Here is a 72089-nt window from a genome sequence, read left to right on the forward strand (position 1 = left end):
AACTGCTCACCCACACGACGCCACACACGCTGTCTGCCATCTGCCCTGGACAGTGTGAACCGGGATTCATCCGTGAAGAGAACACCTCTCCAACGTGCCAAACGCTAGCGAATGTGAGCATTTGCCCACTCAAGTCGGTTACGACAACGAACTGGAGTCAGGTCGAGACCCTGATGAGGACGACGAGCATGCAGATGAGCTTCCCTGAGACGTTTCTGACAGTTTGTGCAGAAATTCTTTGGTTATGCAAACCGATTGTTTCAGCAGCTGTCCGAGTGGCTGTTCTCAGACGATCTTGGAGGTGAACATGCTGGATGTGGAGGTCCTGGGCTGGTGTGGTTACACGTGATCTGCGGTTGTGAGGCTGGTTGGATGTACTGCCAAATTCTCTGAAACGCCTTTGGAGATGGCTTATGGTAGAGAAATGAACATTCAATACACGAGCAACAGCTCTGGTTGACATTCCTGCTGTCAGCATGCCAACTGGACGCTCCCTCAAATCTTGCGACATCTGTGGCATTGTGCTGTTTGATAAAACTGCACCTTTCAGAGTGGCCTTTTATTGTGGGCAGTCTAAGGCACACCTGTGCACTAATCATGGTGTCTAATCAGCATCTTGATATGGCACACCTGTGAGGTGGGATGGATTATCTCAGCAAAGGAGAAGTGCTCACTATCACAGATTTAGACTGGTTTGTGAACAATATTTGAGAGAAATGGTGATATTGTGTATGTGGAAAAAGTTTTAGATCTTTGAGTTCATCTCATACAAAATGGGAGCAAAACCAAAAGTGTTGCGTTTATATTTTTGTTGAGTGTAGAACGTTTTCCTATAAATAATTATGATGGCTTTTAGAACTAACAAATTTAATTTTAACGATCAACCTACGAGGTTGGACACATAAGAAATTATTAATAGTAACTGACCAGTATTTCACAGTTCCTCTGATCGCACCTCTTCATCGTGGCGCCGCTCCGTGGCGTCTTTTTCCACCTCGGTGCAGGTGTCTTTTTCCGAGTGATATGGGTAGTTGTTGGCGCTCTTTTTTTTCTTCTGAGTGAGAAGAATCTTATAAACAGACACACGCAGAACACAATGCACGTGCTTTTTCTTCGCTGCTGGAGCGCTCTGCATCAAAACAGCGAGTTTAGTTTCTGGACCTGCTGCCAGATTTTGGCTGCAACTAAGCACAGCAGACAGTTAAAAAAAAGAAGCATGCAAAATTGCACTAAAAAAAATCCGCGAAACAGAAAAACCGCGAAAGGTGAACCGCGATATAGCGAGGGACCACTGTATACTCAAAACCTGGATTAATCTTTTTAGTCACATAGCACTACTATTATTCTGAACACTACTGTATGTCATCTCGTGTAGACTATTGCAATTTACTTTGTGTGGGAGTAAATCAGTCACTTCCCTCCCATCTGCAGTTGGTCCAGAATGCTGTGGCGCGGCTTTTGAAAGGGGTCCAGGTTAGGGAGCATTTCACTCCTGTCCTGGCCACACTTCACTGGTTGTTGGTACATTTTAGGGTTTATTTTAAAATTCTTGTGTTCTTTTTTATGTTCCTCCATGGTTTAGCGCCGTCGTACCTCTCTGGGCTTCTTCAGCCTTATATACCGAGTTGGTCTCTCAGCTCGGCTGAGAAACCAACTCCAGCAAGTGCCACAGTCCAAAAGACAGCTCAGGGGGGACAGGGTTTTTTTTGTTACTGCTCCCAAACTGTGGAACAGGTTGCCTCTGGGTGTTTGGGAGCCACGTCATAGGTTATTTTTAAATTTTGTTTAAAAACTCATCTTTTTTCTTTACTTTTGACAGCAACGAGGCTTAGTTAGATAAGTTTTTAATTGCATTTTAGTTTTATTTTGTGGTTCTTTTTTATTATATTGTGTCTTAATTTGTATTATGTTTGTAGTGTGGAGCACCTTGTGTCAGCGCTGGCTGTTTTAAGGTGCTTTATAAATAAAGTTGATATGGTAAGGACAGTGATGCCGGTAATGCGTTACTTAGTAACGCGTTACTCTAACTAATATAACCACTTTTTTTTAGTAACGAGTAATCTAACGCGTTAATCTTTCCAAATCAGTAATCAGATTAAAGTTACTTCTCCAAGTCACTGTGCGTTACTATTATTTTTGCATTGTGGGTCGATTGCAGCATTAAATTTGGTCTGTGGGCAGGGGGTCGGGGTTCGACTGAACTGCCCACTTTAAGCGAGCTGTGAGCTTTTCATCCACTGTTTTCTGCAGCAGCTACGACTCGTCCTCACCTCTTAAAGCGCGGTGATAACAGCACACCTGCACTGAGCTTTACAAAGACATTTTAATGCTTTTTCTTCTCTTTTATTTAGAACTAGCTGGGGTACCCGGCGTTGCCCAGGTTAACCTGTTTAAGATATAATCTACAAAATATTCCAAAGTTTATATTTTGTCATAATTGTAGATATCTTATAAGTATATATGTAGTCCGAATAGGCAAAGGTTTGAACTAAAAACCCAAAATAGGTGGAATCCCCAAACTAAGAGAGAAAACTGAATTTTGCTGCATGCAAGAAACAACAATGTTCTTCTTGCAGACTTTATATTGCAGATCAAGTATGCTCATAATCATTAATCAGAATTGATGTTATGACCTTTATAATTGTTGATACATTGCAAATCTAGTTTATAAGAATGCTACAAAAATAAAATGGCTTTTAAGCAAATGTTAATTTTGGATTTGAGATGTTGAATATATATTTAAATGTAGCTTTTACTGACCAATAGTTCTGAAGAGCCTCTTGGTAGACAATGTTCCTTGTCCTTCTGTCAGGAAAGTGGATATACAGCTGATTGGGGTTACCAGCTCTGGAGCATCTGACTAACTAACTGTGGAAGATCACAGGTTCTGCCATATTCAGACCAGCCACATTATCAGCAAAAGTAGTGGTTTCTTTTTGCACACTTTGAGGCATTCCATCTTTAAATGGTGTAAATGTTGCCTTGCATATTTCTTAAAGTTATGCATTCATTGGTATATTTAGAGAACAAACAATCTTTTCAATTGTAAAAAAAAGAGGTTTGACCACTAAAAACAGTTTGAGCCATGAAACATCAACATACCAAAACTATTAGATCAACCCCAAAGCTAGTGCACTATTATAATAGGACAGCAGGTTGTGAAGAGTTGACAACAAAATTTAATTTATGATATTTACATCATAATGAGCAGCCTATGTACAACGCGCCATTGGAGAACACAGGCTCTATGCCCGCTTACTGGCTGATTGAAAGGGTGCTGCCCCATCAGCAGTTAGAACTACATCACTTTTTCAAATGATCTGCAGAGTGCCATTGTGATACAGAAAACATGCGTTTGCCTGATACATTATGATCAACGCTCGGCAAGTGATACACATCATGTACACTCTACACCTTTATTTTTAGAAAATGTGCAAATGTTTAGAAAAACGTATAAATTGCAAGAAAAGACAAAGCTTGATATTTTAGTAATGGTTACTTTTTTAGACCAAGCAGAAGGGAAAAAAATATGGACTCATTCTGAGATAAATTATGGAATCACCCTGTAAATTTCATCCCCACAACTAACACCTGCCATCAAATCAGATGCTCCTTAGTCTGCATCTAAAAAGGAGTGATCACACCTTGGAGAGCTGTTGACCAGGGAACTGACATGAATCATGTCTCCAACACGAGAGATGTCAATTTGAAACAAAGGAGAGGATTATCAAACTCTTAAAAGAGGGTAAATCATCACGCAATGTGCAAAGATGTTGGTTGTTCACAGTCAGCTTTGTCTAAACTCTCGGACCAAATACAAACACATGGGACGGTTGTTAAAGGCAAACATACTGGTAGACAAGAAGACATCAAGCGTCAAGACAGAAAACTTAAGCAATATGTCTCAAAATCAAAAATGCACAACAAACAAATGAGGAATGAATGGGAGGAAACTGGAGTCAACGTCTGTGACCGAACTGTAAGAAACCGTCTCAAGGAAATGGGATTTACATACAGAAAAGCTAAACGAAAGCATCATAACACCTAAACAGAAAAAAACAAGGTTACAATGGGCTAAGGAAAAGCAATTGTGGACTGTGGATGACTGGATGAAAGTCATATTCAGTGGTTAATCTCGAATCTGCATTGGGCAAGGTGATGATGCTGGAACTTTTGTTTGGTGCCGTTCCCATGAGATTTATAAAGATGCCTGCCTGAAGAGAACATGTAAATTTCCACAGTCATTGATGATATGGGGCTGCATGTCAGGTAAGGCACTGGGGAGATGGCTGTCATTACATCATCAATAAATGCACAAGTTTACGTTGATATTTTGGACACTTTTCTTATCCCATTAATTGAAAGGATGTTTGGAGATGATGAAATCATTTTTCAAGATGATAATGCATCTGGCCATAGAGCAAAAACTGTGGAAAATATTCCTTGCAAAAGACACATAGGATCAATGTCATGGCCTGCAAATAGTCCGGATCTTAATCCAATTGAAAATCTTTGGTGGAAGTTGAAGAAAATGGTCCATGACAAGGCTCCAACCTGCAAAGCTGATCTGGCAACAGCAATCAGAGAAAGTGGAGCCAGATTGATGAAGAGTACTGTTTGTCACTCATTAAGTCCATGCCTCAGAGACTGCAAGCTGTTATAAAAGCCAGAGGTGGTGCAACAAAATACTAGTGTTGGAGCGTTCTTTTGTTTTTCACTGATTCCATACTTTTTTCCTCAGAATTGAGTGATTCCATATTTTTTTCCCTCTGCTTGGTCTAAAAAAGTAACTGTTACTGACTGCCACAATTTTTTCCTGATTTCTCATAGTGTTTCTTAAGCCAGAAAGTTGTCATTTGAAATGACTTTAGTTTTGTGTCATGTCTGTGATCTGCTTTTTTTTTCTACAAAATTAAACAACTGAATGAACATCCTCCGAGGTCGGTGATTCCATTATTTTTGCCAGGGGTTGTACTCATTCACACATGGTGTCAAATATCATGGGTGTAATATTGGTAGAGGGGAGTATGGGGATAACAAAGCACATGGAAGAAAGTTACTTTGTATTGAATTGTGTATTTATATTGTTTACAATCAAAAGTTCAGTATATGATTAGTCAGTAAATGACAGAATACTCACATTTGTTTTTGCTATAAACAGGCCTGAAAACACTAAAGTTTGTAGAGTTGTTCAAATCTTTTCATGGAGAGTCAAACAGGTTTGTAGCACCCACGTGCAGCATGTGCAGAGAAAGGATGCATTCATATCAAGGGGGATATTTGAATCTGCTTGGTTATACAACCAAGCTGGCATGTACACCCACGCTATGTGTGCTAGCCAGCAGCAGATAGCCCAGGAGTCTCTGGGCTCTGTTTATAGCAGTAGGCAGGCTACTGAGCTCCTGCATATATGCATAGGGCCAGCGGCCAGCTATTAAAGCTGAGAGATTTGTGCTGGAGTACAACTGCCACTGAGGTACATATGGTTCAACTGTATGTATCAGATTATTGTTAATATTGTTGTCTTAATATTAATTTTTTTGTTTGAAAATAGTACCAGGTTGTAGCCCATGTCATGGTGGTTCAGAATATGTACCTTTGGGGAGTTCACCTTTTGTAGTTTTAGAGCCTATTGCGGACAGACAGAAAGACAAAAGTAGCCATTTATGTATATAGATTCTGAGCTGAGCCGCTCCGTATCTGCTGCTAAAAACAGCTGATCCTCTGCAATGCGTCAAAAACTAACACTATTTTCCACTCAAATGCAACTAAACTCTCTTTCTGAGGACCACATGATGTGAAAACGCAATAAAACTTTCTTACCTGTAAATCTGGTCATGTTTTCTGCATAAATAAATGTTATCCATTCTTTGTGCTCAAACGCCAAAGCAGGGGTGAATCCAGATGGAATGGGGGTGTGGGGCAAGGATGTGCCCCCCCACAACACCCCTAGATTAAAGGTCCAGTTTTGAAGCCTTTTTTAACTACAATTACTAATACTACTTATAATAATAATAATTTATTTTGCTTATGTTGGTGCAACTGTTTTGTATTAATTTTTTTTTTTTTTTTTTTTTTGTCTTCACAGGGACGCAGAGGCTGTACATGTGTGTGGTCAGTCACTCGGGATCCTGAGTACGTCTAGACGCTGCCCTGCTGTGTGGTAGATACTGTTTTAACTATCAGTCTGTGTCAGAAAAAAAAGCATGTCGTGCTTCATGTATTACACATCATGTAGCCTCTCCCACCTGACGTTTCTGTTAGGAGAGGAATACTAAAAGCAGCTACACTGTCATCCCAATACAAAAGAATGTCCAGCTGCTGGTTGCATGCTTGGGATTCCTGCTGGATGCTTTAACTGCTTATGTTTCATATTTTCCTCCACATCAGTGAGAGAAAATCTTTTCTGCAACTGAAATGAGTTACTTTTAATGGTGCTGCCTTGTAACTAGACTTGAGGGTCTTTATTGCTCTGAAAACGTGCCGTTGATTGGTGTTTGTTTGGGTGCCTAACTGGGCGGAATGCTGCTCAGAATTCCTCATTCCATTGAAGTTGCACTGTTCTCACAACAAACCACTGCAACCGGCCCGCATACTTTCCCTGTGAGGTCCTGGAGTGAATACAGCTAGAAAGGAGCCTGAATCAAAGCTCAGCGATCATCTGTGCTTCATCTGCAGATGAGGTTTGACAGCATGTCACCACCACTGACAGCATTTCCAATTTTGGTCTGGAAAGACCAGTCATTTATTTCTCTTTGCTACCATGCAAATTAAGATGACTGCTGATCTGTGACCATATTAGGAATATTCTAAAACTTCAACAGGAATATCAAATTCTTACTGTTTCCAGGTTGATGCATCATGTCATTACATGTTACATCCCTCTCACGTGTCATAAAACATCTGCTTACTGTGAGCATATAAACTGTAAATAAACTCAAGTTGTGTGTCAAAGGTAATCTCCTACAAACTAACCCCAGGGTAACCTCGAGGCTGTTACCGGCTGTCACACTTTTTCGGGGCCTGTTGGTAGTAAAACCAGATGAGAAACAAAACAAAGATGGAAAGCCACAACGGTAAAAGTATGATATCGGATTTGTAGTTGTAAGTACTTGCAAAAGGTCACACCGTCAGCAGTTACTACCCTTGTTGCACATGTGAGAAAAACCAATGAAGTGAAAAGAATCCAAAAGAATCCATGCTGTTTGATGACGTACTGCGTTGTACACAAACACCCATAGACACTATGGTGCCCATGGAAGAATGTCAGCACCGTGCTGGTGCCGTTGATGTTATGGTGTGTATGACAATGCTATGGGCTTTGAGAAAATGTCAGGGTTTACAGAGGGGTTTTTTTTAAACACAGAAAATTTAGTCACTCTTGAATCAAGGCCACGGCACAATGCCCTGGTTCATATCCTGGTTCATCATGGACACTGTGGCAGAGTTTTCCAGGGTAAGAGAAGGTTTCAAACCACAAGCTTGTGGGATACTAAAGTGAGAATGGAACTGTACAGATGAACAAACAGGACAAACTGAACATAGCACTGGTACCACAGCCTCTCATACAAAGAGACTGGTAGCGTGTTTTTGAAAACATGGCTGTGATTGGTCCATCTGATACGTCAGCTGCTATTGGCTATCACACCACGTCCTGTGATTGGCTGTGGCATAACTGCCAAAAATGTAAGTTGGTTCCACCCCTCCAGAGACTGTGGTACCAGTGCTACGTTGTAAACAAAGGCTCCAGCCAATCAGAGAGCAGTGTGGTCTCAGCCAATCAGCAAAATGTCAGAATCCTGACAAAAGTCTGTGACCAAATAACCCAACACTGACTCCTTTGCCTTGGCTGGAGGAAGTGGAACCAACTTAAACTGAAACATTTCTTGACTGATTCAGTGAAACACTTTATTTAATATATTATGATCAAGGACACATAACTTAAAAACAACATGCCTGTGGTTCTGCACACACTGAAAAAAGTGAAACAGTGCACTTCATTCAAAGTACTTATTTACATTGCTCTAATGGAAAAATGTGGTTTCCAGTTTAAATCTGCTGGAATCACTTTACAAAGTCATAACTACAAGGTCTGTTAGAAAAGTAACGGACTTTTATTTTTGCAATAACCTTATGGATTTGAATCACGTGCGCTTGCATCAGCCAAGCTTGAACCTTCGTGCACATGCGTGAGTTTTTTTCACGCCTGTTGGTTGTGTCATTCGCCTGTGAGCACGCCTTGTGGGAGGAGTGGTCCAGCCCCCTCGGCGGATTTTCATTGTCAGGAAAATGGCGGAGCGACTGCTGCTTTGCTAAATCAAAGTTTTTTTCAGAAACTGTGAGAGACAGCCAGTTGGAAACCATTCGGAAAATTCAGATGGCTTTCGGTGAAGATCTTATGGGGATCACACAGATTAAAGAGCATTACAACCGGATTAAAGATGGCCCACAATGACGACGACAGGCTGAAATGAGCAGATCATTTCCAAACTGAATGCTGTGTTGATCCGGGACGTTGTCTGACTAGCAGATCTTCAATAATTTCTCGGATACTCACTCGACTGAAAAGCCACCAAAGCTGTCTGAATATTCTGATGGTGGAAGATCTGGGCATTGTCAGGGCATGTCCTGTCAGACCAACATGGAGGTGCTTTTGTTCCGTGCCATGAGCAGCTCCGTCCTGGCTGCGCAAATTCCGCCGCATATCTTTCATTACAAAATCTCCTTTAACAGTGGAATGTGCAGGAAAAGTGCTATGTGCACCTCTCTTGCCATTTCTCTGCTAGTCAGACGACGTCCCGGATCAACACAGCATTCAGTTTGGAAATGATCTGGTCGTTTCAGCCTGTCATTGTCGTCATTGTATGCCGTCTTTAATCCGGTTGTAATGCTCCTTAATTGAACTTTTAGATACTGAACAGTGGTTTTCATGGCACTGTTTGCCTCACTGCAAGAAGGTTCTGGGATCGATTCCCACCTGTGGCCTTCTGTGTGGAGTTTGCGTGTTCTTCCCATGTTTGCTTGGTTTCCTCCCCACATCCGAAGACATGCAGGTTAAGGTGGGACTGGAAACTTTAGGTTGTCCAGGTCTCCCTTCCAAAAGAGATCTCAATCTCAGTGGGATTAACCTGGTAAAATAAAGGTTAAATTAAAAGCGACACATAACTGTTTAAAAGTGCTAACATAACAAACTAGAGCACAGCACTTGCCAACACTAGTTTCCAGTAGTTTTACCTTGGAAAGTCAAGTCCTTTTAGAAGCGGCTTTTCATGAGCTGAATTAGATGTGATCAGATGTTAGGAGTATACATTTAGTTCATGCATTTGAATCAGTTTTTTTTGTGGTGTTGCCAGTTTTTTTTGTCAACTTTAATTCTTTTTTTTAGATAATTTTCACAGAACATTGGTTATCTCAGCTATGTACAGTTTGTCATTGCTTTTTGGCACTTGGTTTCCAACTGATAACTATGAGATAAACAAACAGGCATAAAATTAGAACCGCCATCCAATTTTGGTGGTGTAGATAAATCCATACCAGAAATATGAGTGATTGAGGCACTTTTGATTGAGATATAATGCAAAATGTACATCAAATGGACTTTTCAATATTAATTTCAAATGTCCACAAAATCCACAATCCAGATCAGATCTGGATCAAACTTTGTCAGGTGATAGTGAGTACCAATCTGCACCCCACTTCATATATGAAATATGAGTGATTGGAGCGAGTGTGATTTCGATGTAATGTAAAATTTTCATTAAATGGGGCAATGTTTCTGTGTAGGCTCTCAGTTGTCCAGGTGGTTTCCATAGTAGAGAAGCTTCAATCTTCGACTGGACTGGGTTGCTTGACGCGAGGACATTTCACTTCAAATCGCAGAAGCTTCCTTAGCTAAAATTCTTGCTCTGGTGGTCTGACTTCTGTCTTGACTCTTGTAGAGAAGAATAAGCAAGAAGTCACAAAAGCTGGAGTTTCAAACCTAACCAGACCCCTCCTACTGAGAGGCAGACTGCTATAGGCTGGTGACTAAACAATAGCTCTAATTAGCACCTATTGTGCTCTAGTTAACACCCTCCTGACAGGGCAGCTGTCCCTCTCCTGATGGCTCCCTTGACGACTCTGCTGATGACATGAATGACTCATTACCATGAACAAAAGACTGAAACTGCTTTGACCCCCTCCCCTATAGATCTAGTCTAAAGGCAAAACAATCATAAACAACCTCGAAACGGCGGTAGGCTAAAGACAGTAGATTTTCAATGTGACACCACTCAATCAAACGGGTGTATGAAAAAGTCCCGAAAAATCATTTTCAAGCAAAAATAAAAGAAATGTTTACTCACCAAATGTGCCGCAAGACAATATGAAGTTTTAAAAAAAGTCGATCCTTCTGTATAAGACAATAAAAGGTTCTTTTGTAAGAGATGCAAACTAATGTGAATCCACAAATTACAGTTGGCGCGTGCAATGCATGCTAGGATAGGGTCTTCTCTCTTACATCTCAGCAGTGTCCCGATGTGCTGACAGTTTTGTGGAGGGCCAAATTTTAGCTGTAAATTTGTCATTTTCAAATGAAGATTTCTCTGTTGAATGACAGATCTGGGCTTGCAGATTTACTTTACTACATTCAGACGGATCTTATGTGTAATATAGTCATTTTTTGGTCCAAAGATCTGACTGCATTTATTTCAAAGCAGGTCTACTTTAAAAATGAAATCACCTCCATCCCCTTGAAATGGAGGTAAAACCTGAGCTGTAGAAAACAAAACTGTTGTACCATGCTGTAAACACGTTTAATTTCTCCTCTAAATTTGAACATTTTAACATGGGGATCAATGAGAACCTGCTGGCTTTGAAGCCAGTCTCAAGTGGCCAGTCAAAGAACTGCAGTTTTGCTGTCTCTGTTTTGGGTTCATTTTTGGCAGAGGTCGGAGCTTGGTTTGAAGAGAGTTGGACTTTGAATTGGGCGGCACGGTGGCTTAGTGTTTAGCACTGTTACCTCACAGCAAGAAGGACGTAGTGGGATCGATTCCCACCTGGGCATTTCTGTGTGGAGTTTGCATGTTCTCCCTGTGGGTTTCCTCCAGGTGCACCGGCTTCTTCCCACATCCAAAGACTTGCAGGTTAGATGGAATGGAAACTTTAAATTGATCGTAGGTGTGAATGTGTTTGTCTGTGTGGCCCTGCGATATACTGGAATCCTGTCCGGGTTGTGCCGTATGACTGCTGGCATAGCACAGCAGTCATATCCTGATAGGCAAGAGCTGACTCAGTTTTCAAGTTCATAGGTCAAAGTAAAGAAAAATCTTGGAAAATTAGAAAATCCCTATCCTTTAAGATTGAATGAATTTTCAAGAATTCATAACTCTGTCAAAAAAGACTGAATGTCTTTCATATTTGATAGTGTTATGTAGTATGGTATCCTTTATCAACAGACAAAGTTTGATCCAGATCTGATCCAGATTACAGATTTTCTGGCCATTTAAATTTAACATTGAAGCCCCATTTAATGAATATTTTACATTATATCTAATCAAGTTGCTCCAATCACTCATATTTCATATTTGAAGTGGTGTGCAGACAGGTACAATCACTAATTGCCCCAGAAAAGTTGTTGAACTTCAGTCAGTTGATCAGTTGTCACTTTGAAACAAAGGTCTCTGCCAGGAATGTGAGGAATGCACAGTGTGTGCTTCCTTCATCCAGTTTTCCATTTTGCATACTTTAACGGTTGGAATTCTTTTTCGGTTACTAATGCCAGTTTCACAGTTCTGAGCCCATTGTGTGTCCTAACGTGCCAGGCCAAAGGGCACGTTAGTAATCCTGTAAAACTGCAGGAGACAGCATCAGCACACAGTGTAAGGACGCTCTGGTTCACATCTTCTGGGTCACACCCTCTCAGCCGCATCCCTCACTGCTGTGCTCATAAAGCACCTTTTAGTGTTGAGTTAGCGGGGGGGGGGCTCCAAAGTTCACAGGAAGGAGAAGTAAATGGTAAATGGACTGCATTTATATAGCGCTTTTCCATCTGCATCGGACGCTCAAAGCGCTTTACAATAATGTCTCACATTCACCCCGATGTCAGGGTGCTGCCATACAAGGCGCTCACTACACACCGGAAGCAATAGGGGATTAAAGACCTTGCCCAAGGGCCCTTAGTGATTTTCCAGTCAGGCAGGGATTTGAACCCAGGATCTTCTGGTCTCAAGCTCAACACCTTAACCACTAGACCAAAAATCATTCAGGAGGCTGATTTCATCCCAGCCCTCTCCTTAGTCCTTCTTCTGGACATTATGAGAAGCAGCCAGTAAAAAAAGGTCACATGTGAGTTCTGCAGGTCCTGATCAGGTCAAACTCTAAATGTGTTGCAGGGTTGTCTTCATTTCACTCTCTTCTCAGCAACAATCTGTGATCTGCATGCATGCTAACTTCCAACATTTTGTGAAGATGGATGGATGGATGAATGGATGGATGGATGGATGGATGGATGGATGGATGGATGGATGGATGGATGGATGGATGGATGGATGGATGGATGGATGGATGGATGGATGGATGGATGGATGGATGGATGGATGGATGGATGGATGGATGGATGGATGGAGTATCAGTGTAAGACTGTAAATCAGTTGTATGGTGTGATGACAGATCTGGAATGTGAAGGTATGTCCGGCAGGGTGAGAAGGTTTGGAAAGGGCAGAGCCACTGACATTTGGAGTGAAGAACGTGAAGGCTTGATGCTGATGTTTAAAGCAGAGCAATGGACTGATGAAGGGTTGGAAGTGATGATGTGAAAAAAAACGTTGGTGTTCTGCAGCTGCAGAAAAAAAAAGAAAAGAAAAAAGAAAGTTTCTGCAGCCTATTTTTATCATCTGGATTATTATAATAATAAGCGCTGGGATTTGGTTGTTGGGTGTCATGTGAAAGAAGCTAAACATAGTCTGAGAATGAGGGACTGTGGGTTTGCTGGATTCCTGTGTGGTGAGCAGGGCATCAGTTTCTGTCAGACAAAGACCAGAGCAGATCCTGGACTGCCTCGGGCTGCAGGAAAAAGCAGCTCCTTTTCAATTCTCAACAACTTTTCCCTCCCTGACTGATTTCATTGCGTGCAGCCAACTGTTACAGGCTTGTTTTTTTTCCCTTCCTTTCTTTTTTGGTGGTGGGTGTTTTTCTCCCAGAGCAGGGTGGAGACGCTCACTGCATTTCACAGCAGTGATGTACAGATCTGAAGGCTTTGAAGTCTCCCACTTGACACGAAAACACAGCATTCACAGTTATACAGAAACTTGCAGAGTAGAATAACACGTCCAGCCCGCCAACACACCGCCGGTCAGGGCAGATTAAAACCAAAATGAAGCTGATGCAGAGGACTATAAAAAGTGTGAAACTCATTGTGAGGCATGAATTTAATCATTTGTGATTTTCAAGTCTAACACTCATGTTGTTTCGGTAGAAAACTTGAGGGTTGAGCCCACATGACATGCCCAGACGCAACTTTTACATGATTCACACCCAAATATTTGTCTTGTAAACAGGACACAAGTTCATGACAGAGGGCGCTGCAGTGCCAAAATGAACAGATTTTTATCATGTAAAAGCTTTTGTATTGCAGTAAGATTATCTGTAATGGCACTGATCATTTTGGGTAAATTTTCACTGTGTAGTCTGGACCACGCTCGAGCACGTTGCTCCCGCACAGTCCGGTTTGTTTGATGCTCCGGGACGTGGGTTGGGTGTCCTGCTGGTGTGGGTCCCAGCTACAATCACGTCTGCAAGACCAAACAGTTAAAACATGAAATACTGATGAGTCCAGTTTTCAGTTGATTCAGCAACATTCAGGTTGACCGTCTGGAGTCCACGGACACACTGGTGCGTCCAGGTCAACTTTTTGTTATATTTCTGTTCATTAATCAGTGACAGAATGTGACTGAAACTACAAATTCTCAGCTTTAGTTTCCATCATCCCTCAAGACATTCCATCACTTGGAGCCAAGCCTTGAGGCCAGCACACATCACACGGTCCAGTCAGTCAGCCGTCAGTGCGTCTCTCTTTACAAGTGGCTGCAGCATGTGCCAGTCTGGGATTCTCAGTAAAACACTCCAATAAATGTGCCGGAAAAATACTTTTCCCACTGGCCTGAAAACAGTTTCATTTTAGTTTTTACCCAAGGCCATCAAATATCACCTCCAGGTATTGCAAAGACTTTGCGTCCATCCGTCCATCGGCCTGTCTGTCCAGAGTCTTTAAATTCACAGGGAGCATTCTTAGGACACAGATCTTGGACAAGTTCAAAGATGGCTAACCTTGACCTATTTTAAGAGATATTTTAAGAGGTTAAAAAGACACATTCTGTTTAATTCTGTTCCATTTGTTTGTTTGTTTGCTTTGTTTTTTTGAGTGGTGGGGTTGACAGCCAGTCACAGTAGAGCAGTACTCTGACATCAGTGGCTGGTCTAGCTTGCTGCAAACTCCATTTGTGTGTAAATACGAGGTCTGTCCATAAAGTATAGGTCCTTTTTATTTTTTTCAAAAACTATATGGATTTCATTCATATGTTTTTACGTCAGACATGCTTGAACCCTCGTGCGCATGCGTGAGTTTTTCCACGCCTGTCGGTGACATCATTCGCCTGTGAGCACTCCTTGTGGGAGGAGTCATCCAGCCCCTCGTCAGAATTCCTTTGTCTGAGAAGTTGCTGAGAGACTGGCGCTTTGTTTGATCAAAATTTTTTCTAAACCTGTGAGACACATCGAAGTGGACACGGTTCGAAAAATTAAGCTGGTTTTCAGTGAAAATTTTAACGGCTGATGAGAGATTTTGAGGTGATACTGTCGCTTAAGGACTTCCCACGGTGCGAGACGTCGCGCAGCGCTCTCAGGCGCCGTCGTCAGCCTGTTTCAAGCTGAAAACCTCCACATTTCAGGCTCTATTGATCCAGGACGTCGTGAGAGAACAGAGAAGTTTCAGAAGAAGTCGGTTTCAGCATTTTATCCGGATATTCCACTGTTAAAGGAGATTTTTTTAATGAAAGACGTGCGGACGGGTCCGCGCGTCGGGACGCAGCCGACGCGGTGCGGCGGCAAAGGAAAAACACCTCCATGTTGATGACCATTTGTAAAATCCAGGCAGCTTTTGATGGCTTTCAGTGGAGTGAGTATATGAGAAATTGTTTAACAGCTGGACATGTTCCAACTTGTCCTTAAGGGTTCCAAGAGAGGTGTTTTTCCTGTGCCGCCGAATGACGGCGAATGACGTCACCGACAGGCGTGGAAAAACTCACGCATGCGCACGAGGGTTCAAGCATGTCTGACGTAAAAACATATGAATGAAATCCATATAGTTTTTGAAAAAAATAAAAAGGACCTATACTTTATGGACAGACCTCGTATAACCACTTTGTCATACATTATGTAAAAGCTAGCAAGAAATAAGCACTTCTGAAACTGAAAACTGTGTTTTTGGAACCTAATAACATTTCTGAAGTGATTTCCAAGATATTTTGCAGATGTTAGTGTGGTGACGTCAGTGGCTGGTGTAGCTAGCTGCTAAACTCTGTTTCATTTGTGTGTAAATATAATCTCTTTGTCATATATTATGTCAAGGCTACTGAGAAATAAACACTTCTAAAACTGAAAACGCTGTTTTTGGAACCTAATAACATTTCTGAAGTGATTTACAAGACATTTTGCAGATATTAGTGTGGTGACGTCAGTGGCTGGTCTAGCTAGCTGCTAAACTCTGTTTCATTTGTGTGTAAATATAAGCTCTTTGTTATATATTATATCAAGGCTACTGAGAAATAAACACTTCTAAAACTGAAAACACTGTTTTTGTAATGCGACAACACCTCTGGAGTGATTTACAAGACATTTCATGGATGTCAGTGAGCACGCTAACTTCCACAGTCTCAAAGCTAACTTCCACTCTTGCTACAAGCTCTTGTACACACATGCATGGTCGCTGCAGATGCCGTTAAAATGTAAATATTGATTGATTGATTGATTGATTAATTGATAGAGGGGCTTTATTGAACACGTACAAATTGTATGTAAGATAATAGGATCTTAATGATTAATTAAACAACTGCCAATTATAAAGAAGACAATGCTCATATGGCTGAGGGTATTTTAGCATTGCATTATATTTTACTCTTCTATGCAAAAAAAAAACCATCATGGAAATACATGTGGAGGAATTTTTTTTTTTCAGGCTTTCCACCGCAATTTTTATTTTTTTATTTTTCAATGCAACACTTGAGGGTTTTCATGCAGAATCACCCGGAATCATACAGAGTTTGCTGTGCACAGCCACTACCGGTAAAGTCACTCTAAGCGCCGCGGAAAGTTTTCTCTTTTTAAAGAATCTCTTTTAGATCTTCAAAAAGCAGTGATGCCAGTAGCATGTTACTTAGTAACGCGTTACTCTTATCTGACTGCTTTTTTCAGTAACGAGTAATCTAATGCGTTAATCTTTCCAAATCAGCAATCAGATTAAAGTTACTTCTCTAAGTCACTGTGTGTTACTATTATTTTTGTATTGTGGGTCGATCACAGCTTTAAAAACAACAGTTAAATATGAGGTAAAGAAAGATGTCTTTATTTTATTTTTTATAAAACGTATTTATGTTCATTGCAGTAAAGAAAGGGAGACTATAAAGTGAGTAGCTTAACTGTCACACCTGAGATAGCAGCTGAGATGGAGGAGCACACACGTGAGCAATCTGACTGCCCATTATAGAAAAAAGTATGCAAGTCTAGAGTGGCAGCTAGTAGGTTCTACTTGTATGAGGTTAGCTATGTGTGAGGGGAGTCTTCTGGTCATGCCCTGGCAGGCAAATACATATACCCCCGTCACACTAAAGCACAAATTGCACGAATGCCCTATGAATTGACATTCAAATGACATTCGTGCAATTCGTACTGCATTCGAACTGCACTCGAACGCCTCGTATAGCATTCCTACAGCAGTTGGCATATTTGTGTGTCACTTGTGCCAGAAAACATTCAAACAGCGTTGGAGTCAGTCGTACCTAGTTCGTACATCATTCGTGCAGTTGGAACTGCAGTCGAACTGCAGCATGAATGCTGTACGAATTAACAATCAAACGACATTTTTGCAAGCCCTGCTGCAGTCAAGCTGCATTGGAATTCCTCAGACAGCATTTGTGTAGCACTTAGGGAAATATGGCAAATTGGCAAGTCACCACGAATGTAGAGAACAGGCACACTACTGTCATGCTGCATTCGAATTGGGGAATATTCGTACAGCAGTCGTACTGCTGTCTGACTGCTCTCTGGAATGGCAGATGAACTGGCATCTGAAATGGCAACCCACCAGCATTCGGAGCAGTCTGATTGCGTAGGCACGTCCCGATTGTATCCCCGATGAGCAGAACCCCTCCCCCGAATCATTTTCATTGCACAGAGGAAATATTGTATTGTGCAAAGTCTGTGGCATGCAGTCATCTTGTGCACTAGATGTGAACATTGCACAATCACACCAAATACGCCGTATGTCACAGCGACTCAGCGTGTCTCCGTGAGGCGTTGACACGCACTGATGAATCCTCTGACACATAAAGTGGACTGTCAATGGATGTGTGATTACATGCTCAATCTGGACATCCTACCACGATCATAGACACTGTGCGTCATGTCAGTGTGTCTCTATGCATTGACATACAATGCGGTCGTGTGGACGGGGTCTAACAGCCATGATAACATAATTCAGATGAATCCTCTGACACATGAGGTGGACTGTCAGTGGATGTGTGATTACATGCTTAATCTGGACGTCCTACCATGATCACAGGTGCTGTGCATCAGTGCATCTCTAAACAGCAAATGTCAGCTCTCCCCAATTTTTGCTTGACCTAAGCCATACACACGCACACAGAGACCACTTGGCTATTATAATATAGATTTGAACACACGAGACAGCCATATTTTTCTTTTGCCCAGACTAATCTGGTGGTTCTACTATTTTAGCCCCTGGGCTAAACTGTAACACCAGTTTTCGGTACCCAGCCAGTAGAGGACAACTGGGGTGGCCAAAATTTTGAAAAATGCTCCAGTCCTGTTGGTGAATATGCTAAATTATTCACCTTGTCATGCAGAATCCAAAAATAGATCATTTTCTCCAACTCTGACCTTCCTTTAAGTTATTATGACTAGAAACGTGTAAAGGTCATTCTGTGGTTTTGGACTGTAAAACGTAACTCATTGCTAAAGTACCCTCTGCATATGAGCATAAAAACAGAGACCTTTTGACCTTGTGACCTTTTGACCTCTTAAAATAGGTCAATGTTAACCATCTTTGAACTTGTCGGTCTGTGTCCCAAGAATGTTCCCTGGGAATTTGAAGACGCTGGCAGTAATAGGACTGGACTTATGTTGAGCACAGACATACAATACCTGATAGACATATTTTGACATATTTAGACATATTTTGGCTTTGGATAAAAACATTTAAAGCTTTGCTGTAACTTTAGTGATTCATTATCACTTTTTATTTGCTGGTGTAGCTGATAATACACTCCACTAAAGCTGTTCTCATTATTAATCCACTGTGGGGCTGAAGATCTGTTGTCCTCTAAGTGACCTCACCATCAAAGGTGTTGGCATCCCTGCACAGCTACAAAGCTGTACAGTGATGTACGTGAGTCAGGATAAACAGCCGGTGACTCAGTGGCCTGGAAGGTCTTCTACAGTACAAACTCAACACTCCGAGGTGTTTCCTTTCATGTTGGCTGACATCACAGTCTTCAGAACATCAGTGAATATGACACCTTTAAATATGTGTCATCACCAAAGAAAGACATGAACCGATGATATGGCTGCATCAATACTATTATTATCATCATTACTCATGCAGTTTGTCTCCTTCAAAACTTGTAGTGACTCTTCATGTTGTGTTTTTCTCTCTTTGAGAAGGCTATATCTCTTCTGCATTCCTGTTGGCAGACAGACTGGTTCACAGGTAGAGTCACATCATCAGTGCTCACGAGAGCGTAGTTGAAATTGTAAAATCTCTGAACTGTTGTTCTGGTTCACAGTTCCAGATAAAGAATTTTCAACCAAAGCCCTTCATCAATTTTTGTTGTAGATGACATCACAACAATAACTTAAAACCAACAAAACTGCCTAGGTAGATAACTGGTCCATCTCCACTTTCTGAAAGTATCCATCAGTCGCCTGCAATCAGATGGAAAATGAATATTCTCTTGACCTTGTGCAGCCACTGAGGTCCTCGGCAGTGCAGAACCTGCATGCTGGATCATGCACTATGTGGCCAAAATGTCATAGCTGATCTCTGCTCATGATACTGTGTCACTCTAAGTGAATGTTCATTTGAGACAGAGTCATTCTAGCAGCAACGTAGACATCTAGTTGTCACCTTAGGTCAGTGATTAGGGTAGTATCTCACAAGGTTATCAATCAATCAATTTTTCAATCAATTTTATTTATATAGCGCCAAATCACAACAAACAGTTGCCCCAAGGTGCTTTATATTGTAAGGCAAGGCCATACAATAATTACGTAAAAACCCCAACGGTCAAAACGACCCCCTGTGAGCAAGCACTTGGCGACAGTGGAAAGGAAAAACTCCCTTTTAACAGGAAGAAACCTCCAGCAGAACCAGGCCTGCAGTTTAGCTAATTGGTGTGTGTCCTCTGGCTTCATGGATAGATAAAGCTGGGTATCATCTGCGTAACAATGAAAATTTAAGCAATGCCGTCTAATAATACTGCCTAAGGGAAGCATGTATAAAGTGAATAAAATTGGTCGTAGCACAGAACCTTGTGGAACTCCATAATTACCTTAGTCTGTGAAGAAGATTCCCCATTTACATGAACAAATTGTAATCTATTAGATAAATATGATTCAAAGCACCGCAGCGCAGTGCCTTTAATACCTATGGCATGCATTAGAGCATTCTGTAATAAACTTTTATGGTCAACAGTATCAAAAGCAGCACTGAGGTCTAACAGAACAAGCACAGAGATGAGTCCATTGTCTGAGGCCATAAGAAGATCATTTGTAACCTTCACTAATGCTGTTTCTGTACTATGATGAATTCTAAAACCTGACTGAAACTCTTCAAATAGACCATTCCTCTGCAGATGATCAGTTAGCTGTTTTACAACTACCCTTTCAAGACTTTTTGAGAGAAAAGGAAGGTTGGAGATTGGCCTATAATTAGCTAAGATAGCTGGGTCAAGTGATGGCTTTTTAAGTAATAGTTTAATTACTGCCACCTTAAAAGCTTGTGGTACATAGCCAACTAATAAAGATAGATTGATCATATTTAAGATCGAAGCATTAAATAATGGTAGGGCTTCCTTGAGCAGCCTGGTAGGAATGGGGTCTAATAGACATGTTGATGGTTTGGATGAAGTAACTAATGAAAATAACTCAGACAGAACAATCGGAGAGAAAGAGTCTAACCAAATACTGGCATCACTGAAAGCAGCCAAAGATAACGATACGTCTTTGGGATGGTTATGAGTAATTTTTTCTCTAATAGTTAAAATTTTATTAGCAAAGAAAGTCATGAAGTCATTACTAGTTAAAGTTAAAGGAATACTCGGCTCAATAGAGCTCTGACTCTTTGTCAGCCTGGCTACAGTGCTGAAAGGAAACCTGGGGTTGTTCTTATTTTCTTCAATTAGTGATGAGTAGTAAGATGTCCTAGCTTTACGGAGGGCTTTTTTATAGAGCAACAGACTCTTTTTCCAGGCTAAGTGAAGATCTTCTAAATTAGTGAGATGCCATTTCCTCTCCAACTTACGGGTTATCTGCTTTAAGCTGCGAGTTTGTGAGTTATACCACAGAGTCAGACACTTCTGATTTAAAGCTCTCTTTTTCAGAGGAGCTACAGCATCCAAAGTTGTCTTCAATGAGGATGTAAAACTACTGACGAGATACTCTATCTCACTTACAGAGTTTAGGTAGCTACTCTGCACTGTGTTGGTATATGGCATTAGAGAACATAAAGAAGGAATCATATCCTTAAACCTAGTTACAGCGCTTTCTGAAAGACTTCTAGTGTAATGAAACTTATTCCCCACTGCTGGGTAGTCCATCAGAGTAAATGTAAATGTTATTAAGAAATGATCAGACAGAAGGGAATTTTCAGGGAATACTGTTAAGTCTTCAATTTCCATACCATAAGTCAGAACAAGATCTAAGATATGATTAAAGTGGTGGGTGAACTCATTTACATTTTGAGCAAAGCCAATTGAGTCTAATAATAGATTAAATGCAGTGTTGAGGCTGTCATTCTCAGCATCTGTGTGGATGTTAAAATCACCCACTATAATTATCTGAGCTAAGCACTAAGTCAGACAAAAGGTCTGAAAATTCACAGAGAAACTCACAGTAACGACCAGGTGGACGATAGATAATAACAAATAAAACTGGTTTTTGGGACTTCCAATTTGGATGGACAAGACTAAGAGTCAAGCTTTCAGATGAATTAAAGCTCTGTCTGGGTTTTTGATTAATTAATAAGCTGGAATGGAAGATTGCTGCTAATCCTCCGCCCCGGCCCATGCTACGAGCATTCTGGCAGTTAGTGTGACTCGGGGGTGTTGACTCATTTAAACTAACATATTCATCCTGCTGTAACCAGGTTTCTGTATGGCAGAATAAATCAATATGTTGATCAATTATTATATCATTTACTAACAGGGACTTAGAAGAGAGAGACCTAATGTTTAATAGACCACATTTAACTGTTTTAGTCTGTGGTGCAGTTGAAGGTACTATATTTGTTGGGGAAAGTGTAGCGACATGGACCCACAACAGGGGGCGCAAATGAACGGTCAATAGATGAGCCAAAAGGTAACAATTTAATGTTGTGAATGTGCACAACGACTATACAGACAATCTCAGAATATGATAGCAGTCAATACACAAAGGTGACGTGTGGGCGGGCTTGAGGATAGAAGACGTCTGTCCTGAGAAGAGCTGGAACCACACGATTTCCGCCGCCACCGAACCTAGTGAATACTGAAGCCGCCAAGTCCCGAATTCCCAGGTGATCACCGTCCCCGACTGTCGGATCTGGTACTGCTGGTGAGGAGCACAAACAGTGAGATGTGGGTGTGTGCACACCCAGTAACAAAAACAGTCAGAAGGTGGAAAGTCACTTGCACCTCGAAAGTCACCTCCACCTCTAATCACACACTCGTGCAGCTCCTGTTAACCACTTATCTGGTTGTAGTGTGAAGCGAAGCCGTCGCTGATCACACCAAACGCCAATCCCACAGATAAGGAAACACTTACAGGAAAACAGCTGCAAAGAAGTTCAGACTATTAGTCAGTGTTTTCAGTTTAGCAGAGAATTACCTTCACAGGTAGATGATGTCTCGGCAATGAGGTGGAGATGACGTCCGGGTTTTATGGAGTAGTATGATGAAGTGTAGATGGGTGACAGCTGTCATGAGATAATGAGTGACAGCTGTCACCCCTGGCTGTGTCCGTGGCGGCAGCGCCCTCTCGTGCCTGAAGCCCGCACTTCAGGCAGGGCGCCCTCTGGTGGTGGGCCAGCAGTACCTTCTCTTCTGGCGGCCCACACAACAGGACCCCCCCCTCAACGGGCACCTCCTGGTGCCCAACCAGGTTTATCCGGGTGTCGGCGGTAGAAATTGGCCAGGAGGGTCGGGTCCAGGATAAAGCTCCTCTTCACCCAGGAGCGTTCTTCGGGTCCATACCCCTCCCAGTCCACCAAATACTGGAACCCCCGGCCCATTTGACAGACGTCCAGGAGCCGGCGCACTGTCCAAGCCGGCTCCCCGTCAATGATCCGGGCAGGAGGCGGCGCCGGACCGGGAGCACAGAGGGGTGAGGTGAGGTGTGGTTTAATCCGGGAGACATGAAAAATAGGGTGGATCCGCAGTGAAGCCGGGAGCTGGAGCTTCACTGCAGCAGGACTGAGGATTTTGACGATCTTGAATGGTCCAATGAACCTGTCCATCAGTTTGGGGGAGTCCACCTGCAAGGGAATGTCCTTGGTTGATAACCACACCTCCTGCCCGGGCTGGTATGCAGGGGCCGGGGACCGCCGGCGGTCTGCATGGGCCTTAGCCCTCGTCCGGGCCTTTAACAAGGCAGAACAGGCGGTGCGCCACACCCGACAGCACCTCCGCAGGTGGGCCTGGACCGAGGGCACACCGACCTCTCCCTCCACCACGGGAAACAATGGGGGCTGGTACCCCAGACACACCTCAAATGGGGAGAGGCCGGTGGCAGAAGACACCTGGCTGTTATGTGCATACTCGATCCAGGCCAGATGGTTACTCCAGGCCGTCGGGTGCATGGATGTCACACAGCGGAGGGTCTGTTCCAACTCTTGGTTGGCCTGTTCTGCCTGTCCATTCGTCTGTGGGTGGTACCCAGACGAGAGGCTCACGGTGGCCCCCAGTTCTCTGCAGAAACTCCTCCAGACTTGAGAGGAAAACTGGGGACCATGATCCGAGACTACGTCAGTTGGTATCCCATGCAGACGGACGACGTGGTGGACCAGGAGGTCTGCTGTCTCCTGGGCCGTTGGGAGCTTCGGGAGGGCCACGAAGTGGGCTGCCTTGGAGAATCGGTCCACTATCGTGAGGATGGTGGTGTTGCCCTGGGACAGCGGGAGGCCCGTGACGAAATCCAGGCCGATATGGGACCAGGGGCAATGAGGCACAGGAAGCGGCTGGAGAAGTCCTTGGGACCTTTTGTGGCCTGCCTTGCCCCTGGCACAGGTGGTGCAGGCCTGGATATACTCCCGGACGTCGGCCTCCATAGACGCCCACCAGAAGCGCTGCCGGACAACTGCCACGGTCCTTCGTACCCCTGGATGACAGGAGAGCTTGGAACCGTGATAGAAATCCAAGACTGCAGCTCTGGCTTCTGGTGGGACGTACATACGATTCTTCGGACCAGTTCCGGGGTCCGGGCTCCGTGCCAGGGCCTCCCGGACGGTTTTCTCCACATCCCAGGTGAGGGTGGCCATGATAGTGGACTCCGGAATGATGGTGCTCCGGTGGATCCGACAGCACAGTTTTGACTTCGTCTTTGTGTACCTGGGACAAGGCATCCGATCTCTGGTTCTTGGTCCCGGGGCGATAGGTGATCCGGAAGTCAAAACGTCCAAAGAACTGTGACCAGCGGGCTTGCCTGGGGTTCAGCCGCTTGGCGGTCCTGATATACTCCAGGTTCCGATGGTCAGTGAAAACCGTGAACGGCACAGACGCTCCCTCCAACAGGTGTCTCCACTCCTCAAGAGCCTCTTTCACCGCAAGGAGTTCTCGATTGCCGACGTCATAGTTCAATACACAAAGGTGACGTGTGGGCAGGCTTAAGGATAGAAGACGTCTGTCCTGAGAAGAGCCGGAACCACACGATTTCCGCCGCCACCGAACCAGTTGAATACTGGAGCCGCCAAGTCCCGAATTCCCAGGTGATCACCATCCCCAACTGTCGGATCTGGTACTGCTGGTGAGGAGCACAAACAGTGAGATGTGGGTGTGTGCACACCCAGTAACAAAAACAGTCAGAAGGTGGAAAGTCACCTCCACCTCTAATCACACACTCGTGCAGCTCCTGTTAACCACTTATCTGGTTGGAGTGTGAGGCGAAGCCGTCGCTGATCACACCAAACGCCAATCCCACAGATAAGGAAACACTTACAGGAAAACAGCTGCAAGGAAGTTCAGACTATTAGTCAGTGTTTTCAGTTTAGCAGAGAATTACCTTCACAGGTAGATGATATCTCGGCAGTGAGGTGGAGATGACGTCCTGGTTTTATGGAGTAGTATGATGAAGTGTAGATGGGTGACAGCTGTCATGAGATAATGAGTGACAGCTGTCACCCCCGGCTGTGTCCGTGGCGGCAGCGCCCTCTCGTGCCTGAAGCCCGCACTTCAGGCAGGGCGCCCTCTGGTGGTGGGCCAGCAGTACCTTCTCTTCTGGCGGCCCACACAACAATATTATTTTTTCTTTTTGAATTTTTATGCTTAAATAGATTTTTGCTGGTTATTGGTGGTCTGGGAGCAGGCACCGTCTCTACGGGGATGGGGTAATGAGGGGATGGCAGGGGGAGAGAAGCTGCAGAGAGGTGTGTAAGACTACAACTCTGCTTCCTGGTCCCAACCCTGGATAGTCACGGTTTGGAGGATTTAAGAAAATTGGCCAGATTTCTAGAAATGAGAGCTGCTCCATCCATAGTGGGATGGATGCCGTCTCTCCTAACAAGACCAGGTTTTCCCCAGAAGCTTTGCCAATTATCTATGAAGCCCACCTCATTTTTTGGACACCACTCAGACAGCCAGCAATTCAAGGAGAACATGCGGCTAAACATGTCACTCCCGGTCCTATTGGGGAGGGGCCCAGAGAAAACTACAGAGTCCGACATTGTTTTTGCAAAGTTACACACCGATTCAATGTTAATTTTAGTGACCTCCTATTGGCGTAACCGGGTGTCATTACTGCCGACGTGAATTACAATCTTACCAAATTTACGCTTAGCCTTAGCCAGCAGTTTCAAATTTCCTTCAATGTCTTCCTGCTCTGGCCCCCTGAAGACAATTGACTATGGTTGCTGGTGTCGCTAACTTCACATTTCTCAAAACAGAGGCGCCAATAAGTTTGATCCTCGGCGGGTGTGTCGCCGAGTGGGGAAAAATGGTTAGAAATGTGAACGGGTTGGCGGTGTACACGGGGCTTCTGTTTAGGACTACGCTTCCGCCTCACAGTCAACCAGTCGGCCTGCTTTCCCGGCTGCTCGGGATCTGCCAGAGGGAAACTAACGGCGGCTAAGCTACCTTGGTCCGCACCGACTACAGGGGCCTGGCTAGCTGTAGAATTTTCCACGGTGCGGAGCCGAGTCTCCAATTCGCCCAGCCTGGCCTCCAAAGCTACGAATAAGCTACATTTATTACAAGTACCATTACTGCTAAAGGAGGCCAAGGAATAACTAAACATTTCACACCCAGAGCAGAAAAGTGCGGGAGAGACAGGAGAAGCCGCCATGCTAAACCGGCTAAGGGCTAGTAGCTGCGCTAAGCTAGCAGATTCCTAAAAACAAACAAAGTGAATAATGTGTAAATAATTTAGAGGTGATTCAGCAGAGGGAGTGCTTTAGTTAAGGCATGTAAAGATTACACTGTGAAACAAATCATTATCTAGGTAACTAGATCAATCTAACTGCGCAGATTAAACAGCTAACAGATACAGCAAAACACCGCTGTGCTCTGGAACAGGAAGTGATACAATACCGCAGTGAGAGCCAACCACCAGTAGAGGCAAGCAAGAGCTGTCAAAAACTCCTGCTGCGGTTGTACAGGGACCGGATAGACCTTAACAAAGGACCCCGGACCCTGTACTCCCGGAGCACTCCCCACAAGGTGCCCCAAGGCACATGGTCGAACACCTTCTCCAGATCCACAAAACACATGTGGACTGGTTGGACAAACTCCCATGAACCCTCGAGCACCCGATGGAGCGTGTAGAACTGGTCCAGTGTGCCGCGACCAGGACGAAAACCACACTGCTCCTCCTGAATCCGAGGTTCGACCATCGGTCGAAATCTCCTCTCCTGTACTCTGGAATAGACCTTACCGGGGAGGCTGAGGAGTGTGATCCCCCTATAGTTGGAACACACCCTCCGGTCCCCCTTCTTAAACAGAGGGACCACCACCCCGGTCTGCCAATCCAGAGGCACTGTCCCCGATCGCCTCGCGATGTTGCAGAGGCGTGTCAGCCAAGACAGCCCCACAACATCCAGAGACTTAAGGTACTCAGGACGGATTTCATCCACCCCAGGAGCCTTGCCACCGAGGAGCTTTCTAACCACCTCGGTGACTTCGGCCTGGGTAATGGATGAGTCCGCCTCTGAGTCCCCAGTCTCTGCTTCCTCTTCAGAAGACGTGATGATGGGATTGAGGAGATCCTCGAAGTACTCCTTCCACCGCCCGACAACATCCCCAGTCAGGGTCAACAGCTCCCCACCCGCACCGTAAACAGTGCTGGTGGAGAGCTGCTTCCTCCTCCTGAGGCGTCGGACGGTTTGCCAGAATCTCTTCGAGTCTGACCGATAGTCCTCCTCCATAGCATCCCCGAACTCCTCCCATACCCGAGTTTTTGCCTCTGCGACGCATGCTTGGCCTGCCGGTACCTGTCAGCTGCCTCTGGGGTCCCACCTACCCACAAAGATAAGTAGGACTCCTTCTTCAGTTTGACAGCATCCCTTACTTCCGGTGTCCACCACCGGGTTCGGGGATTGCCGCCGTGACAGGCACCAGAGACCTTGCGACCACAGCTACGAGCAGCCGCATCAACAATGGAGGTGGAGAACATGTTCCACTTGGACTCCATGTCTCCAACCTCCCCCGGGATCTGGGAGAAGCTCTCCCGGAGGTGGGAGTTGAAGACCTTGCTGACAGACGGTTCCGCCAGTCATTCCCAGCAGACGCTCACGATATGTTTGGGCCTGCCAGGTCTGACCGGCTTCCTACCCTCCCAGCAGATCCAACTCACCACCAGGTGGTGATCAGTCGACAGCTCTGCCCCTCTCTTCACTCGAGTGTCCGAGACACGTGGCTGAAGGTCAGATGATACGACTACAAAGTCGATCATTGACCTCCGGCTCAGGGTGTCCTGGTGCCACGTGCACTTATGGACACCCTTGTGCTCGAATGTGGTGTTTGTGATGGACAAACTGTGACTAGCACAGAAGTCCAACAACTGAACACCACTCAGGTTCAGATCGGGGAGGCAGTGCTTCCCGATCACATCCCTCCCCCAGGAGAACAATGGAGTCCCCAGTCGGAGCGCTATCTAGTACCCCTCCCAGGGACTCCAGGAAGGTCGGGTACTCTGCACTGCTGCTCGGCCCGTAGGCCGAGACAACGGTGAGAGACCTGTCCCCAACCCGAAGGCGTAGGGATGCAACCCTCTCGTTCACCGGAGTGAACTCCAACACTTGGCGACTGAGCTGGGGAGCAATAAGCAATGTGACCCCAGCTCTCCGCCTCTTCCCGTGGGCGACACCAGAAAAAAGACATTTTTTCTGGCGTCCTCCTGTGGGTTCACCACCTGCAGAAGGGGTCATGGGGGTCGGGTGCAGAGAGGATTGGGTGACGGTCGAGGGCGGGTGGCCCGGCGGCCCGATCCATGCTCACAGCCCCTGGCTGTTGGAACGTGGAATGTCACCTCGCTAGGGGGGAAGGAGCCTGAGCTTGTGTGGGAGGTTGAGAGATACCGACTAGAGATAGTCGGGCTCACCTCCACGCACAGCTTGGGCTCTGGTACCTAACTCCTGGAGAGGGGCTGGACGCTTCGTATATATATATATATATATATCCATCCATCCATTTTCTTCCGCTTTATCCGGAGTCGGTTCGCGGGGGCAGCAGCTCAAGCAAAGCCGCCCAGACCTCCCGATCCACACACACCTCGCCCAGCTCCTCCGGGGGAACCCCAAGGCGTTCCCAAGCCAGCCGAGAGATGTAGTCCCTCCAACGTGTCCTGGGTCTTCCCCGGGGCCTCCTCCCAGTATGACGTGCCCGGAACACCTCTCCAGCGAGGCGTCCAGGGGGCATCCGGAAAAGATGCCCGAGCCACCTTAACTGACCGAGCTCATCTCGGCCGCTTGTACTCGCGATCTCGTTCTTTCGGTCATGAGCCAAATCTCATGACCATAGGTGAGGATCGGAACGTAGATCGATCGGTAAATCGAGAGCTTTGCCCCCCTACTCAGCTCTCTCTTCACCACGACGTCCCTCACTTGTGAACAAGACCCCGAGATACTTAAACTCCTCCACTTGAGGCAAGGACACTCCACCGACCTGAAGAGGGCAAAGCACCTTTTTCCGGTCGAGAACCATGGCCTCGGATTTGGAGGTGCTGATTTTCATCCCGGATGCTTCACACTCGGCTGCAAACCGCCCCAGTGCATGCTGAAGGTCCTGATTTGACGAAGCCAACAGAACCACATCGTCCGCAAACAGCAGACACGAGATTCTGTGGTTCCCAAACCAGACCCCCTCTACACCCTGGCTGCGCCAAGAAATTCTGTCCATAAAAATAATGAACAGAACCGGTGACAAATTTCTCTTATACTCACTCGACTGGTAAGCACTGAAAGCCGAGATAGCCATATCCCAACTTGTCCTTTAAATCAAATCAAATCAAATCAATTTTATTTATATAGCGCCAAATCACAACAAACAGTTGCCCCAAGGCGCGTTATATTGTAAGGCAAAGACATACAATAATTATGTAAAACCCCAACGGTCAAAACGACCCCCTGTGAGCAAGCACTTGGCTACAGTGGGAAGCTGTTGATGCTACAAACTCAAAACTATTATGTTCAAACTGCTTTTTTAGCAATCCTGTTAATCACTAAACTAGTATTTAGTTGTATAACCACAGTTTTTCATGATTTCTTCACATCTGTGAGGCATTAATTTTGTTGGTTTGGAACCAAGATTTTTCTTTTTTACTAGTGTGCTTGGGGTCATTATCTTGTTGAAACACCCATTTCAAGGGCATGACCTCTTCAGCATAAGGCAACATGACCTCTTCAAGTATTTTCACATATCCAAATTGATCCATGATACCTGGTATACGATATATAGGCCCAACACCATAGTAGGAGAAACATGCCCATATCATGATGCTTGCACCACCATGCTTCACTGTGAACTGTGGTTTGAATTCAGATTTGGGGGTCGTCTCACAAACTGTTTGCGGCCCTTGGACCCAAAAAGAACAATTTTACTCTCATCAATCAATCAGTTTTTTTATATAGCGCCAAATCACAACAAACAGTTGCCCCAAGGCGCTTTATATTGTAAGGCAAGGCCATACAATAATTATGTAAAACCCCAACGGTCAAAACGACCCCCTGTGAGCAAGCACTTGGCTACAGTGGGAAGGAAAAACCCCCCCTTAATAGGAAGAAACCCCCAGCAGAACCAGGCCCAGGGAGGGGCAGTCTTCTGCTGGGACTGGTTGGGGCTGAGGGAGAGAACCAGGAAAAAGACATGCTGTGGAGGGGAGCAGAGATCGATCACTAATGATTAAATGCAGAGTGGTGCATACAGAGCAAAAAGAGAAAGAAACAGTGCATCATGGGAACCCCCCCAGCAGTCTACGTCTATAGCAGCATAACTAAGGGATGGTTCAGGGTCACCTGATCCAGCCCTAACTATAAGCTTTAGCAAAAAGGAAAGTTTTAAGCCTAATCTTAAAAGTAGAGAGGGTGTCTGTCTCCCTGATCTGAATTGGGAGCTGGTTCCACAGGAGAGGAGCCTGAAAGCTGAAGGCTCTGCCTCCCATTCTACTCTTACAAACCCTAGGAACTACAAGTAAGCCTGCAGTCTGAGAGCGAAGCGCTCTATTGGGGTGATATTGTACTACGAGGTCCCTAAGATAAGATGGGACCTGATTATTCAAAACCTTATAAGTAAGAAGAAGAATTTTAAATTCTATTCTAGAATTAACAGGAAGCCAATGAAGAGAGGCCAATATGGGTGAGATATGCTCTCTCCTTCTAGTCCCCGTTAGTACTCTAGCTGCAGCATTTTGAATTAACTGAAGGCTTTTTAGGGAACTTTTAGGACAACCTGATAATAATGAATTACAATAGTCCAGCCTAGAGGAAATAAATGCATGAATTAGTTTTTCAGCATCACTCTGAGACAAGACCTTTCTAATTTTAGAGATATTGCGTAAATGCAAAAAAGCAGTCCTACATATTTGTTTAATATGCGCTTTGAATGACATATCCTGATCAAAAATGACTCCAAGATTTCTCAAAGTATTACTAGAGGTCAGGGTAATGCCATCCAGAGTAAGGATCTGGTTAGACACCATGTTTCTAAGATTTGTGGGGCCAAGTACAATAACTTCAGTTTTATCTGAGTTTAAAAGCAGGAAATTAGAGGTCATCCATGTCTTTATGTCTGTAAGACAATCCTGCAGTTTAGCTAATTGGTGTGTGTCCTCTGGCTTCATGGATAGATAAAGCTGGGTATCATCTGCGTAACAATGAAAATTTAAGCAATACCGTCTAATAATACTGCCTAAGGGAAGCATGTATAAAGTGAATAAAATTGGTCCTAGCACAGAACCTTGTGGAACTCCATAATTAACGTTAGTCTGTGAAGAAGATTCCCCATTTACATGAACAAATTGTAATCTATTAGACAAATATGATTCAAACCACCGCAGCGCAGTGCCTTTAATACCTATGGCATGCTCTAATCTCTGTAATAAAATTTTATGGTCAACAGTATCAAAAGCAGCACTGAGGTCTAACAGAACAAGCACAGAGATGAGTCCACTGTCTGAGGCCATAAGAAGATCATTTGTAACCTTCACTAATGCTGTTTCTGTACTATAATGAATTCTGAAACCTGACTGAAACTCTTCAAATAGATCATTCCTCTGCAGATGATCAGGTAGCTGTTTTACAACTACCCTTTCAAGAATTTTTGAGAGAAAAGGAAGGTTGGAGATTGGCCTATAATTAGCTACGATAGCTGGGTCAAGTGATGGCTTTTTAAGTAATGGTTTAATTACTGCCACCTTAAAAGCCTGTGGTACATAGCCAACTAACAAAGATAGATTGATCATATTTAAGATCGAAGCATTTAATAATGGTAGGGCTTCCTTGAGCAGCCTGGTAGGAATGGGGTCTAATAAACATGTTGATGGTTTGGATGAAGTAATTAATGAAAATAACTCAGACAGGACAATCGGAGAGAAAGAGTCTAACCAAATACTGGCATCACTGAAAGCAGCCAAAGATAACGATACGTCTTTGGGATGGTTATGAGTAATTTTTTCTCTAATAGTTAAAATTTTGTTAGCAAAGAAAGTCATGAAGTCATTACTAGTTAAAGTTAATGGAATACTCAGCTCAATAGAGCTCTGACTCTTTGTCAGCCTGGCTACAGTGCTGAAAAGAAACCTGGGGTTGTTCTTATTTTCTTCAATTAGTGATGAGTAGAAAGATGTCCTAGCTTTACGGAGGGCTTTTTTATAGAGCAACAGACTCTTTTTCCAGGCTAAGTGAAGATCTTCTAAATTAGTGAGACGCCATTTCCTCTCCAACTTATGGGTTATCTGCTTTAAGCTACGAGTTTGTGAGTTATACCACGGAGCCAGGCACTTCTGATTTAAAGCTCTCTTTTTCAGAGGAGCTACAGCATCCAAAGTTGTCTTCAATGAGGATGTAAAACTATATGAGATACTCTATCTCACTTACAGAGTTTAGGTAGCTACTCTGCACTGTGTTGGTATATGGCATTAGAGAACATAAAGAAGGAATCATATCCTTAAACCTAGTTACAGCGCTTTCTGAAAGACTTCTAGTGTAATGAAACTTATTCCCCACTGCTGGGTAGTCCATCAGAGTAAATGTAAATGTTATTAAGAAATGATCAGACAGAAGGGAGTTTTCAGGGAATACTGTTAAGTCTTCTATTTCCATACCATAAGTCAGAACAAGATCTAAGATATGATTAAAGTGGTGGGTGGACTCATTTACATTTTGAGCAAAGCCAATAGAGTCTAATAATAGATTAAATGCAGTGTTGAGGCTGTCATTCTCAGCATCTGTGTGGATGTTAAAATCGCCCACTATAATTATCTTATCTGAGCTAAGCACTAAGTCAGACAAAAGGTCTGAAAATTCACAGAGAAACTCACAGTAACGACCAGGTGGACGATAGATAATAACAAATAAAACTGGTTTTTGGGACTTCCAATTTGCATGGACAAGACTACGAGTCAAGCTTTCAAATGAATTAAAGCTCTGTCTGGGTTTTTGATTAATTAATAAGCTGGAATGGAAGATTGCTGCTAATCCTCCTCCTCGGCCCGTGCTACGAGCATTCTGACAGTTAGTGTGACTCGGGGGTGTTGACTCATTTAAACTAACATATTCATCCTGCGGTAACCAGGTTTCTGTAAGGCAGAATAAATCAATATGTTGATCAATTATTATATCATTTACCAACAGGGACTTAGAAGAGAGAGACCTAATGTTTAATAGACCACATTTAACTGTGAAGGTGCTATATTATTTTTTCTTTTTGAATTTTTATGCTTAAATAGATTTTTGCTGGTTATTGGTGGTCTGGGAGCAGACACCGTCTCTACGGGGATGGGGTAATGAGGGGATGGCAGGGGGAGAGAAGCTGCAGAGAGGTGTGTAAGACTACAACTCTGCTTCCTGGTCCCAACCCTGGATAGTCACGATTTGGAGGATTTAAGAAAATTGGCCAGATTTCTAGAAATGAGAGCTGCTCCATCCAAAGTGGGATGGATACCGTCTCTCCTAACAAGACCAGGTTTTCCCCAGAAGCTTTGCCAATTATCTATGAAGCCCACCTCATTTTTTGGACACCACTCAGACAGCCAGCAATTCAAGGAGAACATGCGGCTAAACATGTCACTCCCGGTCCGATTGGGGAGGGGCCCAGAGAAAACTACAGAGTCCGACATTGTTTTTGCAAAGTTACACACCGATTCAATGTTAATTTTAGTGACCTCCGATTGGCGTAACCGGGTGTCATTACTGCCGACGTGAATTACAATCTTACCAAATTTACGCTTAGCCTTAGCCAGCAGTTTCAAATTTCCTTCAATGTCGCTTGCTCTGGCCCCTGGAAGACAATTGACTATGGTTGCTGGTGTCGCTAACTTCACATTTCTCAAAACAGAGTCGCCAATAACCAGAGTTTGTTCCTCGGCGGGTGTGTCGTCGAGTGGGGAAAAACGGTTAGAAATGTGAACGGGTTGGCGGTGTACACGGGGCTTCTGTTTAGGACTATGCTTCCTCCTCACAGTCACCCAGTCAGCCTGCTTTCCCGGCTGCTCGGGATCTGCCAGAGGGGAACTAACGGCGGCTAAGCTACCTTGGTCTGCACCGACTACAGGGGCTTGGCTAGCTGTAGAATTTTCCACGGTGCGGAGCCGAGTCTCCAATTTGCCCAGCCTGGCCTCCAAAGCTATGAATAAGCTACACTTATTACAAGTACCATTACTGCTAAAGGAGGCCGAGGAATAACTAAATATTTCACACCCAGAGCAGAAAAGTGCGGGAGAGACAGGAGAAGCCGCCATGCTAAACTGGCTAAGAACTAGTAGCTGCGCTAAGCTAGCGGATTCCTAAAAACACGCAAAGTGAATAATGTGTAAATAATTTAGAGGTGATTCAACAGAGGGAGTGCTTTAGTTAAGGCACGTTTAAACAAATCGTTATCTAGTTAACTAGATCAATCTAACTGCGCAGATTAAACAGCTAACAGATACAGCAAAACACCGCTGTGCTCCGGAACAGGAAGTGATACAATACCGCAGTGAGAGCCAACCACCAGTAGAGGTCATCAGTCCACAAAATATTCCTCCATTTCTCTTTTTTCATCTTTTGATGTGTTCTTTGGTAAATTGTAACCTCTTCTGCACGTCTTTTATTTAACAGAGGGACTTTGGAATTCTTGCAAATAAATTAGCTTCACACAGGCGTCTTCTAACTGTCACAGCACTTACAGGTAACTCCAGACTGTCTTTGATCATCCTGGAGCTGATCAATGGGTGAACCTTTCCCATTCTGGTTATTCTTCTATCCATTTTGATGGTTGTTTTCTGTTTTCTTCCACGCGTCTCTGGTTTTTTGTCCATTTTAATGCATTGGAGATCATTGTAGATGAACAGCCTATAATTTTTTGCGCCTGCGTATAAGTTTTCCCCTCTCCAATCAACTTTTTAATCAAACTACACTGTTCTTCTGAACAATGTCTTGAACGTCCCATTTTCCTCAGGCTTTCAAAGAGAAAAGCATGTTCAACAGGTGCTGGCTTCATCCTTAAATAGGGGACACCTGATTCACACCTGGTTGTTCCACAAAATTGATGAACTTACTGGCTGAATGCCACACTACTATTGTTGTGAACACCCCCTTTTCTACTTTTTTTTTTACTAATAGCCCAATTTCATAGCCTTAAGAGTGTGCATATCATGAATGGGTGGTGCTGTTGGATTTGTGAGAATCTACTGAATCTACTGGTACCTTGTTTCCCATGTAACAATAAGAAATATACTCAAAACCTGGATTAATGTTTTTAGTCACATAGCACTACTATTATTCTGAACACTACTGTATATATATGAGATTTTATACACACACACACACACACACACACATATGTGTGTTTGTGTGTGTGTGTGTGTGTGTGTGTGTGTGTGTGTGTATTCCCCCAAAATTTTACACAATTGCAAAGGTTCGTAAATTGTAATTCTGTTTTGGAAAAGTTTCAGTCAGGGTTCAGATCAAGACACAGCACAGAGTCTGCACTATATTGAAAGTGCGCAATGATGTCGCCCTGTCTGTTGATGGTAAATGCCCTGTTGCTTTGGTGCTGCTTGATCTAACAGCAGCATTTGATACTGTTGATCATTCTGTTCTTTTATACCGACTTAAAAATGTTGGTATTTGTCGTACAGTGTTGAAATGGTTTGAATCATATTTATCAAACAGGAAATTTTCTGTTATGATTGGTGACCTGTCCTCCTCTTTTGCCCCTCTGTCATGTGGAGTGCCCCAGAGCTCTATTTTGGGTTCCATTTTATTTTCTCTTTACATGTTACCATTGGGGTCCATAGTAATAACAAGACACAAACTTTCATTTCACTGTTACGCAGATGACCTGCAAATCTATCTGCCAGTGTCATCAAATCGAGTGGACAACATTAAACGTCTCATGGACTGCATCAGCACATCACACCAGTCCTTTCTTCATTGCATTGGCTTCCAGTTTCTTTTAGAGTTGATTTTAAAATTTTGCTTTTTGTTTTTAAAGCCCTCAATGGCCTTGCCCCTCTGTACTTGTCCGAGCTCCTGAAGGTTCGGAGCTCGACCAGAGCTTTGAGGTCCTCAGATCAGCTCCTGCTGGACGTCCCTCGAGTGAAATATAAACAGTGGGGTGATCGGGCATTTTCAGTCGCGGGGCCCAGACTCTGGAACAAACTGCCCCCGACATGCACACCATCACTGACTTTGGCCTCTTTAAATCCAGGCTTAAAACTCATCTTTTCAGACTGGCTTTCAACACGCAGTAGCACAGTGACACTTTACCTGAATGTGTTTTCCTCTTTTAGTTGTGTGCACTTATGTATTGTTTTAATTGTCTTATACATTTTAAATTGTTTTTGTTTTATTGTGAAGCACTTTGGTCACCTTCGGTGTTGTAAAGGGCTCTATAAATAAACGTTGATTGATTGATTGGTTGAAGAAAATTTTTTTTTTTTTTTTCAAATAGAGCTGTAACTTTGTGGAACAGCCTCCCTCATCATGTGGTAAATGCTCTAAGTGTTACTTTAAACAAATATTATGATTGTTTTATGGTGTTTGAGTTTTATTGTGATTGACGATTTTATTATGGTGTTTCATGACTTTTACTGTACTATTTATGAGTTTTGTACTATTATAGTTATGAGTTTTACTATGATGCTTTTTTAAAATGACAAATTATGTGTTTTTTTAATACGTTTTATGATTATGTTTATGATTATTATTAATGATTATTGACCATGATTTTTCACCACAGTTGCTGACATTCTGCATCCTCTTATCAATAATATAAAGTTTTGTCCTGAATATGATTTAAAATCAACAATGGCTTCATTCAAGCTACACTTCGAACATACATCGAGGAGATAACTTACTGAACCCACGGCAGAAACCACAAGTAAACATGCAGAAAGCGTTCTTTACAAGAGCATCTGGTTTTATTGCTGACAGATGACAGGAAATAAATTACCCCAACTCTTGCGGCTGAGTGTTTTAAGTCTCGCAAACTCACAAACAGAACTCAACGAGATCTTGAGTTGGCATTCCAGTCTCTCTACTTCTATGAATTAACCCATCATATAACCTGAACTGTATTAAGAAATGTGTAATTGTTAAAATAATTGAATATCATGATGATGGAACTCAGCAAAATTAAATGAATTGTTACACAGCTTCAAAATGATTATTATATTGATTGGCTTATTGATATGTTTATTCTCCATGCTGGTAATTGCACATAAATGGTGAATGTGAGAAGCGTGGGTACGTGCTGCAATCTAAAGCGAGAGCGGAGATTGCAGCACACAAGCCAAGTTCTCAAACAGGTGAGTTTAGCCTCTGGCTGCTGACATCGCTTACTTTGATATTAATAATTGTATGAAGGTTATAGAATGCGTTTATTGTCATTGTACAAAATGTACAGTGACATTGGAGAGAGCTTCAGAGCTTCTCAGTTTTTTCAGTGCAAACAGATAAAGAAAGTAAAAAAAGCATAAATTGTTATAAGCATGAAATCCTACAGGACATGTACACATGTAAGACAATAATATATTTATTTTTTGACAAAAACAAAAGATCAAAGTCTCCAGGCAACACCCTTGCTCGACACATTAGCACATGCTTGACTACATCATTGTCTGAAAGCTTGACCAGAAAGATGTCCTGCCCACCAAGGCAACTGGCACAGACGACTGTTGGACAGACCATCTGATCTTCTCCATGACCCAGTTGAACATCCACCCCAAGAGGAGGTCTGGATACTGCAAAATTGTCAAAAGGTATAACAGTGCCAAGCTTGAATGTTGTGAAAGTGTAGGAACACGGACCCACAACAGGGGGCGCAAATGAACGGACAATGGAGGAATCAAATAACACTGTTTTACTGTTGTGAAAAAAGGCACAACAAATACAACCGATTACAATATGGAGATTGAGTCTAATTACAATGGTGTCGTGTGGGCAGGCTCGACAATAGGAGACGTCTGTCCAAATCGAACCGGAACCAACCCGATTTCCTCTGCCACCGAACCCCGGGAATACTGGAGCCGCCAAGTCCCGAATTCCCAGGTGGCCACTGCCTCCGCTCGTCGGATCCGGTACTGCTGGCAGGAAACAGAAACAGTCAGGTGTGGATGCGGCTGCACCCAGCAACACGGAGGGTGGAGAGTCCACCTCCACCTCTCGTTAACAACAACCAAGAAATGTAGGAAGGTGAGTACTTATCCGAACGCTGTCTGGTAGTCAGCTGTCCTACAGATAATCACAAGAACACAATTAAAGTCACACGTATGTGTAGGCTGAGTTTGTTACCTCTTTGGTAAGGCGATATCTCGGCAAATGAGGTGGAGATGCCGTCCTGCTGATATACCTCCTTATTGATTGGGATCAGCTGTCTCCAGTGATGGGTGACAGCTGTCATCCTGGCTGCTCCCGTAAGGCGGCAGCGCCCTCCAGTGCCTGGAGCCCGCACTCCAGGCAGGGCGCCCTCTAGTGGTGGTGGGCCAGCAGTACCTCCTCTTCAGCGGCCCACACAACACTTGAAGACCTAGAAACAAAAAGGAGAGTTTCAACAGTGCCTGATGAAAGGAATCCCCACAAAGTACTCCATCCTGGCTCAAGACAGCCATAACAAGAACCTGCCAAGAAACCCTCAGACACCAAAACAGGAAGCACCAGGACTGGTTTGATCAAAATGACCAGCACCTCCAATGACTCTGACCAAAATCGAAAAGCTTTCCTCAACCTCCAGAAAAATCTGACCTGACAAGAGAAAAAGTCTCAACGCAAGCAAAGCAACTCAACAAAATGAAACTTGCAATCTGAAAAATTAGTGGTGGATAAACAAGGCTGCTGAAATCCATTTTCTCACTGATGGAAATGCCACCAAAGCAGTCTATGGCCAGTCCACTCAAGGATAAACATCTCTGCGAAGCAAGGATGGCCTGAGCCTGCTGAACATGAGAGATAACATCAGTGCTCAATGGAAAGAACACTTTGAAGAGCTCTTGAGCACCAAACCAATCGTGGAGGAGGAGGAAGTTCTCATCCATTTACCAGTACAAGACATCGTTGAAGAACTCAGCCCAAACCCCAACTCTCTATGAAACTCTCATAGAGAGGCAAGGAAAAACAACAAATCACCTGCGGAAGACAACATTCCTGAAGAGGTCTCTGAAGAAGGAGGTCTCCTTCTTCAATTTCAACTGCACCAACTCATTGTCAAAATCTGGACTCAAGAAGAAGTACTCACAAACCTGAAAGCTTTAATGATTGTCCCCATCCACAAATGAAAAGGACATAAGTTTGACTGTGGAAACTGTTGTGGAATCTCCTTGCTGTCTACTACAGGCAAGATTGTTGCACAGACTACCAACAACCGTCTCAGACCACTAGCAGAAAACATTGTGCCTGAAACCCAGAGTGGCTTCTGACCATCAAGAGGGACAATACACATGATCTTCACTACCCGCCTATTGCAAGAAAAGTGTCGAAAGCAACACCAGCCGTTGTACCTCACCTTCATTGAGTTGACAAAGGCATTCAACTGTATGTCACACCCACATCTGTGGAAGATCCTGAGCAAAGCAGGCTGTCCAGAGAAATTCATCAAGATCCTGGGGCGTCTTCATGATTTCATGTCTGCCAAAGTTATGGTAAATGGCACAAAAATTGAAAATGTACAAAAGCCTTCAATGTACAACCAGGAGTGAAGCAGGGCTGTGTAATCACCCCCACACGCTTCATCATCTTCATGGCCACAGTCCTTCACCTGATCAAGGTCAAAGTGCCACCATTGTGTGCAGAATGGATGGAAAGCTCTTCAACCTGAAGTGACTGAGAGCCAAGAAGAAAATCACCACCACTTCCAATATGCCAATGGCAGCAGTGTGTCATCTTTCACTGAAGAAGTCTTCAGAAAAACCTTGATACCTTCAATGAGGCCTACACCATACTTGGTCTTCATATCAACCTGAAGAAGATACAGGTCCTGTATCAGCCTCTACCCAACATGGTCAATCCAAAGCTTCCTCATGTGAGACTGCATGGACAGGTCCTGGTGAACGTGACCCATTTTCCATACCTCGGCAGCTGAGTGTCATCAAATACAGATATGACAAGATCCAACACCAACTGAAATGTGCAGGAACTGCCTTCACCAGGCTTTGCGGCTGTGTTTTCAACAACAGAGCCCATCAACATGAGTCCAAAATCTTCATCTACAAAGCTGTTGTCATGCCAACCCTGCTGGACAGATCTGAGACCTGGATCACCTACCGTCGCCACCTGAAGACTCTCTACCCTTTGAACATCAGCATCCTGGGTGAAGCCAACCTACAGAGCATAGTGTGTGTCATCCCATCTGAGTGAAGAAAAACGGTCCAGAGAAGAGCAAAAGAGACGCTACATGGACCTTCTGAAGCACAACCTGGGGAGGTGATGGTCTAGTGGTTAAGCGATGGGCATGAGACCAGAAGATCCTCGGTTCAAACCCCAGCCTGACCAGAAAATCACTAATGGACCTTGGGAAACCTCTTTAATCCCCAAGATGCTCCCCGTGTGTAGTGAGCGTCTTGCATGGCAACACCATGACATCAGTGACAGAGTGTGATTGTGTGAATGGGTGAATGTGAGGCATCATTGTAAAGCGAGTTGAGCATCTGATGCAGATGGAAAAGCGCTATATAAATGCAGTCTGTTTACTATTTAACCTCAAGAGCTCCTCCATCAACTGGAATACCTGGGAAGAACAAGAGAGCAACGGAGCCAGCTGGTGAGCCATGATCCACAGAGGAGTGGAAGTCTTAGAAAAATACAGATGAACAACAACACAGAGGAGACGAGGATACAGAAGAAGGACAAAGAGCAACATTCTGACAGCAACCACATGCAGCATCTGTCAGAAACACTGCGTGGTGAGACTGGACCTGTTCAATAATCTCCAGGTCCTCCAACCCATCTGGGAATCGATGAAGAAATGATCTTGCTCGCTAACAAGGAGTTGCCACGACACGTGGCCATGGGCGGGTACAGCGGGACTGCTCCCCAAAACACCTCTGCAGTTCAGGCCTGGTTGCTGCTCACAGAGTTCTGCTGGTGACTAAAGTCGCTGTTGCTTGTCTGTGATTTATTTACGTACAAAGTAAAACAACTGTGACGTCCTCTGTTTGGTCATTCTGTCACGTTGTCATGGTTGTAGTTTAACATCCTAAAATTGTAGCAGTGTTTTTAATGTCATCATTCAGTTTTAGGAAACCATAACTTTAAATGTTCCTTGAAAATCTTTACATTTGTAGCAGCTACTTTGGCAGAAATGTGCTACGCATGATGACATTTAGGCCCGTCCATACGGAGACGAGTTTAGACTTACCCACAAAAGTTTTGTATCCACATTTTATCCACATGGAAGTGATTCAAACCCGAACCCGCAAACACTACTTTTTGAAAAATGTTTCATGTGCACAACCAACCAGTACGCAACGTTTCTGAAACGATGATGTCACAACTCCACATCTCTAACATCAGCCTTAATCACAGCCGCAAGATGTTACGTCTTTCTCTGTCGGACGTCTCCGATGCTACAGCTGAAGTGTGTCCATTACATCGGTATAACTGAATTTACACCATTGATTTCTGTTTACTCACTGGATGGAGGGCCGGGGCTGAGCCGCTCATTCACTGGCTGGTGTCAGAGTGCCGCCTTCTTGGTTAGCGTCTGACAAGCAGACTGAAATAGAAATCAATGTTTCAAGAAGGTTTCACCATAAATCTGCATTTTCCGTGCTGTTACATTTATTCCCACTCAGTCCCACATCTGTACAGCCACGATTTGTCAAAACAAATATAGAATACAAATGCTATTTATATAAGACTTGAATTAATTTCTTTGTCACAGTCCAGTTAGAAAATAATACCATCAGTTTGTCAAACACACAGTGTCTGCCACGACACCAGATACTAGTCTGATACTTAATTCATTTCATTAAGAAGTTAAGTTAAATAATCAAAGGTGAAAGTAACACGCTCGCATCATATTAAAGACATGAATATTAAAGACTGCTCTTAATCCACTTGTGGCGCCGCTTTATGGAACGCTTCGCCGCAAAAATATCAAATAAAATGAAACATCCACGCCAGAAAGTATTAATCTCATTTGTGTGTATTCTTATATTAGTACAATGTCAAAGCGACGGTCATGTGACCCACCTAACTGAGAGAAAAAGCATTTCCATTCTATGATTTTGTTCTTACAGAATATCTCAGGATGGAAAACCTGATGTGAAAAAGAAACCCGAGGCTAATTAAAAAGGGATAAACTGAGACTTATGAAAGTGACACTTCTAATTGAATCGCTAAACGAATGGTGAGATATTTATCACGACAAAGCATTCAGGCAGTAAAATCAAAGTCACTGCAGAAAACAGATGAAACAACAAATAAATCATTTTCTAACCTTCATTCAGTGTTGTTAGTCATTTCCCCAAATCACTTATATTACATGTACAGTAATACACACTTATGAAAGCTCACGCCACCATTCAATATGATTTATTTTTTATTTATTTAACCAGCTGATAGTCCTTTGTCAGCTTGTCACAGCACCTGAATGCTGCACAAAACAGCATTTTCAGATCACGTTAACCCAAGTTTAAGTTAGCGCATCATAGATTTCTATTTAAAGCGTGACGACACGGAATAACACTAAGCAAGATGGCAGCTGCTGGCAACAGCTCAGAGGCTGCATCCGTCATCTAGTGGATTCAATAGAAATCGATTGACATGAATCTCAGTCAGCATTCTCTTGTAGTTTAGTTGACTTATACTGTAATCCAATATGGCTCGAAGCCAAAGTTGACTTTGTATGCACATGGTCTACAGCTTTGTTACAGTTTTTTTTTTTTTTTTGGAGCATTACAGCGCCACATACAGGCCTGACATGTATGCTACAGTGTTTTCAGTGGTTTTCAGTTGTTTCGTGCATATGTAGCGGCTGCTCTCTGCGTTGTGTTGTTTTGTCTCCACCCATTCGCTCCCCTCGGGACGCGAACTCACAATCCTCGGACTCTCTAACCAGAAGGCTAAAGCCCAGGGCTCTGGCCTTGTGACCAGAGAATCCTTTTGAGCTGTTGGGAGTGAGGTTTACTAACTACATCTGCACAGCGACACCTGCTGGCCTCCGTTACACGTACACAGATATTTTTGAAACAGTTTATTTTTTTTACTATTTGAAAAAGATTACCGTATTTTCCGGACTATAAGTCGCACTTTTTTACATGTTTTGGCCGGGGGTGTGACCTATACTCCGGTGCGACTTATAAATGAAAAATATACCGGTAGGATCTCAATTAATTTACTGTAACAAAACAATTTTACGTGACAGAGTCGATCTATGTTTTAAAATGGCCACCGGAAAAGGAAATGCAATGCATCATGGGCACTGTAGTATGGCGGCCGTCCTATAAGTCACGCTGGTCGCGATAACCAGTCAGAGAACAGAACTTTGGATGCGTATTCCTCACCTCACCCACAGCGTGTGAAGCTGACAAACACGGTGCTTGCTGTTATTCCGGCTTGGCGAACAAAACAGCTTCAACCCTTGGATATCAATGTGAGCAGAGTGTTTAAGTTGACGCTGAGAGCTGCGTGGGAGCATTGGGTGAGCGACGGTGGAGGATTAGCGTCTCCACTTGAAAGGAGCTGGATCGACACCGCTGGGTGGTCATGAGCTGCGCAGGTAGGCGCTGCATGGTTCGGCTCGCAATGTGGTCCGCAAAATACAAACATATCTGTAGGTAAAATGCAGCTCACGAGAGGGCACTCGAGGTGACTGTTCCTGCGACTTCTGACTACCATAGAAAAATAAAAATTTTAACGTTACTGATAACATAACAAGACAACGGAGAAGGCCTGAAAAAATGCCACCAAAAAGAAAGTCATACTCTGCAGATTACAAGTTAAGACTGGTGAAATATGCATCCGAAAACGGTAGCCGTCACAATATTATCTGAACTTTTCATGTTAACATACCTGTATGTCCATGGGACTTATAGTCCAGTGGACCTTATTTATGGTTTATTTTTCTTTATAATGGATAAAGTGGCTGGTGCGACTTATACTCCGGTGCGACTTATAGTCCGGAAAATACGGTATTTAGGTGTAAGTTCTGTTTCCATGTGTACATGGCTTTAATCACCCTTCACTCACACTGCCTCCGGTGTTACCGTTGTGAGGTACGGATGCGGGACCCGCAGAGAATCTAAGTCATTAAAAAGATATAAACCTCTCTCAGTGGCCACACAGGTCTACAGCAGTGGTTACTGAGACCCTGCAGTGCTGTGGATTTTTCCGCAAGAAGTCTATCCTTACGGGCTGCTGGAGCGCTCTGCATCAGAACAGTAAGCGTAGTCTCTGGATCTAGTGCTGGAGTTGGCCACAGCTCCACACAGTGGATGGGGGCGGTGTGAGTGGAGCACTTACCGAGCCCGCAGACTCAGTAAATGCATGGGAGGCAGTGAGAGCGAGGCCTTAATCACTTACACCCGAGCGGGTCGGCGGTGATGGTGCAGACAGGAGTGTGTGGACAGATTAGCAGGTTGCACGGCCTTATCTTTTCCTTCACCCATGTTTCATCCTTTTCACTACATCTTGCTTCTTTGTAAAATCTTGTCCACTGCAATTATTTACCCTGCAACACATCAGAGATTATTTTTGTCACGTTCAGGTGGTTTGGTTTTTGTGTGCTCACATGTCTGTGCCCTAAATATGAGCTCTAAGCTGTTGGTGTTGAACAAATGTTGCATTCACAAATATGTCAAACATGGTGTTACTGGGAACATTTTTAACTTGGTCTTGCCATCTTACCCCCCGTTGTTGCATTGTGGTCTGATTTAATAGATACAAATGAATTTCTCTTTGAGATCTGCCACTGTGGGTCTGTGTGAACAACACTAACTGTTGCAATTGTACAACCGTAAGAACTTCACTGCGAGTGACACAATGACATTTGTATCCTGGAAGTGGGAATTATGAAACCAGAATCCGTTATTGAGGCCATAGCTTTGATGCACAGTTAGTTCCTGATTAGGTCAGTTCTTGAAAGTCTTTGTAAATTCTCTCCCTGTTGAGGTTCTTGGAAAGTTGTTCATACATTAACCAATTATTTCCGTCTTAGCTGTAGTAGTTGTTTATTTGCAGCTTTTTTTTTTTTTTTTTTTTGCTGAGGCCTGACGTTTCTCTGACGTATAAAGATACAGTGATGATGCAGCACTGTTCAGATCGTGCAGCCTATTGCACTTAGTTGTGTCTCAGTCATTTTACACAATCTGAGTTTCTTTTGGAAGATTTTGTACAGCGACTTCATCCTCATTCGACTGTGTTCCACTGGAAAAGATGGTGGGGAACTTCAGGCCCGATCTGTGGGATCTTATCCTGCAGAGATTCACCTGAAACACTTCATCACTTGTATCCTCAGTACCAAAATATCTTTTAAATGTTGTGAAAACCAGTGGAAACATGATAAAGTGATAATTGCTTCAGCATCTTAACGGCTTATGGAATGTGTTTCAGGCATAAAATGCAGGAATGTATGTACAACCCCAATTCAAATGAAGTTGGGAAGTTGTGTGAAATGTAAATAAAAACAGAATACAATGATTTGCAAATGCTCTTCAACCTATATTCAGTTGAATACACCACAAAGACAACATATTGAATGTTCAAAGAAGGAGGAAATGACATCAGCATGAGAACCATTATCTCAGTAGCCCCATTAATTTATGGATTTTTACAGGCTACTGCCAGCCCCATTTCCACCAAGTGGTTCTGGTTGGAGCTGCACCCTGTTTTCGGTGTCAGAACAGTTCATTCTCACCCGCAGAATCCTTTTGATTGCAGATGGAACACTTATATTGACAAGCACGCATGCACGGTGTCTGCAGCTTCTCCACTCGACACGGAGGCAAAACTGAGTATTTTTCACATTATTTTATTTCATTGTTTTGTGGATCATGGCATAATTTCATTGCGTGCAGAATGAGACATTATGAGGAGATGAGGGACTGCGAGTCTTTTAACTTGTAGTGCAAAGCGGTTCATTAACAGCAGAGACTCGATCTATCAGCCGCAGTAACAGATTACAGGTCAGTTTGCTGTTCAGTTATACATCTTCATGATGAAGTGGTATAGAGAGGATTTTCTTAACAAGAAGACCTGAAAGTTTAGCTACAAATTGCCAGAAGGTACATCTGAGATGTAAGCCTGGATTTGATCTGTTTTGGTGAAAGTATATTCTCTGCTCTACTCCACTATGCAGCTAAGAGTGGTGATACAAAATGCAAAATTTTCACTGTCCAGTCACAGCCACTTAACCCTATAACTTCTTCTGGGTTGTCTGAGTGTCTTGGTGACTTTCCTCACTCTTCTCCTTCTTGCACAGTCACTCAGTTTTTGAGAACTGTCTACTCCATTCAGATTTATCATAGAGTGTCATACTGTTTGTATTTCTTTGTAATTGATGTAAATAAAGTCCAAAACATATTCAGTGGCAGCTTCACCATCAGAGAGCCTCGTCCACAACCACCACAAAAGACTCCAAGCTGTCACTGATGTTAAAGGGGGCAACACACAGTATTAAGAACAGGGGTATGTAAACTTATGATCAGGTTCATTTGGGTTGTTTCTGTTGTCATTATTATTTAAAAAGAGTAAACAGTTGTTTGACAATAAATGGCTTCAACCAACCACTAACCATGAGTCAAAAAAAAAAAGGTCATATTCTCTGAACAATGGTCAAAAACCAAAAACTCCACCAGGGTACGTAAAACATTTGAGCACAACTGGACGTGAGTGTACCTGCAAAATTTTCATCCTGAAAACTTCCAACAGCTGTCAGGCTCAGACACGTTGACACATCGTCTTCTGCTCTGAAACCAGTTGTGTTTTGTGTTGATGGTAATCTGACATTGCACACCACCTTCAGCCCCACTCACGACGTTTTATTGTGTTTTTTATAATAGCACCGGCTTAAACGGAACTTTCCAGAGACGGCAATGTCATCTAAAATGCACAGTTCCAGTTTCCTCACTGTGGCCCGCCGGACTGTGCAACAGCTGAGGATGGAGGCCAGCATCGAGAGGATAAAGGTGCGTTTTTAGGAAAGCCAGTGCATCGTGTGCTGACATCAATCAGTGCATAAATCAATGTCTTCACAGGTGTCGAAGGCCTCATCAGACCTGATGCGTTACTGCAGAGAACATGCCAAGAATGACCTGCTTCTTATGGAAATTCCAGCTTCAGAAAACCCCTTCAAATACAAGAAGCCCTGCACTCTGCTGTAGAATGCAGCTGCAGTTTTATTTATTTCTTGTGTAGGAAAACGAACATTAATTGTCATCCTGATCACAGCCTGCCTTAAATTCAGTGCTCCTGCTCCCTTTAGATTTTTACACATCTTATGTGCGTTCAGAGTGCAGCAGTTTGCTTTTGATGTTGTTTTGTCTTCATAAAGCAGTTTAAAGGACAGCGGTCTGCAGCTGGGCCTCCGTCTGACTGATCCCAATACCAAGCTGATCCTACCTTTTTCTTGAGGTTCTTTATTGTGCATCTCAGTCTGTTCCTGATTCTGTGGACATGCATCACGATTAAAGCGGCTACTGCAGCGCAGGGTTGCGAGTACGTGAGCACATCTGCAGAGTGCAGAGACCACATTAGTGCCGTTTCAACTTAAATCTTCTGTCCGTCTGTGCAGTGAAGCTTAAAGGCGCCTCTCACTGTCGCTATTTTGGTCAGTGTTGGTGTTGACGTGTGCAGATAATTAAGGCACGCCTGCAGGAAACGAGGAGACACGCAGATGGATGACATCATCGTTTGAACTAATACAACTATTCTAGTCAAACATTCTACGAAACCAAAAGATGCTCTGCGGCAGCCGCTGCAGGGCCGCCCCATAGACACCTCGCCAGTCCTCCACCGTGGAATCCTCCAACGTGGCCAAAACCTTTGGGCTCTTCATTCACAAAGTCTCTGCACACAGTTACCTTCTAAAGCAGCAGCAGAGTGTGTAGATTTTCTGTAACAGTGGAGAGTGTTTGGGTTAATCCTCTCACTCCTCTATGAAACCATGAATGCTTACAACTGCCACAGTCCAGAAAAAACACATTAAAATAAGTGTAATGAGAGTTTAATGAATGTTTTTCAGTGTGCTGTGTAAGAATGTTGGGAGAATAAGTCCTTCAGTATTTTTAAAAGCCCTCACGAGTGTCAAAAAGCCTGCAGTTAGTTGAGGATATAAACTGTAAATGATCTTAGGTGGTATGTAGGGATGTGAATCATGCAACAACTCATGATTCAATTTGATTCCAATTCTTGGGGTGACAATTCGATTCAGAATCGATTTTCGATTCAAAGAGCTCTGAGAAATAGTTATATTACTTAAAAATGTTTATGTTATGTTATTAAGAAAATGCAGCTTTACAAGGTTAATCAAGTGATTCTTGTTGTGTGTTGGGGGGTTTGGCTGGATGTTTTTGTGTTGTTTTCTTTTCTTTGCTCTCCAGGTGGTATGCAAACTGGTTTTTGTCTGTGGAGAAGGTGCTGGCAGAAGAGTCCTTCACCCTCATCAGCATTATTAGCTGCACCTGTGGATGATGTTCACGTGCAAACTTAAAGACTTTCAGCTGAAGCAGATAATGAGATGGCGTTCTGCATTTAAACCATGAGTGGTTGAAGCAGAATTGCCGGGAACTCAACCTTGTGACGTTCGTTTGTGAGACGCTGAGGACCGCGCCAGGGTTTGACACATTGTGCCTGTGAAGGAGGACGGGTGAGGGACACATGCTGTCAGCACACATCAGAGGTGATTATTGTCTGAATGATCGTTAATAGTAATTTGGCATTTTGTTACGCAGTGTATTTGAACATTGATGAGAATTGTGAAGTTTGCTTCTCACTGCCGTGGCGTACGGACTGATGATCCTCCACCTGTTGTGAGAAGCTGCTCATTTACATAAAGCTTAAATTCAGACCTGAATGTGTTGCTGATAGTGTGTGCCTCTGAAGGATATTTGCTGTAGCTCTGTTGACTTACCTCACCTTTTCCATCCTTCACAGAGTCAGTTTGTCGTGTCCACCTGGGGGGTGTTTGGCGGTGAATCTGAGTCCAGAAGCACCAGGCTTCGATCCCTTTGGGCGCTGGAGACCGCGCCGTCCTTCACTCCGCCAGACAAACCAAATTTTTATGTTGTACACTAATTATTGCACTGGAGGGGAAATAAAATCGTTTTGTTTGTTGAACCGCTTTCTGGTTATTTAGCGCTCGGTCAGACGTTGGTCTGCTCCTCAACCTGCGTCTGCACATAACAATTCTAGATGTAAATTTACTTATCTGCTTTGCTCGTTCAGAGTTGGCTGGCAGTTTAGCGAAGTGCTGGTCATTAGTCGGCAGATACCGCTGCTCCGCTAACTTTTAGCTCTGGTTGATGGCGTCGCATGTGGGCTTGCGGATTTGAAGTGTTTCCAAAGTACTTGACTTTCATTTTGCAGATTTTGCACACTGCATAAGTCATGTCAAGCTCCTTCTTACACAGCAAATCATAAAATCCAAAATGCAGCCAAACATTTGCCTTCAGCAAAGACTGTGCTGGCTGAATTAGCTCTTCGTCTGCCATGCTAAGCTGCCGCTCACGAATGTTTGAAGCACGCCGGACCCCCCCCCCCCCCTCGCAGGGACGCTGTAGTACAGAAGCCGTTGCCTGACAAACAGTACATCAATCAATCAATCAATTTTATTTATATAGTGCCAAATCACAACAAACAGTTGCCCCAAGGCGCTTTATATTGTAAGGCAAGGCCATACAATAATTACGTAAAAAACCCAACGGTCAAAACGACCCCCTGTGAGCAAGCACTTGGCGACAGTGGGAAGGAAAAACTCCCTTTTAACAGGAAGAAACCTCCAGCAGAACCAGGCTCAGGGAGGGGCAGTCTTCTGCTGGGACTGGTTGGGGCTGAGGGAGAGAACCAGGAAAAAGACATGCTGTGGAGGGGAGCAGAGATCGATCACTAATGATTAAATGCAGAGTGGTGCATACAGAGCAAAAAGAGAAAGAAACAGTGCATCATGGGAACCCCCCAGCAGTCTAAGTCTATAGCAGCATAACTAAGGGATGGTTCAGGGTCACCTGATCCAGCCCTAACTATAAGCTTTAGCAAAAAGGAAAGTTTTAAGCCTAATCTTAAAAGTAGAGAGGGTGTCTGTCTCCCTGATCTGAATTGGGAGCTGGTTCCACAGGAGAGGAGCCTGAAAGCTGAAGGCTCTGCCTCCCATTCTACTCTTACAAACCCTAGGAACTACAAGTAAGCCTGCAGTCTGAGAGCGAAGCGCTCTATTGGGGTGATATGGTACTATGAGGTCCCTAAGATAAGATGGGACCTGATTATTCAAAACCTTATAAGTGAGAAGAAGAATTTTAAATTCTATTCTAGAATTAACAGGAAGCCAATGAAGAGAGGCCAACATGGGTGAGATATGCTCTCTCCTTCTAGTCCCCGTCAGTACTCTAGCTGCAGCATTTTGAATTAACTGAAGGCTTTTCAGGGAACTTTTAGGACAACCTGATAATAATGAATTACAATAGTCCAGCCTAGAGGAACTAAATGCATGAATTAGTTTTTCAGCATCACTCTGAGACAAGACCTTTCTAATTTTAGAGATATTGCGTAAATGCAAAAAAGCAGTCCTACATATTTGTTTAATATGCGCATTGAATGACATATCCTGATCAAAAATGACTCCAAGATTTCTCACAGTATTACTAGAGGTCAGGGTAATGCCATCCAGAGTAAGGATCTGGTTAGACACCATGTTTCTAAGATTTGTGGGGCCAAGTACAATAACTTCAGTTTTATCTGAGTTTAAAAGCAGGAAATTAGAGGTCATCCATGTCTTTATGTCTGTAAGACAATCCTGCAGTTTAGCTAATTGGTGTGTGTCCTCTGGCTTCATGGATAGATAAAGCTGGGTATCATCTGCATAACAATGAAAATTTAAGCAATGCCGTCTAATAATACTGCCTAAGGGAAGCATGTATAAAGTGAATAAAATTGGTCCTAGCACAGAACCTTGTGGAACTCCATAATTAACCTTAGTCTGTGAAGAAGATTCCCCATTTACATGAACAAATTGTAATCTATTAGATAAATATGATTCAAACCACCGCAGCGCAGTGCCTTTAATACCTATGGCATGCTCTAATCTCTGTAATAAAATTTTATGGTCAACAGTATCAAAAGCAGCACTGAGGTCTAACAGAACAAGCACAGAGATGAGTCCACTGTCTGAGGCCATAAGAAGATCATTTGTAACCTTCACTAATGCTGTTTCTGTACTATGATGAATTCTAAAACCTGACTGAAACTCTTCAAATAGACCATTCCTCTGCAGATGATCAGTTTTACAACTACCCTTTCAAGAATTTTTGAGAGAAAAGGAAGGTTGGAGATTGGCCTATAATTAGCTAAGATAGCTGGGTCAAGTGATGGCTTTTTAAGTAATGGTTTAATTACTGCCACCTTAAAAGCCTGTGGTACATAGCCAACTAATAAAGATAGATTGATCATATTTAAGATCGAAGCATTAAATAATGGTAGGGCTTCCTTGAGCAGCCTGGTAGGAATGGGGTCTAATAGACATGTTGATGGTTTGGATGAAGTAACTAATGAAAATAACTCAGACAGAACAATCGGAGAGAAAGAGTCTAACCAAATACCGGCATCACTGAAAGCAGCCAAAGATAACGATACGTCTTTGGGATGGTTATGAGTAATTTTTTCTCTAATAGTTAAAATTTTATTAGCAAAGAAAGTCATGAAGTCATTACTAGTTAAAATTAAAGGAATACTCGGCTCAATAGAGCTCTGACTCTTTGTCAGCCTGGCTACAGTGCTGAAAAGAAACCTGGGGTTGTTCTTATTTTCTTCAATTAGTGATGAGTAGTAAGATGTCCTAGCTTTACGGAGGGCTTTTTTATAGAGCAACAGACTCTTTTTCCAGGCTAAGTGAAGATCTTCTAAATTAGTGAGACGCCATTTCCTCTCCCACTTACGGGTTATCTGCTTTAAGCTGCGAGTTTGTGAGTTATACCACGGAGTCAGGCACTTCTGATTTAAAGCTCTCTTTTTCAGAGGAGGTACAGCATCCAAAGTTGTCTTCAGTGAGGATGTAAAACTATTGACGAGATACTCTATCTCACTTACAGAGTTTAGGTAGCTACTCTGCACTGTGTTGGTATATGTCATTAGAGAACATAAAGAAGGAATCATATCCTTAAACCTAGTTACAGTGCTTTCTGAAAGACTTCTAGTGTAATGAAAACTTATTCCTCACTGCTGGGTAGTCCATCAGAGTAAATGTAAATGTTATTAAGAAATGATCAGACAGAAGGGAGTTTTCAGGGAATACTGTTAAGTCTTCAATTTCCATACCATAAGTCAGAACAAGATCTAAGATATGATTAAAGTAGTGGGTGGACTCATTTACATTTTGAGCAAAGCCAATTGAGTCTAATAATAGATTAAATGCAGTGTTGAGGCTGTCATTCTCAGCATCTGTGTGGATGTTATAATCGCCCACTATAATTATCTTATCTGAGCTAAGCACTAAGTCAGACAAAAGGTCTGACAATTCACAGAGAAACTCACAGTAACGACCAGGTGGACGATAGATAATAACAAATAAAACTGGTTTTTGGGACTTCCAATTTGGATGGACAAGACTAAGAGTCAAGCTTTCAAATGAATTAAAGCTCTGTCTGGGTTTTTGATTAATTAATAAGCTGGAATGGAAGATTGCTGCTAATCCTCCGCCTCGGCCCGTGCTACGAGCATTCTGACAGTTAGTGTGACTCGGGGGTGTTGACTCATTTAAACTAACATATTCATCCTGCTGTAACCAGGTTTCTGTAAGGCAGAATAAATCAATATGTTGATCAATTATTATATCATTTACTAACAGGGACTTAGAAGAGAGAGACCTAATGTTTAATAGACCACATTTAACTGTTTTAGTCTGTGGTGCAGTTGAAGGTGCTATATTATTTTTTCTTTTTGAATTTTTATGCTTAAATAGATTTTTGCTGGTTATTGGTGGTCTGGGAGCAGGCACCGTCTCTACGGGGATGGGGTAATGAGGGGATGGCAGGGGGAGAGAAGCTGCAGAGAGGTGTGTAAGACTACAACTCTGCTTCCTGGTCCCAACCCTGGATAGTCACGGTTTGGAGGATTTAAGAAAATTGGCCAGATTTCTAGAAATGAGAGCTGCTCTATCCAAAGTGGGATGGATGCCGTCTCTCCTAACAAGACCAGGTTTTCCACAGAAGCTTTGCGAATTATCTATGAAGCCCACCTGTTATGTGTCGGACGCAGGACGGAGAACCGACCAGCGTTTGAAGGACCCAGTATGAAATAAGCAGAGCACGGTACAAAGGATAACTGAATTTAATTACATAACAGTGATGTGATAAAAGATATAACAAGTGCGCGGTCTGGCGTGGTGGAAAAGCGGTGCGCTCCCAGCAGCACTAACGGTCCAGAGCCAGAACCAGTTCGGACCCAAGGACCCCGCCGACACCCCCCAGGTGGCCGCGACAAACCGAGTCTGTGAAAGAAGAAATCATTATGTGAGTCCACACTCCACACACAGAGAGACCACTCAAAGGTGTCCAAACAGCATACACTTCCTGGCTTAATTACTAATCAGCTTCCCACCCTGCAGGCATGGAACACCCTGTTCACAAACTCCACTGCAGTGGAAGCTGATTAAACGACTAACATACAGCTCAATATAATAAGGTGTGAGGGACACCACATTTACTGACTGTGCAAATGTTAGTCACAAAACCTAACGTACCTCAGGAAGTGTGCTGACGAGCGTGAGACCTCACCCCCTCCTCTTTCACAGACCATGCATCAAACCTGGACGTTCTCTGCATCCACTGATGATGAGATGGCTCTCGAGACGACGATCTCACCCGTCTGGTCACAAGGTCGAGTCTCTGGCAAATACACACTGTGTACTCCAGACTTAAATGCCACCATGTTCCAATCCGTGTAGATGCACCACAGCTGTGAGTCCTGACGAGCCGCACCTGATCAGCCTCAGGTATTCAGGGTGAGGTCCTGGTAACTCAGCCACACAGCCACTCAGTCCCAAATGCGCACCACCTGGAAGGAAAACCAAAAGACAGAAACAGAAGACAAACAAAAGCCAGCCAGGCACGCCAGCCACAACACCACCTCATTTTTTGGACACCACTCAGACAGCCAGCAATTCAAGGAGAACATGCGGCTAAACATGTCACTCCCGGTCCGATTGGGGAGGGGCCCAGAGAAAACTACAGAGTCCGACATTGTTTTTGCAAAGTTACGAGGGCTGTCCATAAAGTATAGGTCCTTTTTATTTTTTTCAAAAACTATATGGATTTCATTCATATGTTTTTACGTCAGACATGCATGAACCCTCGTGCACATGCGTGAGTTTTTCCACGCCTGTCGGTGACGTCATTCGCCTGTGAGCACTCCTTGTGGGAGGAGTCGTCCAGCCCCTCGTCGGAATTCCTTTGTCTGAGAAGTTGCTGAGAGACTGGCGCTTTGTTTGATCAAAATTTTTTCTAAACCTTTGAGACACATCGAAGTGGACACGGTTCGAAAAATTAAGCTGGTTTTCAGTGAAAATTTTAACGGCTGATGAGAGATTTTGAGGTGACACTGTCGCTTTAAGGACTTCCCACGGTGCGAGACGTCGCACAGCGCTCTCAGGCGGCGTCATCAGCCTGTTTCAAGCTGAAAACCTCCACATTTCAGGCTCTGTTGATCCAGGACGTCGTGAGAGAACAGAGAAGTTTCAGAAGAAGTCGGTTTCAGCATTTTATCCGGATATTCCACTGTTAAAGGAGATTTTTTTTAATGAAAGACGTGCGGACGGGTCCGCGCGTCGGGACGCAGCCGGCGCGGAGCGGCGGCACAGGAAAAACACCTCCGTGTTGATAACCATTTGTAAAATCCAGGCGGCTTTTGATGGCTTTCAGTGGAGTGAGTATATGAGAAATTGTTTAACAGCTGGACATGTTCCAACTTGTCCTTAAGGCTTCCAACGGAGGTGTTTTTCCTGCGGCGGCTGCGAGCCGACGCGCGGACCCGTCCGCACGTCTTTCATTAAAAAAATCTCCTTTAACAGTGGAATATCCGGATAAAATGCTGAAACCGACTTCTTCTGAAACTTCTCTGTTCTCTCACGACGTCCTGGATCAATAGAGCCTGAAATGTGGAGGTTTTCAGCTTGAAACAGGCTGATGACGCCGCCTGAGAGCGCTGAGCGACGTCTCGCACTGTGGGAAGTCCTTAAAGCGACAGTGTCACCTCAAAATCTCTCATCAGCCGTTAAAATTTTCACTGAAAACCAGCTTAATTTTTCGAACCATGTCCACTTCGATGTGTCTCACAGGTTTAGAAAAATTTTTGATCAAACAAAGCGCCAGTCTCTCAGCAACTTTTCAGACAAAGGAATTCCGACGAGGGGCTGGACGACTCCTCCCACAAGGAGTGCTCACAGGCGAATGACGTCACCGACAGGCGTGGAAAAACTCACGCATGCGCACGAGGGTTCAAGCATGTCTGACGTAAAAACATATGAATGAAATCCATATAATTTTTGAAAAAAATAAAAAGGACCTATACTTTATGGACAGACCTCGTACACACCGATTCAATGTTAATTTTAGTGACCTATTGGCGTAACCGGGTGTCATTACTGCCGACGTGAATTACAATCTTATCAAATTTACGCTTAGCCTTAGCCAGCAGTTTCAAATTTCCTTCAATGTCGCCTGCTCTGGCCCCCGGAAGACAATTGACTATGGTTGCTGGTGTCGCTAACTTCACATTTCTCAAAACAGAGTCGCCAATAACCAGAGTTTGATCCTCGGCAGGTGTGTCGCCGAGTGGGGAAAAACGGTTAGAGATGTGAACGGGTTGGCGGTGTACACGGGGCTTCTGTTTAGGACTACGCTTCCTCCTCACAGTCACCCAGTCGGCCTGCTTTCCCGGCTGCTCGGGATCTGCCAGAGGGAAACTAATGGCGGCTAAGCTACCTTGGTCCGCAACGACTACAGGGGCCTGGCTAGCTGTAGAAATTTCCACGGTGCGGAGCCGAGTCTCCAATTCGCCCAGCCTGGCCTCCAAAGCTACAAATAAGCTACACTTATTACAAGTACCATTACTGCTAAAGGAGGCCGAGGAATAACTAAATATTTCACACCCAGAGCAGAAAAGTGCAGGAGAGACAGGAGAAGCCGCCATGCTAAATCGGCTAAGAGCTAGTAGCTGCGCTAAGCTAGCGGATTCCTAAAAATACACAAAGTGAATAATGTGTAAATAATTTAGAGGTGATTCAGCAGAGGGAGTGCTTTAGTTAAGGCACGTGAAGATTACACTGGGAAACAAATCGTTATCTAGTTAACTAGATCAATCTAACTGCGCAGATTAAACAGCTAACAGATACAGAAAAACACCGCTGTGCTCCGGAACAGGAAGTGATACAATACCTCAGTGAGAGCCAACCACCAGTAGAGGCAAAACCATGCAGCGAGTAATCAACAAAATGTTTTAAAAAATGCTTTTTAAAAATCGATTCTTCGACATTTTGGATTGATTCAAAATTGTAATAAATAAGAATCGTGATTCGGATGTGAATCGATTTTTGGGGAGAGAAAGTGTGAGGCCCGCAGGGCCGAAGCCCATAGGCCGGGGGTCTGGGGGCGGCTTTAGGCCCCCACAAGCCAACGGTTTCTAGATAAGCTCAGATGCATTCTGAGCGTCCAGAACAGTAATTTTAATGTTTTGAGAAGATCATAAAGTGGACACCATTTGACTTATACAATTTGAAACTGTGGATATAAGTACTTTGTTCTGAGAATAGCCAGCATTGGTTTTATTAACATCCTGGTGTAAATAAGGTATCACCACATGTGTAGAACTCAAAAAGAATGATAGGTTGAGTTTACTTTAAAGAAAACAACTGCAATGTGCTAAAATGTATTCATAAATATGAAAGAACAGGCTCTTAATAATTATTAACTATCACATACTGAATTTTTTTCTCAGGATTTGTTTTTGCATAAGTTTGAAAAAACAACAGATCATAAGTTTAGGATAAATTACTTATCATGAATTTAATTTTCGAAGTGGCACTAATGACAACACTCATACTGAACATAATTTCGCTTGCATAGACTGATTTTGGAGATCAAGCAATAATTGCAGATGGGCTTTCTGAGGTCCCAGATAGCTTTTCTGATTTCCTTTTCTAACTTTCAGAATTAGTAAATTAGCATATGGTCCATTGATACTTATGTGTAGACACTAGTCCACAGAGGCAACTATTCTTGGTTTCAAATCTGGGCAAATGCAGTCCCAGAAAATTCAGAATGTGACAAACAAGAAACAGGTGTTGGAAACAAGTCAATGCTGCTAAAAATACAAACTTATAGAAACAAAGATACTATTCTGACATAATTTTGTACATAAGACTGGCATAGCATGTTTCAAGAACACACATATTTGTCAGAAGGTGGTGGGGGGCACATACCATATTCTGTTTCCCCTGGTTGAAAAATTGCGCCCATGCCTAGTGGTATGTCACAGATAAATTATGTACATCCCCAAGAAGTCATAACAGTCACAGAGTTAACGCCAAGTTTTTGACAAAAAAATGTTGATAAACCATGAACTGTTCTCAAGCTACCCGTGAGGCCGTCGCAGGCTGAGTGCCTGTCCGGAGTAAAAGCAGGTTGGTTGTTGCAGAATAATTAAACATAATCACAATACTAACTGCAACTTTTTGGTTTGCTTGAGATTTATTGCAGTGTGCAGTGGTGGGTTTGTGGCACAGTCCTCTCTTACTCCTGACACAGACATCCTTGCAGTAGAACAAAGGTCCACGTCTTTAGGGTCCGAGGGACTCATGTACAAAGTGTGTTTATGGCATGGCATATGTCATAAACACATGGCATATGTCCATCTCCACGCCAGCGTTCAAATGTATCAAAAGTGAAATGACCGTGGAAATGTGCGGTGCATCACACAAAAATCCCGGCTGGCGTACGTACGTTTCTGCAGCTGTTAGTCCACTGCAGACATGAGGTGATGCTGGGAACCATTAATAGTGTGAAAACAAGAAGTCATCAGAGCGATGTGCACATCGGAGACACATTGTTCAGCAATTAATGCACCCACGTGTTTGCAATTGTATGGATGGTTATAAAAGCATACACAAGGTGATACGTAAAATGGTGCTAAATGGCTGTATTAGTGTTAAAGCACCTTGAAAATGGTGCAATCCGACGTGAGCGTGTACTCAGGTAACGTGAAGATTTACTTGTAAGTAACAATAATTAGCTCATAAACCAATTTTGAATACCAAGGCCACTATTACTGGAGTTGTGCGCAGAACTGCAGCTGGTGCCAGAGAGCAATACTGCGAGGAGCCAGGGGATGTCTGTGCCCACACAGGTGCTGGCCACACTGGGCATCATGGGCATTCCAGCGTGAGCTGGCTGATTCATCAGGCATGTGCCAGTCAACCTTGTGCCGAGCCACCAGCTGTGTGGAACACAATCATCCGACTCTCATCCAGGTACATTCCAACATTACAGCACATTTTGCAGTGAGAGCAGGTTTCCCAAATGTAATCAGAGCTATTAACTGCACACATATTACTGTGAAGGCGCCATCACATGATGAGTTAGTTTTTGTTAATAGGAAACATTTTCATTCCTTCAGTGTTCAAATCATGTACAGCCGATCTGCTCTGTGTCAGTCTGATCCCGTCAGATCTCAGAAGCTTAGCAGTGCGGCATCTGGTTAGTACTTGGATGGGAGACTCCTTTGGAACACTGGCAGCTGTGTGTGTGTTTCTCCAGGTAACACTGGAGTTGCGTCAGGAAGAGCATCTGATGTAAAACTTATGCCAAATACCAATGCAGATCTTGTTGTATCCGCTGTGGCGACCCTGAACAAAATCGGGAGCAGCCGAATGGACAACAACAACAAAAATGTTCAAATCATGTGTGGTCAGGCTGGAGGCTGCACAGTGCACGATGGGGGGCTGCACGGTGTACGATGGGGGGCTGCACGGTGCCCGCTGGGTGGCTGCACGGTGCATGATGGGGGCTGCACGGTGCACGATGGGTGGCTGCATGGTGCATGATGGGGGGCTGCACGGTGCCCGCTGGGTGGCTGCACGGTGCAAGATGGGGGGGCTGCACGGTGCACGATGGGGGGCTGCACGGTGCATGATGGGGGCTGCATGGTGCACGATGGGTGGCTGCACGGTGCATGATGGGGGCTGCACGGTGCACGATGGGTGGCTGCATGGTGTACGATGGGGGGCTGCAGGGTGCCCGCTGGGTGGCTGCACGGTGCATGATGGGGGCTGCACGGTGCACGATGGGTGGCTGCACGGTGCATGATGGGGGGCTGCACGGTGCCCGCTGGGTGGCTGCACGGTGCCCGCTGGGGGGCTGCACGGTGCCCGCTGGGGGGCTGCACGGTGCAAGATGGGGGGCTGCACGGTGCACGATGGGGGGGCTGCACGGTGCATGATGGGGGCTGCACGGTGCACGATGGGTGGCTGCACGGTGCATGATGGGGGGCTGCACGGTGCCCGCTGGGTGGCTGCACGGTGCAAGATGCGGGGCTGCACGGTGCACGATGGGTGGCTGCACGGTGCAAGATGGGGGGCTGCACGGTGCCCGCTGGGTGGCTGCACGGTGCAAGATGCGGGGCTGCACGGTGCCCGCTGGGTGGCTGCACGGTGCACGATGGGGGGCTGCACGGTGCATGATGGGGGGCTGCACGGTGCACCCCTGCACGGTGCACGATGGGGGGCTGCATGGTGCATGATGGGGGCTGCTTGGTGGTTAAATAACTTATCCATGTAATTGTTCCTAACAAAAACCAGCACAGACATATTTGGACACGTGCACATTCAAATATGTTTTTTTTTTATTATTATTGTTTTCTTTTTCCTGATGGTGGAACTAGAGATGAGCCTCTTAACAAGCCCCCGACTGTGTTCAGTATTTGTCAATAAAAGTTTGTGTAATGTCAATGTCACACACTGTCAGCCGCTGTGAATTTAATATCTTTTTACTTCAGTGTGTGCGCGCACTTCAGTTCAGCATTTACACACACAGACGTCCTTATTTAATTTCCATCTTACATTACAGTGAGCTGAGATGTACAAATTGAGCGTGCGTGGATTCATGCAAACTTTGATACATCTGAATATATTTGTTCTTACGCCTGATTCACGGTTCTGGCGTACGCCAACCTTTAGTAGAAAGTCAGTGCAAGTCTTTGTACATGAGGCCCCTGGTGTTTCCTTTCTGACTGTATGGTTGTGAGACCACACTCACCAGTGATCTAAGGTAACTATGACCTTCCATGGTGTATGGAGTGACATGCTCCAAGACCTGTCCAGTCTTCCATTATTGGATTCTGTCTAACAATTTGCAGTTGTTTTTGGCAGCGCTGCCATGAAATCATTCTGTAGCCTTTTGTACAGATGTGTCATCATCCTCCTTGAAACACAGAGTGTCACAATACTGGCCAGACACTCTACATCTTCATCCAGGTCTGCAAGGTGATGGTAAATAAACCATTTCTCAGAAAATCTTAGGAAATGCTCGAGAAGAAATTTGCAGAAAATTGACCTTGTGTGCTCATACGGCTGAGGGTATTTTAGCGGTGCTTTATATTTTTTGGTCTTGTAGAGACCTCTAGTATGGGGTTAGACTGCCCTGTACACCTGGATGAATAGGATTGGATGTTATGACTCAGCTGATGAATTTGCCAATGATGATGCAATTTAGCCAATAAATTGACATTCTTGCTTTGATTGAACCAAAGAAATTCAACCTCACAAAATTTTCACATTGGACGTGCTATCCATTAGGGTGGGATAAACGTAAAGGACGGGGTATGCTGTCAAAGATATTTAGAATTTTTCATGTACTCACAGTGAAAAAAAAAATTAACAGTGCCTTTTTCTGGTTCAAATGTGCAATTATTTAACCTTTGACCTTAACCTTGACTCCTCAGCTTCAGCACTGAAGCACAAAAGGTCCGGTCTTACAATGATCTTACAATGACAGCATTTCTTGTCTTTGCCCGTTTATCCACATCCACAACTAAATTTAATATTTCAGGACAGGTTGATAAGTTTTTTCAAGTTTGATTACAATGGCTTTTTAATAGTTGAGTGATCCTGCTTTCCAGCTGAATAATAGACACGGGTGAAAATAGCCTCTTTATCAAATGCAGCAGTTCCATCAGTCACAGGTACTCGGAGTGTGACACCCGTGTCTTGTGGCGAGCTCCCATTGCCGGGTTCTGATGCTTGACTGTCTGCAGTGTTGACACAAAACAGAAATGGAAAAGTCTGATGCACAATCCCAGCCTGGTGTCAGATGTAGGCGGTGGTGAGAGTAGAACATTGTGTAATATTTTGCTAAAGTAGCCCACGGTGGAAATCTGGGGACATTATGCAGTAATCAAACTTCCTCCTGATTCTCAGCATAAATCCCATGAAATACACATCACACTCTTCAACAGATCACAGCTGTAAGATGTAAACAGATACATTTTAGCTTTGGGGAAAAGTGGGAATAATGAGAGAGTAGCTTTGTGTGCATGTAACAACATATGCACACAAACACTCATGCAGTGGATTCGTATATACTCGACAGTGGTGGGCACAGTTGCGATAATCCCATAACCGATAATTGTGGAAGATAATGTTTTCATTATCGGATTATCTTTTCAGATAACTTTAAAAATTGTTATCGGACTAATTATCTTCCGATAAATTTTCTTCCGATAATTTGTAGACCGTTAACTTAGTAAACAAAGCTGAACAGCTACAAACATTTTTTAAAATTTAAAATCAGTTGAACACCTACCTATTAAATGTAAATGTTTCATAGCAGATGTGTTGTTCTACCTTCTGCAAACAGAGGAGAGCTGCTTCTCGAGGAGACCACTCTATCCTCTGCAGGCAAAGGAGAACTGGTCACAAAAAAATTAATTTCTTTTAACCCCATACTGATATGCTGGCAATATCACCAAAGTCATCCAGAGGCATACATTTTTAACTTATGGTTCAAATTTTAACCAAACTAATTTTGGACAAGTTATTTAAAATTACTGTCACATCACATCTGAAGTTTTATAAAGTGAAAATATCAGATATATGTTTTAGTTTTAAAGTAATGCACAAGGTTTTAGTGAGCACATGCTGTGCCCAGTGCATTATGGGTAGGATAGGGTAATCTCAGTACATTCACGACAGGACAAATGCATTTCAGACACTCTGTACAGGCTCCACGGACAACAGCATTAAAGTCTAGTGACTAAAACTCTTGTGAATATATTCTCTGGGTTTATAAACGTTGTTATTGTGTTTGTGTTTATTAAATTCCACGCATCTTAAATGTAGCAGACACGGACTATCTGGAATTTTGTTTTGGCAGGTTTTCACTGTCTCTACTGTCATCTACTGGCCATTAGTGTTCATGGCAGTATTCAAACTGAAGCTGGGCTGATATTTTCAATCACTGTACTCGGTTCCAGCTCAAACTGTACTACAGAACCGCACGGTGTAAAAGTTCAGAGCGCACGATTTATGTTCTCACACACATTGTACGTTCAAAAACCATACGTCGGACTCGTGTTTCCAAAAGCAAAATGTAAACAGAAACTTTTTTCAAACTTAATTTACAAAAACTCTCAATGGGAGACATCAAAGTTAAACAAAAAACATTACAAGACAGGTCTGCGGTGTTTGCACATGCACAGTGCGAGCGGTTGGATGCTTGTAGCTCTTCAGCAGTGGGATACCCTCATGACAGCCGACCAGAATTTCAAACAGGTTTGATTTTCATCTGACCATGCGACTGACGATCAGGAGGTGGTCATGAGATGTTAAACGCAGCTCGTTACTCCATGTATACTAAACGATTGGTACATAGAATGAATGAGTCAACCAATCAGTGTTAGCGGAGGCACATTTACCCATACTCCCTTTGGCATATGTCTGTGTTTGTTACAAAACTTCAGAATTAGTGCATTATTCAACATTAAAAGATATATGTTATATTTTAACTTTGTACAAATGACAGAATTGACATTAATGGAGTTATTCTATCAGTATTCATTTTATTTATACACCAAACCATAAGTCAGCACTGCTTTATTTTCCAAGACCTCGGCCTGACGGCAGCGTTGTTATTGAGTATAGAGTTGAGCTTCATAACTCCTCTCAGCTTGCATCTGTGCTGGAAGCCATGTAGTAAACAGGAGCTTCTACACTAGGGGGCAGGATGCTCAAAGACAGAAGTACTGACTCATTGTTTGGGTCTGTCGTCCCTTTTGATGGTTCAAGAAGCGATCGTGGTGTTAAAACTCAAAATGAGCTTGTTAGTAGTTACAAGTGTACTGGAGACAATACTGGAATTTATTGGTTATCTGTAACTTCTGATACATTTTTGGGTAGTTTATCGGTTTATCTTTATCAAAGATAACTTTTAAGTTATCTGATTATCTGTTATCAAAGTTAATTTTTTGGTTATCTGTGCCCACCACTGATACTCGAGTGTATTCAGCAATGAGCAGCACTACTCTGCAGTCATCTGTTACACTGCTTTAACACTGCTTATATAGTAGTAGGAAATGAGGGTGCTGTTCTGATAAACTGGATCTGATTTCTTCTATTTTTGAATCTGGATGTATGTTGGAGCCAAAAATCGGCCATAGCGGGTTTTACACAAAGTTCTGTAAGGTTCAACGTTAGATCAGTTCAGTCCAAAACTGAACCACTTCATGCTCAGATAACAAACAACATGGACTCTCACTTTTCAAGGTCACTGAAGGTTAAAGGTCATGTGATTGTTAGAAAAAAATAATGTATGACTGTGTCTTAGTTGTTAATAGTAGCCAAAGGTGTATTTTGACCAATTCCTCAGATTGTCCAGTCTCATATAGCTACATCCTGTCAGCATGGGGCCAAAACTTTGATCTGTCCTGCCACCTGGAGATCTGATGTTTCTCAAGATCAAATGAATTTGTCCTGGACTGACCTTCAAACATTTCCAGTCTGATCCAAATCAGATCCAAACAGCAGCTCAGCACGTGCTGCTGCTTCACAGGAGAAATGATTTTTTTTAAAGCAAATGAATGAATTTTTTTTTCCAGCTGCTTTGTCTGCCTGTCTGATCTCATGTGGAACAGCTGAAGTTGGAGCCTGACTGTGTGGTATCTCCATCTGTAGTGTGCGTGTTTGTGTGTTTGACTGACACAGTGTTTTGTTTGTTTGGTTGTTTGTTTGTTTTTTCTGCCCAGCACACTTTTAAATGACTTCAGACACACATCATTATTCTGAAGAGACTGTACTGACAAAAAGCAACAAGCTAAAAGTGTTTCATTTCTAAAAGTGGAACAAAAAAAAAGACCTTTTTGTTTTTCCTGGGGATTGTTTGAATTCATACACATTTCTTTGGATGTGTCATTACGTCAAAAAAACAAAACAAAACAAAAAAAAACGAGGCTATAACTGTTGAAGAGAAGCTTCAGGAGAAGCTGTGCCACATCTTCAGACTGGAAGCAGAACTTTGTTGGTTCCTCTCTGCTCACATGAACTCTTCTGGTACTCTGAATCTTGAAGCACCGGGAGACTGTTAAACACTACGTTTGAAGTGTTTCCTGTTCACAGTGAAATGACACCTACACAGCTGTGACACAAGTTTTACATATGTATCGGCACTTTTGTAAAACATGGAACTGCACCAGCTGGGCCTTAATGATTCTATGAAACACCTGCCTTAGATCACAGTGGGCCTCATGCAGAACTGCTCATACGAACTGATGCGCACTCTGCCCTGCGCACTCTACACACCGTGTAATTAATACCTGTCATCGTGTTTTTGACCATGTCCTACGATTTCTCTGTGACTTGATTATGAAGTCATTCATACCAATCAATCACAGTTATTTTGCTGATCAATTCGTATATGTTTTAGATCATCCATCTACGCTTCTTGGTTGTTGAGTTATACAATAAAGTTTTTTTTTTTAGACCATGTTTTCCTTAATCTTTGATCAAATTACTCCAAAATCAAATCAATTCTAAATGTTTATCCTATTAATATTCCCAACACATTTGAAAGAAATCCGTCTAGCTGGTTTTGGGTTATCATGTCCACACACGCACACAGCCAGCTCTTCAGTCACTTATTTAATATTTCATTGTATTTAAGCTATTTTATTTTGAAAATCCTACATAAATTACACATAATTACATTGAAATTAGTGTGTTTAACTCCAGAATTTGAAATATACTGTATCATTCTCAGTGTGTTATAGCTTAATAATGTTAATATGCGGGTACCTTTGTGGGATAAGGAGTTGGGTCTACCTGGCTTTGACTCATAGTTGCCCCTGTCAGTGTCCTTGGTGGTGGCGGTAACTTGCAGCTGACTGGCGTTCTGTCCAGAGGGAGTCATAGACTCTCATTCGCTTCACACTAAAAAACCCGGTGATAAGCCCCCGAGTGTAGGGTAGCCATTTGTCCGATCTGTCCAGACTACTACCCATGTGGACCCAAAATTAATTTGATCATCTCTCGCTGTGAAATGACTTGTGTCCTGTAGTATTTGGTTCATCTGCAGACTTTATTCGGTGTTTCTCTGATACAGGACGTCAATCTCAGATGACTGAGTTTCTCTTAAAAACAGTCCCTCATTGGTGTTGCTAAGCCCAGGGTCCCGATGGTCCTGATCAGCCACCTCTGACATTTGATATTTTTTACATTTCCGGTAATTCACTTTTCTCATGAACACACACTAATTTACACACAATGAATTCAGCAGGTTTACACATGTAATTATCTGGATTTACGAGTGTTTCATGATTCTGGCATTGTACGTTTGTATGACTCCATATTAGTAATAAAGAGATGTTTGTGAACAGCTGTTGTGTTCAAGGACCACTCTGTCTGCTCTCTTTTATAATTTACAGGATTTCATCTCTAAATTAAAAATGTATGTTTTGTTTCACATTTTATATTTGGTTGATTTTTGCCTTTTAAAAATACCATTTTCAGGTCCTGTAACTGTGTTGTTTCTAACAGGTCATGATGCGTTTGAACTTTAACCGACTAAATGTAAATAAACATGATGAATACAAATGCTGTTTGGTCTCATTTATAGCAACTTAAAAAAACACACTGGCACCCAGAAAAATAACGCAATATGGACATGTGGGCCTTCGACTCCCTAAAATACAGTGTACAGCAGTTATTAACGTGTAAGTTGTGGCACCTTTGAATATTCCAGCTCATATGTTTTAGTGAAGGCCGTGGTGGGCACAGCTAACCAAAAAGTTTTCTTCGATAACAGCTAATTTGCAACGCAGTTTTGACTTATGGTTTGATTTAAAAACCAAACTAATTCCAGACAGTTTATTGACATTAATGTCAAAATATCACACATATCTTTTAGTTTTAAAGCAATCCACTAATTCTGAAGGTTTGAGCATTAACACTCACAGATGCCAAAAAACAAGTTACTGTAACGTGTGTTGGTTTTTACCAACAAATGTGTATTTGTAAATATGAAATTATTGTTCATTTGTTAAAAAAAAAAAAAAGCATTTGCAAAACTGAAAATTCTGTTTAAGTGTGATTCAGTGCAATGAATAGTGACCGTGTGATAGTTCGACGCGCTTCACACTCCCATTCAGTAGACGGCAATGTTCCATGGATTTTGACCAAAAATCCAGTGTGCTGCCATGAAAGGTGCTCAACTACACACCAGGAGCAACTTGGGCTTTATGGCCCTTGCTCGTGGTCACTTCAGTGAGTTGCCTGTGTAATAGGGAATTGAACCGGGGGTCATGTGCTTGCTAACCTCCCCTCACCTGTAACCAAGTTTGGGTAGGATTACTTTGAAATGTAATCCAATAGTAATCAGACTACAAGTAATCCAAATGTATGTACATACATACATGAAATCCACATGTATTCTTTCAAAGTAATCCTACCCAACCTTGCCTGTAACCATTGCCTTTCTCATTGTGAAGCTGTTGGACCTGCACCAACATTTTTGCCTGGTGTAAATCTGACCTTTGTAACTTGGAACTTCACCCCAGTGTTTTCTTTGGCTGATCTTGCCAGGGCAATTCCTGTATCCACCTATATATGAATGCCAAATTTGGTCCAAAATACTTTGAAATTGTTTCACTCTAGTGGTCTTGACTTTTGCCATAATTAACACAATAAGTGCAATTCCAGGCTCGACCTTCTGCAAAGCACGTTTGGTAGAAATTGACCAAAGGACCCGGAGAAGCAGGCCAACAAAGAGAGTTGATCCCAATGATTGACCTTTGGAAAATGTAACCTCACCAGGGCAGTGTCAGAATTCTTCTATGTTTGTACCACGTTTGGTGCAAATTGGAGTAAAAAAAAGAAAAATCTAGACCTTGACCATTGCTGAAAAGTAGCCCTTTAAGTCCAAATCCAAGGTTGACCTTTATCCACATTTTGGATGGGATGTGCCAAAGTTCCTGTGAGGAGTTGCAAAGCAGACAAACATTGGCTGAATGAAGATACAACTGGTTTTACTGGTAAACCGGCTCTGCAGGCAGCACAAGATACCAACACATTCTTGCCTAATCTAAGAACAAGATGTTTGTACTCATGAGTTCTGCTAAGTCAGGGAGTCACAGTTTGCTCTAAAATCTTTATGAAGGTGTTTTTGTGTCCCCAGGTGAAGAACAGTGTGTTGAGCAACAACATCTGCTTGTTTCTGGTCTCATGGGGTGATGATCTTTGCAAGAAGAGCACAACAACTGCAGCACTTGCAAAACTCAAACCAATCTAAAGAGACAAAAATATCAGTCTCAGATACAAATCGAAGTCCTGCACATGTGAGTCAGTTCCATCTTCCTCTACACAATTCGTGTACCCTGACTGCTGAAAGGAAGCTCCAAACAGTGAAGATGAGGTGCTTCTATGACCTCATGACATCATGTACACAGCATGTCGCAATCAAGGACATCTGCAGGACGACCCCACTGCACGTGACACGACAAACATCCACTGAGCACAGTGAGAGAAAGAAAACGGCGGTGCGGACGTGACAAGATCAGGTGGATCTCAAAGAAGGGTCAAAACGTGGCAAGAAACCAGCACACAAAAAAGTGGTTGAATGGACTAATACTCCTAATTGACAACGCAGATTACAGTGGGCTCCCTGCTGACCACATTTAGAAACTACAGCTGCTCAAATCCCCCAAAGCAGCGGCTGAGTCGCACAGTACGCTAACTTAGTGTGGCCTTTGAGCGAGGGAACGACTGTGCGTCAGGCTGGTTTTAAGCTGTATTGGAGCTCTGACTCATGTCTCCTTTGTGTGCCTCTGTGAAGCAGCCTGTACCCACCCAGGCGTGCATGCACACACACACACACACACACACACACACACACACACACACACACACACACACACACACACACACACACACACACACACACACACACACACACACACACACACACACACACACAAGTTCTCATTCTCTCCAACAAAGTGGTTTGAAATGGGGTTTTTACTCTGTTATTTGTGGCTCTGCTATTTTTGGACACATCAGCACTAAATTTAGCCTGTATTGCGTATGTGTGTGTGTGTGTGTATATGTGTATGTGTGATGAATGAGCTGATATAAACCCTGTCAGATTAAACACGGAATTTTCTTGTGCATAGAAGACATGATAAATGTTGGACTACATTACTTTCAAGGTCAAAGCGCTTTACATTGATGTGTCACATTCACACATACATTCACACACAAACGTCCTGACTGTACACATTAAACACATTAATCCGCTAACTGAAAAGTTAACTTTTATAACCCCAAACCGATAAACTGCAAAAAAAAAAAAAAAATGTACCGATACTGATATACTGATGCCTTTTATTATTAATTTGGTTGCAGCCACATCAGATTACACTGTTGGCTCTTGAGAAACCAGTTTCAGTTTAATCACCGCAAGGGCTGCTGGGTAAATTCAAAGATCAAGTGACATAACCCACGCATTCCCAGGATCACAAAAACAATGCATGAAAAATAAATGAATAAAAAAAAAATCCCAGACACTGTCATCATCTTTCAAAAGCAGTAAATCACAGTATTAGAAGTCATAGTTTATTTCAATATTACATACTGTATTTTCCAGGCTAAAACTTTTTTCTCATGCTTTGAACCCTGCAGCTTAAACAACAATGTGGCTAATTTATGGATTTTTTACAGACTTTCCTGTAATTTACTGATGAATCCAAATAGGTCCATTAATGCTGCCTATTGATTAGCAAAACACACATAAATTCTTATACCTGTTAGTTTCAGTTGGATTTATTGCATTCTGAAGAAAAATAATCCACAAAAAGAATCCTGATTATCCAAAACGGCATCTAAAAATACTTTAATTCCTTGTAGTGGCTGAAGAAAAGTCTCTCTGTGATACAGCTGCTCCATCAGATCTCCTACCGGGTCTTTGCACCCAAAATCAGATGATTCTGGGTGCAGGTGATGAAATTATCACATCAGCCACAAAGAAATAAAATTAAATAATGTTAAAATTACTCATTTTTTCCTCTGTGTGGAGCGGACAGTAACACTGTAACGTCCAAAGTGAACCTGAACTACTCCTTGCGTCGACCGGCCAATCACATCTTGTGCTAAATGATAACGTCATCAGCCAGCGACAGCCAGTCAAATCAAATCAAATCAATTTTATTTATATAGCACCAAATCACAACAAACAGTTGCCCCAAGGCGCTTTATATTGTAAGGCAAAAGCCATACAATAATTACGGAAAAACCCCAACGGTCAAAACGACCCCCTGTGAGCAAGCACTTGACGACAGTGGGAAGGAAAAACTCCCTTTTAACAGGAAGAAACCTCCAGCAGAACCAGACTCAGGGAGGGGCAGTCTTCTGCTGGGACTGGTTGGGGCTGAGGGAGAGAATCAGGAAAAAGACATGCTGTGGAGGGGAGCAGAGATCGATCACTAATGATTAAATGCAGAGTGGTGCATACAGAGCAAAAAGAGAAAGAAACACTCAGTGCATCATGGGAACCCCCCAGCAGTCTAAGTCTATAGCAGCATAACTAAGGGATGGTTCAGGGTCACCTGATCCAGGGAACTTTTAGGACAACCTGATAATAATGAATTACAATAGTCCAGCCTAGAGGAAATAAATGCATGAATTAGTTTTTCAGCATCACTCTGAGACAAGACCTTTCTAATTTTAGAGATATTGTGCAAATGCAAAAAAGCAGTCCTACATATTTGCTTAATATGCGCATTGAAGGACATATTCTGATCAAAAATGACTCCAAGATTTCTCACAGTATTACTAGAGGTCAGGGTAATGCCATCCAGAGTAAGGATCTGGTTAGACACCATGTTTCTAAGATTTGTGGGGCCAAGTACAATAACTTCAGTTTTATCTGAATTTAAAAGCAGGAAATTAGAGGTCATCCATGTCTTTATGTCTGTAAGACAATCCTGCAGTTTAACTAATTGGTGTGTGTCCTCTGGCTTCATGGATGGATAAAGCTGGGTATCATCTGCGTAACAATGAAAATTTAAGCAATGCTTTCTAATAATACTGCCTAAGGGAAGCATGTATAAAGTGAATAAAATTGGTCCTAGCACAGAACCTTGTGGAACTCCATAATTAACCTTAGTCTGTGAAGAAGACGCCCCATTTACATGAACAAATTGTAATCTATTAGATAAATATGATTCAAACCACTGCAGTGCAGTGCCTTTAATACTTATGGTATACTTTAATCTCTGTAATAAAACTTTATGGTCAACAGTATCAAAAGCAGCACTGAGGTCTAACAGAACAAGCACAGAGATGAGTCCACTGTCTGAAGCCATAAGAAGATCATTTGTAACCTTCACTAATGCTGTTTCTGTACTATGATGAATTCTGAAACCTGACTGAAACTCTTCAAATAGACCATTCCTCTGCAGATGATCAGTTAGCTGTTTTACAACTACCCTTTCAAGAATTTTTGAGAGAAAAGGAAGGTTGGAGATTGGCCTATAATTAGCTAAGATAGCTGGGTCGAGTGATGGCTTTTTAAGTAATGGTTTAATTACTGCCACCTTAAAAGCCTGTGGTACATAGCCAACTAATAAAGATAGATTGATCATATTTAAGATCGAAGAATTAATTAATGGTAAGGCTTCCTTGTGCAGCCTGGTAGGAATGGGGTCTAATAGACATGTTGATGGTTTGGAGGAAGTAACTAATGAAAATAACTCAGACAGAACAATCGGAGAGAAAGAGTCTAACCAAATACCAGCATTACTGAAAGCAGCCAAAGATAACGATATGTCTTTGGGATGGTTATGAGTAATTTTTTTCTCTAATAGTTAAACTTTTATTAGCAAAGAAAGCCATGAAGTCATTACTAGTTAAAGTTAAAGGAATACTCGGCTCAATAGAGCTCTGACTCTTTGTCGGCCTGGCTACAGTGCTGAAAAGAAACCTGGGGTTGTTCTTATTTTCTTCAATTAGTGATGAATAGTAAGATGTCCTAGCTTTACGGAGGGCTTTTTTATAGAGCAACAGACTCTTTTTCCAGGCTAAGTGAAGATCTTCTAAATTAGTGAGACGCCATTTCCTCTCCAAATTACGGGTTATCTGCTTTAAGCTGCGAGTTTGTGAGTTATACCACGGAGTCAGGCACTTCTGATTTAAGGCTCTCTTTTTCAGAGGAGCTACAGCATCCAAAGTTGTGCTCAATGAGGATGTAAAACTACTGACGAGATAATCTATCTCACTCACAGAGTTTAGGTAGCTACTCTGCACTGTGTTGGTATATGGCATTGAAGAACATAACAAAGAAGGAATCATATCCTTAAACCTAGTTACAGCACTTTCAGAAAGACTTCTACTGTAATGAAACTTATTCCCCACTGCTGGGTAGTCCATTAAAGTAAATGTAAATGTTATTAAGAAATGATCAGACAGAAGAGGGTTTTCAGGGAATACTGTTAAGTCTTCAATTTCCATACCATAAGTCAGAACAAGATCTAAAGTATGATTAAAGTGGTG

General features: G+C 43.1%; 1 protein-coding gene and 1 long non-coding RNA gene across 2 annotated transcripts in view; one reads left to right on the plus strand and one right to left on the minus strand.

Annotated features, from left to right (window-relative positions):
* The first annotated feature begins 6083 nt into the window (after positions 1-6083).
* Positions 6084-47320, plus strand: si:dkey-44g17.6 (guanine nucleotide-binding protein G(I)/G(S)/G(O) subunit gamma-12). The gene is made up of 3 exons (XM_034179136.1): positions 6084-6163; positions 46864-46989; positions 47059-47320. The coding sequence occupies exons 2-3, from the start codon at positions 46897-46899 to the stop codon at positions 47182-47184; spliced, it is 219 nt and encodes a 72-aa protein (XP_034035027.1). The 5' UTR covers positions 6084-6163; positions 46864-46896; the 3' UTR covers positions 47185-47320.
* Positions 47321-64689: 17369 nt separating this feature from the next.
* Positions 64690-72089, minus strand: part of LOC117518065 — a 13282-nt gene continuing 5882 nt past the window's right edge. The window contains exons 2-3 of the long non-coding RNA XR_004562910.1: positions 70963-70974; positions 64690-64816 (exon numbers count right to left, since the gene is read on the minus strand). This is a non-coding gene — a long non-coding RNA (uncharacterized LOC117518065). The remainder of the gene's footprint in view (positions 64817-70962; positions 70975-72089) is intronic.

Source organism: Thalassophryne amazonica, chromosome 10 (assembly GCF_902500255.1).
Source record: "Thalassophryne amazonica chromosome 10, fThaAma1.1, whole genome shotgun sequence".
Taxonomy (NCBI): Eukaryota; Metazoa; Chordata; class Actinopteri; order Batrachoidiformes; family Batrachoididae; genus Thalassophryne; species Thalassophryne amazonica.

Excerpts from the sequence above, each read along its gene's own strand:
- si:dkey-44g17.6 (XM_034179136.1), top strand. The coding sequence starts at position 46,897 with ATGTCATCTAAAATGCACAGTTCCAGTTTCCTCACTGTGGCCCGCCGG. Across the intron at positions 46,990-47,058 it reads CCAGCATCGAGAGGATAAAG|GTGTCGAAGGCCTCATCAGA; the intron begins GTGCGTTTTTAG and ends ATGTCTTCACAG.